General features: G+C 36.4%; 2 protein-coding genes across 4 annotated transcripts; one reads left to right on the top strand and one right to left on the bottom strand.

The window, feature by feature from the left end:
* Positions 1-10,032: 10,032 nt before the first annotated feature.
* On the top strand, positions 10,033-43,233 carry LOC127868311 (uncharacterized). Of its 3 annotated transcripts, XM_052409958.1 has the most exons (4): positions 34,745-35,996; positions 37,465-38,127; positions 42,004-42,075; positions 42,464-43,233. In XM_052409958.1, the coding sequence occupies exons 1-4, from the start codon at positions 35,102-35,104 to the stop codon at positions 42,595-42,597; spliced, it is 1,764 nt and encodes a 587-aa protein (XP_052265918.1). In that variant the 5' UTR covers positions 34,745-35,101; the 3' UTR covers positions 42,598-43,233. The 3 variants fall into 3 exon arrangements, with proteins under 3 accessions (XP_052265916.1, XP_052265918.1, XP_052265917.1); XM_052409956.1 differs by lacking the exons at positions 34,745-35,996; positions 37,465-38,127; positions 42,004-42,075; positions 42,464-43,233 and adding exons at positions 10,033-11,197; positions 13,573-14,310; positions 38,200-39,742; XM_052409957.1 differs by lacking the exons at positions 42,004-42,075; positions 42,464-43,233 and having other exon boundaries at positions 34,765-35,996; positions 37,465-39,742.
* A 2,107-nt stretch (positions 43,234-45,340) lies between these two features.
* On the bottom strand, positions 45,341-57,295 carry LOC127868307 (uncharacterized). The gene is made up of 8 exons (XM_052409945.1): positions 56,926-57,295; positions 54,711-55,412; positions 54,212-54,345; positions 53,374-53,503; positions 52,491-52,703; positions 51,658-51,773; positions 47,491-47,601; positions 45,341-47,017 (listed from the first exon to the last, which is right to left on the bottom strand). Exons 2-8 carry the CDS (start codon positions 55,404-55,406, stop codon positions 45,691-45,693), a joined length of 2,727 nt encoding a protein of 908 aa, XP_052265905.1. The 5' UTR covers positions 55,407-55,412; positions 56,926-57,295; the 3' UTR covers positions 45,341-45,690.
* Between the last annotated feature and the right edge of the window lie 305 nt (positions 57,296-57,600).

The raw sequence follows: 57,600 nt of genomic DNA, 5'->3' as shown, positions 1-57,600 counted from the left end.
ATATATGATTATTTAATCAAATATCATTATAATATTTTACATAGATATGGATTGAAATAATTAAAGTCATTAAATAAGTTTACCCTATTTAATTAATGATAATAAGTTTAGGTCGATTATAATTACATATGATGATGATTGTTTTATTGTAAAATATCAATTTATTAAATATATAAAGCACACGTTTAACATAAGATTAGGACAAAATATGTAAGTGTTTAACGTCAGTTCATTTTTGGCGAATTTTTACATTTTTTGGCGCCATTTGAAATAACGCCATTTATGACGTAATCATGTACAACGTCATTTGACGTTTAAAAACATTTTTCTTTGTTATTTAAATTGTGTAGTCAAAAGATGTAAAAATGTATTTAACATATAATTACAATGTTTTGATAAAGGCATTATGCCGAAACGTCAATTAAAGGAGTATAATCAGAGAGTTAATATTGTTTTAGTGATGATTATGTTTTTTTTCTTGTTTAAGTTGATCAGTTTTTTGTGAAAGTGCCTCACTACTGGTTCTTAAGTGCTAGATATACAGTGAAGAAAATAAATGAAACAATTGCTGTTAGCAGTTTTTTTTTAATGTATCAAAAAAGGAATCAGTGGTATTTATAGAGTTCTTTATTCATTCTTTGTCACTTAATAACAATTACAAAATCATGTCATTTCTTCTGAAAGGCTTCTTATAGAGACTAAGTAAACTTTCTAAATCAGTACAATATTTAATGGGACCTGGGACCATAGCTTTATTTTGTATTTAATGTCTTAACTGTTAAATCAAAGCAGCCCCCCCCCCCCTTCCCCCCAAAAAATAAATAAAGAAGTTTTACAGACACTGGTTAATTTAAATAATGATTATGTACATGTATCTGCAGATTGTTGAATAACATTGTTTTATTGGTTTATAAGTCATGTGTGAACACTGTTACGAGAACATAAAGTGAATAAGTGTATGTCAATCTGTGACCAGGTCCCTTAGATTTGAATACAAAATCATTCTCTAAAAGACAGTAAATATTTAAGTACAGTTTATACATTATTTGTGGTGCTTAATGATATATCATGTGGAACTGATTAATAAAACAGGGAATACACTATAAAGTTCATGCATTATTTGTGTTTCTTTGATGGTTTATCATGTACATTGGTTTCGGATTTGGAACGGTTGTCTAGCTGAATACGTCTGTACAGAGGCATGATAATCAGTCTTATGCATCCGAGCAGACTGGTAAGGAGCTATTTATTAGGCGGAAAGCATCTCTCTTAACCAACTGAGCAGATGTGCGGTCTGATCTAGAGCTATCCTTGCAACATATTGCACAAGACCCATTGCAACTGAGCAGATGTTCAGTATGGTCTAGAGGTATGCTTGCCACATATTGCACAAGACCCATTGCAACTGAGGAGATGTGAGATATGGTCTAGAGGTATGCTTGCCACATATTGCACAAGACCCATTGCAACTGAGATGTGCGGTATGGTCTAGAAGTATGCTTGTCACATATTGCACAAGACCCATTGCAACTGAGATGTGCGGTATGGCCTAGAGGTATGCTTGTCACATATTGCACAAGACCCATTGCAACTGAGCAGATGTGCGGTATGGTCTAGAGGTATGCTTGCCACATATTGCACAAGACCCATTGCAACTGAGCAGATGTGTGACATGGTCTAGAGGTATGCTTGCCACATATTGCACAAGACCCATTGCAACTGAGCAGATGTGCGGTATGGTCTAGAGGTATGCTTGTCACATATTGCACAAGAGCCATTGCAACTGAGCAGATGTGCGATATGCTCTAGAGGTATGCTTGCCACATATTGCACAAGACCCATTGCAACTGAGCAGATGTGCGGCATGGTCTAGAGGTATGCTTGCCACATATTGCACAAGACCCATTGCAACTGAGCAGATGTGCGGTATGGTCTAGAGGTATGCTTGCCACATATTGCACAAGACCCATTGCAACTGAGCAGATGTGCGGTATGGTCTAGAGGTATGCTTGCCACATATTGCACAAGACTATTGCAACTGAGCAGATGTGCGGTATGGTCTAGAGGTATGCTTGTCACATATTGCACAATACCCATTGCAACTGAGCAGATGTGCGGTCTGGTCTAGAGGTATGCTTGCCACATATTGCACAAGACCCATTACAACTGAGCAGATGTTCAGTATGGTCTAGAGGTATGCTTGCCACATATTGCACAAGACCCATTGCAACTGAGCAGATGTGCGGTATGGTCTAGAGGTATGCTTGCCACATATTGCACAAGACCCATTGCAACTGAGCAGATGTGCGGTCTGGTCTAGAGGTATGCTTGCCACATATTGCACAAGACTCATTACAACTGAGCAGATGTTCAGTATGGTCTAGAGGTATGCTTGCCACATATTGCACAAGACCCATTGCAACTGAACAGATGTGCGGTATGGTTTAGAGTTATGCTTGCCACATATTGCACAAGACCCATTGCAACTGAGCAGATGTGCGGTATGGTCTAGAGGTATGCTTGCCACATATTGCACAAGACCCATTACAACTGAGCAGATGTGTGGTCTGATCTAAAGGTATGCTTGCAACATATTACATAAGATCCATTTCAACTGAGCAGATGTGCAGTATGGTCTAGAGGTATGCTTGCCACATATTGCACAAGACCCATTACAACTGAGCAGATGTGTGGTCTGATCTAGAGGTATGCTTGCCACATATTGCACAAGACCCATTACAACTGAGCAGATGTGCGGTATGGTCTAGAGGTATGCTTGCCACATATTGCACAAGACCCATTGCAACTGAGCAGATGTGCGGTATGGTCTAGAGGTATGCTTGTCACATATTGCACAAGACCCATTGCAACTGAGCAGATGTGCGGTATGGTCTAGAGGTATGCTTGTCACATATTGCACAAGACCCATTGCAACTGAGCAGATGTGCGGTATGGTCTAGAGGTATGCTTGCCACATATTGCACAAGACCCATTGCAACTGAGCAGATGTGTGACATGGTCTAGAGGTATGCTTGCCACATATTGCACAAGACCCATGCAACTGAGCAGATGTGCGGTATTGTCTAGAGGTATGCTTGTCACATATTGCACAAGAGCCATTGCAACTGAGCAGATGTGCGATATGCTCTAGAGGTATGCTTGCCACATATTGCACAAGACCCATTGCAACTGAGCAGATGTGCGGCATGGTCTAGAGGTATGCTTGCCACATATTGCACAAGACCCATTGCAACTGAGCAGATGTGCGGTATGGTCTAGAGGTATGCTTGCCACATATTGCACAAGACCCATTGCAACTGAGCAGATGTGCGGTATGGTCTAGAGGTATGCTTGCCACATATTGCACAAGACCCATTGCAACTGAGCAGATGTGCGGTATGGTCTAGAGGTATGCTTGTCACATATTGCACAATACCCATTGCAACTGAGCAGATGTGCGGTCTGGTCTAGAGGTATGCTTGCCACATATTGCACAAGACCCATTACAACTGAGCAGATGTTCAGTATGGTCTAGAGGTATGCTTGCCACATATTGCACAAGACCCATTGCAACTGAGCAGATGTGCGGTATGGTCTAGAGGTATGCTTGCCACATATTGCACAAGACCCATTGCAACTGAGCAGATGTGCGGTCTGGTCTAGAGGTATGCTTGCCACATATTGCACAAGACCCATTACAACTGAGCAGATGTTCAGTATGGTCTAGAGGTATGCTTGCCACATATTGCACAAGACCCATTGCAACTGAACAGATGTGCGGTATGGTTTAGAGTTATGCTTGCCACATATTGCACAAGACCCATTGCAACTGAGCAGATGTGCGGTATGGTCTAGAGGTATGCTTGCCACATATTGCACAAGACCCATTACAACTGAGCAGATGTGTGGTCTGATCTAAAGGTATGCTTGCAACATATTACATAAGATCCATTTCAACTGAGCAGATGTGCAGTATGGTCTAGAGGTATGCTTGCCACATATTGCACAAGACCCATTACAACTGAGCAGATGTGTGGTCTGATCTAGAGGTATGCTTGCCACATAATGCACAAGACCCATTGCAACTAAGCAGATGTGCGGTATGGTCTAGAGGTATGCTTGCCACATATTGTATAAGACCCATTGCAACTGAGCAGATGTGAGATATGGTCTAGAGGTATGCTTGCCACATATTGCACAAGACCCATTACAACTGAGCAGATGTGCGGTATGGTCTAGAGGTATGCTTGCCACATATTGCACAAGACCCATTGCAACTGAGCAGATGTGCGGTAGGGTCTAGAGGTATGCTTGCCACATATTGCACAAGACCCATTACACCTGAGCAGATGTGCAGTATGACCTAGAGGTATCCTTGCCACATATTGCACAAGACCCATTGCAACGAGCAGATGTGCGGTATGGTCTAGAGGTATGCTTACCACATATTGCACAAGAGCCATTGCAACTGAGCAGATGTGCGGTTGGGTCTAGAGGTATGCTTGCCACATATTGCACACTACCCATTGCAACTGAGCAGATGTGCGGTATGGTCTAGAGGTATGCTTGCCACATATTGTATTAGACCCATTGCAACTGAGCAGATGTGCGGTCTGATCTAAAGCTATGCTTGCCACATATTGCAGAAGACCGATTGCAACTGAGCAGATGTGCGGTATGTTCTAGAGGTATGCTTGCCACATATTGCACAAGACCCATTGCAACTGAGCAGATGTGCGGTATGGTCTAGAGGTATGCTTGCCACATATTGCACAAGACCCATTGCAACTGAACAGATGTGCGGTATGGTCTAGAGGTATGCTTGCCACATATTGCACAAGACCGATTGCAACTGAGCAGATGTGCGGTATGGTCTAGAGGTATGCTTGCAACATATTGCACAATACCCATTGCAACTGAGCAGATGTGCGGTATGGTCTAGAGGTATGCTTACCACATATTGCACAAGACCGATTGCAACTGAGCAGATGTGTGGCATGGTCTAGAGGTATGCTTGCCACATATTGCACAAGCTCATTGCAACTGAGCAGATGTGCGGTATGGTCTAGAGGTATGCTTGCCACATATTGTATAAGACCCATTGCAACTGAGCAGATGTGAGGTATGGTCTAGAGGTATGCTTGCCACATATTGTATAAGACCCATTGCAACTGAGCAGATGTGCGGTATGGTCTAGAGGTATGCTTGCCACATATTGCACAAGCTCATTGCAACTGAACAGATGTGCGGTATGGTCTAGAGCTATGCTTGCCACATATTGCACAATACTCATTGCAACTGAGCCGGTAGGTATGCAACTGCCTTACATTTTAAGGGGAAAACGCTTCACTTAAGGATTTGTCTAAGGTTAATTTCTTTGTGAATAAGACCTTAGTTTGTTTCTTAACTTTGAGGGAAATTCCACTTAAAACTTTGCTTATTTTATACAACTAAGGTAAAATTCCACCTAAGGAGCTTTATGAATACCTGCCCAGATCTTTCTTGCTTATAAATAATAATCCCCGTCGAAAGGGGTTGTTGTCGTCCGATTTTCTGCATTCGGCGAAATTTCTTGCCTGCTTGAAAACACAATGGCTGTGATGGAATGTAAAGAATTTTAACTTAAGGGATAATACGATACTCTTGTTTACTAAGTAACATACTCTTTCTTATTTACGTAATAGTTTCCCTTCAAATATATTTATCAGCGTCTCAAAGTTGCAAAACTATAAAGCAAATACAAATGATAAAAATGCTGATAGCGTAGAAAGACTTGCATGAATCAATACTGAACAATAAAACTAAATGAAGGGGGTTAGAATAGACTGTCATTTTACAATCGTCGTTTTTTAATCGCCCATAATGATAAACTCACATTTAAAGGTAATTGCAATACTACAACTGCCAGCTACTGACCCTCCGGGTCGCTTAACGTATGTACTCATAAAAGCTCAAAGCATTCAAGAAAGAAATACGTTTTTATATATACGTTGGTATAAGGTCTCGTCTTCAAGCAGCTCAGCTAGGACATGTACATTGTTGGAGAGAGTGACCTTGAACACTTGCGTCCAGGTGTCTTTCATCAAAGCGGAGTGGTAACGCTGGTTTTGGCTGGAACCCATGTCTAATTATTTTTTAAAGTTTAAGCTTTAGTTTTCATCGGGCGACAAAGAGATGAGTGTTCGAAATAACGTCTTCTCCTCGCTCGACATTTTCATCCTGAAGAAAGAAACTTCTACACGATGCACAGGTGGTCGATCTGGTTTTCTGTTGACAGGTCTGCTGAGACCCATGTTGCCTTGTGTATTCTTCTGTGGTGGAAACGAGGTTACTTGTTGCGCACATGTCAGCGAATCTCTCAACGATGTTGTTCATCTCTACTAGCCCTTGGTGCCCAATGATCTCATATCCTCGGTTTCCACCGATCTTGACGTAAAAGTCACCCATTATGATTATAATATTCTTTTTTGGTCTCCTGAAAACCCCACGTTCAGGAGTATAGATGCGTCTTATTGGATAAACACTTGTAACTACTTTCCAAGCATAGTGCTTTTTCCAGATAACTAATACACAAAAACCCACACTTGATACTCTTTCTTTTCTATACGTGAAAGCCTCAGTCATTTCAGCTCTTTTCTTAGTCGGTATTACAAGAAAATACATGAATACATTAGTTTGTTTAATTATTCCAAAATAACCTCCACTAGATTGAATTCTTTGTCGACAGATAAACATTTGCATGTATTGTATTACTTTTCTAAATGACGTTGATCTCAGAGTCACAAATACGACACGAAAATCAAGCAAAACTCATGACATAACATGAATATTGTGCAGATAAATGTAAAATTGCACTGCATAAAACATACACGTGTGCAACAATGCCCTGTATACATGGATCAGAATTTTTCAATTTTGATATTTACTGATTTATACTGGCTTTCTTGTACTTCAGAATATATAACATACCGTGTAAATCGCTTTGACGTTGATTTTGTAATCAACACTTCTGAGATTAATCTACTTTAATCTAACCTTATGATTACTGTTTCCGACAGGTTGAGATTTATTAGGAGACGGGTGGTAACACAACTCAGGATTTCTTGCTCATTATCAGTTTGAGCAAAAGTTTAATGGTTTATTTTCTCAGATTTGCTGAGTTTAGCATGAACTTAACCAGGAGTTTAGATTTGAGTACTAAGATTGATCGCAAGCCCCGATTATACATTTGTCGTGATCGTAATGTTGGGACAATTCTGTTTACTGGGGACTGTCTTTGGGAAGTTTCGACATTACAATACGTACGCACGTAGTACATAAGCGAATCGTGTGCATGTGCATTTACCTTAAAGAGAGAATAATTTTGAGGCCAGTTCTTTTCATTAGCTGATTATAACCAATTCATGACAGTGAGCGTGACAGATGTATAGATTTATATAAATCACTATTTTTTTATCTTCCAACGTGTTCCACGCCGGGTATGCGAATACTTCGTTTACGGATGGCACTTCACTTACAGAGAACAACAAACGCCACGCGCGAGAGGTGAGTTCTTCAGCTTTTTTGTATTTATGTTCTGTTTATTTGGTTTTTAGACACAGAATATTGTTTGGGTGATTAATGGAATAGCACTTCGTATTGCGAAGAAAGAAATTCGCGGAAAAACGGTGAATTATTTAAAAAAAACGATAAAATTTCATCGATAATCAGCATGAATTGAATGATCAGTACATATTTAAACAAAATAAACATACTTGGAAATAAATCAAGAACGTGCTTACTATTCGAAATAAAAGCTCAATATATCCAGTAATGTTACAACATGTTACATTTTAGTTTACTAATGTATTTGAGAAAATTCAAATGTTTTAAGAGTCGCATGCACATTTTTCATCTGCACTTCGTTTACCGATCATCTAAAAAACAATGGCACTTCGTTTCCTGACATCTAGACACTTTTTTCCAGATATAACACACTCGTATTTTTTTAATCAAAAATGCAGAATTCGCTGTGGAATACTGTTAAAGTAAGCAGGCAATAAATAAAAATGTATGTACTTAGTACGCAAATAAAAAACGAATAACCGAAGCATGTTCTTATCCCTTTGAAATATGATTATGATTTGGTATAAATGTGAAAGATAAATGTTAAACAAATTGGATATGTCTAATGAGTAAAATCTATATGACCATATATTTTAAATTACGTTCTAAGCATTTGATCTAAAGCATTTATCTTTATGTCCAAATGAAGGTACTAAGGCTATTTTCTTTTATATTAGATAGCATGTCATGAATAATCACTCTGCTTAAACTGCCTCTCAGAGATTAATATCAGCAGCGATGCAGGTTCGAAATTATATTGGAACTTTTTGGCTCAATGCCAATAAACGAAAATAGCAATAAAAGAACGGGCGGGGTTGATTTAATCACACGATAGTGGTGTAAAAATTATGCATATCCGTCTTTTTTTTAATATAAACACAACACATGCTGCATATGAAGTTCTATCCAATATAGCACCCTAAACTTCGTTTGTGTGGGTATACTAAGTACTGACTCCATAATATGACATTTAAACATTTTATGTACGCATTCCTTTTTTTTTCCAGAATCAGTTGATTTTACGATTTAATTTTAACCGTGATTCTTAAAACTCAACCAATACAGTGATTTAGGGTCAGGTGAATCGCACTTCGAGCAAACGTTAGCGTTGCGTAAAGGGAAGTGCTCCCTATAAGCAGGGCTCAAAATACAGGGAGTTTTACCATTCTCTTTTTAATTTTGTTGCTACGCATAAGTATCGTCTTGATGATGCGATTCAAATAAGCACAACCGACATAGGATTTTATGAAGAACAAATGTGTATTTGCGTCATAAAGACCCCTTCACTACCGTTATCTAGAGCCCTGCTATAAGTAAAATTAAACACGATTGTGTTGATTCGCATTATCCGTACACATTTATTTAATAATAAATATTATCTTATTTGAAAATTGCAATTATAATAAACATAGTATAAATTAATAGTCATGTGATTTTTGAAAAATATATTTTAAAAATGTTTCGTATGAATAGCCATAATATAAATAAATGCATTTGAGGTAGAAGATAAAACTCAGTTATTAGAGTGCCCGCTTTGTTGAAAGTCTCCGTAATCTGAAGTGCCCTTTATCGGTAAACAAAGTGGCTGCAACTTTATGTATGCCACCTATTACAAAATGTACTATCTTTGTTTATATTTCATTGAATGCTATCAAAATTTCAGTATTTGAAGCACAGTGATTACTCTACATGCTGGAATAGCAAACAATTTCTTGCAATAATTCTAAGTAGTTTTATTTTGTTAAAATGTTTACTGTTCATCCAGTTTATGCTGTTTTCCGATCAAATTTTCTATTTTTTGGGCAAAACTGTTCCATTCTTCCGTGAAATTGTGTATTCCCAATACAAAAGGATACACCATTTATCAACTCGACCATGTGTCTTGTCTTAAAAACTAATCTTTAGGATATAACTTTAAATAAAACAGAGGAACTTACCTCTAGCGCGTGGCGTTTGTTGTTCTCTGTTAGTGAAGTGCCATCCGTAAACGAAGTATTCGCATACCCGGCGTGGTGTTCATTCATATATAATTGAAATTCCATAACCTCAATTTTGGAAGTCGTGGGTCTGTCAAGGCTGCAATTTAATTCAAGCCTTCACCGTCCTCAAGAAGATCTATGCGACAAATTAGATGGTCTGGTCCAGTAACATTGATCGAGTGCGGCTCTTCGGACGAAATCCTCATCCCGTTTACGTGCGTGTACGGGGCTGCACTGCTACCTTGATATAATAACTGATAGCTGTATTAATCTCCCGAAAGTCAACGATATATTTTTTACCCAACTAACGTAGAGCCGATATATAACGAACGAGAACACGCTCGGCTGACAGCCCAAAAGTCATGGTATACTCGGTTGTTATCTAACCGCAGACGTTTTATTACATACTAAAGTAAATCATTTTACGAAGGTTCCGGAGATAGTCGATGTATCACGATTGGTATTTCCCTAACGACGTTTAGCGACACAGAGATAAACTTTAGGGCGTAGAAGGAAGTAGGACAGTAATAGTGTTTTATTGTTTTATTTGGATATCAGTTGGTGTTCATATATATATAATGTGGCAACGTAATAAAGCAAGAAAATATAATTGTCTATAATTTCATTTTTTATGTAAAAGATATTGAAAGTATATATTAAACGTACAGACAGTGTTTTTCAAATCGAAAGTGGAAACAGGTTCAAACACAATTTCACAATGGCTTCTAAAAGACTTGTGGATTCAAACAGAGACAATGCAGGCGACTTTATTGGAGAAAGTGCTGTGACACAATCATGCGAGCCCTGTATGAAAACCAACATATCAAAAACTGCTACGGTTTTCTGCAAGGATTGTGACGAATACCTGTGCGATACGTGCAAAAATCCGCACATCGTCTATAAACCAGGTCAGCACAACATTGTCAATGTACAAGACAATACATCTGCGCCCGTTATAATCGACATGAAAGGAATGGAGAAGTGCCATGAGCATGCACGAGAAATAGAGTTTTTCTGCCAGGATCATTCTAAGCTTTGCTGCCTTTCATGTGTTCTCATTCACCGGAAATGTGACCAATTGGATGAAATAGTCAAAGTATCCAGACAATCACGACCCAACCTGCAACCATTAAAACAATCATTGATAAAATTGCAATCCGAGGCTGACGATATTATCGCAGAGTGTAAGCAGTCTGAGACTGGTTTAAATGAGTCCATTGCAAAGATTTCTTCAGAGGTGGATACAATGAAAGATCGTATCATAAAACTGTTTGAAGAAGCAAAGCAGAAATTAATAAGTGTGGCAAAACAATTTAAAACTGCAGAAGTCAAACGGATTGAGAATAAACGTGACGCCTCGTTCAAAGTTAAGGATGAACTAAATAAGTTATATTCGATGTGTTGTGTCGTTTTAGACCGCGGAACACCCAGTCAGCAGTATATTTATTCAGAACAAATGAAGGAGAAACGGAAAACTATCGAATCAACTATAGATGGCCAAAGAAAGATTAAATGTTCATCAACAATGACAGTGTCTTTTCCAAAACAACTTACTTCACTCCTTGAGATGGGAAGCAATTCAATAAAACTGAATTATGATGGAAACAAGACAGGTATTTTATTGAACAGTTAGTTTACATTCGGTCTAATTAGTGTGAGCGTTAGCTCACAATAAAGTAGAGAGGCAGTTTTGCAAATCAGTCTGCTTTAACTACGCTAGGGACGACAACTGCAGCTAGTAACAATAACCACTGCCTGTTTATACTTAACCACTGGAACACTGTAGCAGACAGCATGTATAAGGTTTAAGAGCTTGTTCAACAATATTGGCCAGTCTAGTGTTTATAACAACTTGTGCGACGACATTTTCCAGTTTATCATTGAAATCTGTACATATTGGCTGCTTTCAGAGAAAACGGGGCTTAATGCTGCATTAAAAGTCTGTCACGTTGGAAAATTGTTGCTCAATAATTTAAAGAACATAGGCACAGTATTAGATACACATTACACAACATGTGCATGATTATAGGCTTGTTATTTTTTAGCAAGGAAACAAAATTTTAAAGATGGTTGCTAGTGCAGCAACCAATTGTGAAAAAAAGAGACATAATGTTGTTATTTTGTCAAAGCTATCTCTATAACATAAATATGAGGATAAACAGTGCACACACATCTCGACCTGTGCTTTAAAACACACTCTGTATAAATTTGAATGGGTTGTGTTCATTTCAAACTTGCGATATAAAAAACTATAACATAATTTTGAAAACTGAAGTGCGTCTAAGATTATGCAATAGCGAACAACTTCAGTGCCTTCAGCCTTCAGTGCCTTTTAATAACGGTATTTGTCTATGCAGTCCAGATAATACGGAGCGGTATGAAGTTTAAAAGTGTTATTCCGACTTAACTAATTGGATACTGGAACAATCGAACAGTTAATAAAAAATAAAATCATTTAATGTAGTATTTATGTGAATGTTTCAGAGTTGCGCGGTTCAGTACGATAAAAATAAACATAAGTAACTAGCAGTATTTGAGATCATAACACTTACTAATATCCCTATTAAATGGATATATGAGAATTTAAAATATTTCATTTATCATATATTTAGTAAATTTCAAACTTTGTAAAATTAAAACGGAATGAACAAAGAAACACACAATTTTTGTAAGCCATACCACGCGAACGCGAACGGAAGCTGCGCGACCAAAAAATATATAACTAGGGAACATGAACTGAATTTGATCATGATGGTGCTGCTGCTGATGATGACGATGAGATTTATATACTTTTAAGCATACCTACCTGTTTTGGGCTATTTTAGTGAAGTGAACACAAAGAACATATTTGTTTTCCAATATCAAAGAAAACAATAATGAAGTTTCATATGTTCACAGCATACATATTATTTACTACCACAAGAATATAATTTGCAACTACTTTATTACATTTTTTCATGTAAGCAACCTATGATTCTTTAAAAACTTGTGTACGGTTCTGAGTTTCTTATCTCAACATAGTTGATATAATGATTTCTTAATTCGTACTCATACGGTATATGTATTGCAACGCTTTGTTGTTGTTGATAATGATGGTGATGATGATGGCGGCGGTGACAAGGACGACGATGATGATGATGATGATGATGATGAAGGCAACGACGACGAGGACGACGATGGTGATGATGATGATGATGATGATGATGATGATGATAATGAGAATTATATACTTTTAAGTAAACACATCAATTTTAAAATAAACCTTACCTTTGCTGCAACCCGGTCATTAAAAACACTTCAAAAATACAAATATAAATAATGTATTATTTTACAACCAGCAAAGTGTCGTTATGGTTATTGATACACGCGAACATAAGCTGCTGCTGCTTCTGCTAATGACGATGATGATGATATTTATATACTATTAAGAAAACACATACATTTTCAAATAAAGCTTACCCTGCTGAGACCCGGTCATGGATTGATTTAAAAAAAAACGTCAAAATTATCAAGAATTTATTATATTCCAACAAGCAAAGTGCCGTTTTGGTATGTAAATCAAAGAATCATCAACAAAGTTATCATGCGTTTTTAACGCTCTCCATCGATTAATTTGTTATATTTTAAAAACAGCACTTAACATATCCACTTATATGCTTGTCCCTGATTGGCCCAGCGTGAAAGAATTTCTTCCAAAAAAGTATATAAACGTATCCCAAACGAATAAGTTTATCTTGACATAATAATTATTTAAGATATATACATATACGAGTTTCATTTGTAAAGCTTTTGCATGGCACTGTACAAATACAAAGATATGTGCAAAAGTTCATGGCACTTTACAAATACAAAGATATGTGAACAAGTTTTTAAATGGACTCATTTTAATAACACATTATGTAATTATATAACAATAATACAAATTAATAATAATACTATTATCATTATTACTTATTAATATCTTTATTGTTTGTTATTATTATTTCAGTTGAAACCAGTCCCATCAGCTTATCATCCCAGTCAAGGCCACTTATCCTGAAGCTGCTCGTATCCGTGGATGTACCAAAGACTGGAGATGATAAGGAGGAGCATCTACTCAGTGGACTGGACTTCCTGCCTGACGGGAGACTGGTAGCCGTGGATAACAAGAACATGAAATGTATTATACTGAATGAGCGACTACAGAGACTTGGAACACCGTACAAGTTCAAGGATTACCCACATTGCGTAGTATGTGTGTCACATGATACACTGTGTGTAACGGGTGGTTATTGTGATAAATTAGTATGTCTCCTGTCTGTGAGTGCAGACAATACCATCACACTGACCAGGGAGATCAAAACATCATCCAAGTTCGACTCTATATGCTGCATGTCTCCATCTAACATGGTCGTGAGTACGTACGATGATCCTCGTCCACTTAGAATGATATCAGTGGGCGGGGTAGAGTCAGACTTTGATTACTCCCTGACGTTTCCTATGAAGAAGTACAAATTAGATGAGAGTAAGTGCACGTATGTCCAGTCTAAGAACACGTTAGTACTGACTGACAGGTCCGCTCACACTGTGTTCTTGTACGACACCCTGAATCGCACGTCTAGAGCAGTCACTAATGAGAACATACAGGAACCTCTTGGTGCCTGTCCAGGGCCAGGTGACACAGTGCTGGTGTGCAGTAAGGATAAGCTCTCCATCGTGCACCTGACCATTGACGGTAAAATACTCGGTACATACCCATTGGCTATGAAGAACCCGTACAGCATATGCATGTCTAAGGATGGTACCAAGCTGGCTGTGTCCAACTCGGCTACAGGCGCCATGAAACTTCAGTTGTATACGATATCACAGGCAATGAGTTAGCTGACTAGTAAGATGTAAATGTTATCTGTGTGATCAGGCTTTCTACACAATTATTAAATATTGACTTTCGTGTATTGTTTGTGTTAAACAACTCGGAATACTATTCCGATTTATTAAAATTAAATAGAGATGTTATAAGGCTTTATCGTTGAAGAATTTCAAAAGATTTCGAACTACCTATGTATTTTGCATGTATTATAATGCAAAATGTGTCTTTATACTTACCTTCAAGAACTATTTTATTGTATATTTGAAGACATTTAAATATATTGTATATGTAATTATATTTAAATTCGCATTTCATACAACGTAACCAGTGTGTACGGTAGTTAGGCGCGTTAAATATTTCTAAATGTATGATAATTTTTGAAAATAATAACTATAATTGAACACTGCTATGCATATGTTTTCTTAATGCCATAAACAATTTGCGTTCATTCAAAATAATGCTTGTTTTTGTTAAGCCTACATACGCAACAAGATTTATTATTGAGTCGCGTTCCGAGAAAACTGGGCTTAATGCATGTGCGTAAAGTGTCGTCCCAGATTGGCCTGTGCAGTCCGCACAGGCTTATCAGGGACGACACATTCCGCCTAATCTTGATATCGGTAAGAAGGGACTTCCTTGCAACTAAAAATTCCATAAAAGCGGAAAGTGTCGTCCCTGATTAGTCTGTACGGACTGTACATGCATTAAGCCCAGTTTTCTCAGAACAAGGCTCAATTATCAACAAAATCGACTAGAACTCGATTTCCCAGCGTGTCACGTCTGCTTGTCAATAGTCTAAGATGCCTTGTATCGTTCCAATGTAGAGGATTGTTTGTTTTCAAATAAATTAGCAAAACGATTATATCAAATGAATTATATAATATTTTCTTAATCTTAGCTTTGTTATATTTATATTTTAAAATAAACAAATAGTTTCATTTTGTAATATTTTTTGTTTTCGCGATTTTCAGGGGCCGAGAGAGAACTCGCTTTAATTTAAAACCGTCTGTAGCGCCACATATGTCGCAGGCTACGGGATTTGTCGCAACGTTGACGATAAATGTCGCAAGAAACGATTAATGTCGCAAATCCTACTGACGATATATGTCGCAACATTAACGATAAATGTCGCAAAAATTTCAACTGCCGATATATGTCGCAACATTAACGATAAATGTCGCACACCTTTGTAAGTCATGTTAAATACGAAAACTTGAAGTAAAATGACTAAAACTTTCAGGTTAGATTTAGATTACCCGACGAGGTTCTTTGAGCCGACTTCCACCAGAATGGTCAGTTTTTAGTTAGTATTGTCCGAAATGGTCAATTGTGGTCAGTATTTTCCATAATTGTCAGTTGCGGTCAGTATTGTCCGAAATGGTCAGTTGTGGTCAATATTGACCCAATCAATTCTTATAATTCTTGGCTCGAGTAGCCAGTTGTTGATTTCCCTGTGCTAAATGGACTGCTGTTATCAAGATTGGCCAAATGTTGTAAGATGTGATAAAATTGTAACATTATTACAGCAACGCAAATTACGATAAAATTGTATTGAATATTGTATGTTAGTTACATTGTAGCGCCGTTAAATGTCGCATCGCCGTTATATGTCGCAGGCTACGAGATTTGTCGCAACGTTGACGATAAATGTCGCAAGGAACGATAAATGTCGCAAATCCTACTGAAGATATATGTCAAAACTTTAACGATAAATGTCGCAAAAATTTCAACTGCCGATATATGTCGCAACATTAACGATAAATGTCGCACACCTGTGTAAATCATGTTAAAAATGAAAACTTGAAGTAAAATGACTAAAACTTTCAGGTTAGATTTTGATTACCCGACGAGGTTCTTTGAGACGACTTCCACCAAAATGGTCAGTTTTTAGTTAGTATTGTCTGAAATCGTAGATTGTGCTCAGTATTTTCCATAATTGTCAGTTGCGGTCAGTATTGTACGAAATGGTCAGTTGTGGTCAATATTGACCCAATCAAGTCTTATTATTCTTGGCTCGAGTAGCCAGTTCTTGATTTCTCTGTGCTAAATGGACTGCTGTTATCAAGATTGGCCAAATGTTGTAAGATGTGATAAAACTGTAACGGGTTCTTCTGAACTACAGTGTATACGTTTTTTTATAATGCAGAACTGTTTGATAGAATTAAGAACATGAGCATGTTCATTCATATCTTTGTCGTGTTCGAAACTTGGTCACACCAGGTCAAAACCTAGGTCACTTGGTCAAAATAAAGAAAATATTGTTAACACTAGAATTCACATTTATCGTTCAATCTTCTTGAAACATGGTCACAGCGAATGTCTTAATGATATATCAGCATTCTTTTAAAATGGTTCAGGTTCGTTGAATAAGATGGCCGCCAGGGGGCATATTTGCTCACATGGCTATAGTAAAACCTTATTTACACTCTAGAAGTCACATTTATACTTAAATCTTCATGAAACTTAGTCCGAACATTTGTTGTTATGATACATCGGCTTAATTCGAAAATTGTTACGGTCCGTTGAAAAACATGGCCACTAGGAAGCGGGGCAGTTTACCGTGTATAGCTATAGCAAAGCCTTGTTAACACTATCGTTTATAAAGAAATATTGATGCACTGATGTTGTCTATTGGCACTTATATCTGACAATGAAGAAAATACACAAAACACTAGTTGTAATGCACCACATGCTGAAGTGTACAAATGCATAATTTCAACATTGCGCTAGGCTATCAACAACAGTATATTCTGATAGGAAGACATTCATGTTCCGGGTATAATAGATATAAAATAGATAATAAATATAAAAGTCCTCAAAATGTTTTAATCCAGTAGATTTCTCTTGAAGCATCATAACTTTTGTAAAGTGTATTTGCTGTTTTTTGCTTATGTCTTACATCTGCCCCCCCCCCTCCATCAAATTGGGCACATGTCCGGTAGGAAGTTATTTTATCAGATATTTAGCATCAATAAAATATTTTACTTCCTGCGTGTGGCAACTTCTGACCCCTGTCAAGATATAAAATATAACACTAGATCATAATGACTTCTTTATTAACATTAAACTTTATTTCATGACATAGCATGAACATAATTTGTATTTGGCTTAAAATAGCACAAAGCATTCTTAAAGCATTCGGAAAGTCTATAACAATTCATAAAATTGGTATTAAAAGGAGGTGGTAGAATCTGATAAGAGTTAATATTTGAGATGTAGATATACAACTATATCATATCTAAGATACATTAGTACAAACTATTTTACGAACATGTATCTCGTTAAATTGTCTGCTTGTGTTGTAGTATTCTCATAGCTTTGAGATTCACACGATATCGATTCCACTTAACTGTTCGCTTTTCGTTTTGACTGATCCATTGTTAATGTTTAGAAGAAAATATGATTCAGTAGCGTCATGAATGCCACGGCATTTTTTTCACAAAATGGCTGCTACTCAAAAAGAGCCCTTGCAGAAATGCTTTTCTTTGCTCGCTTTTTGGGTGGAGATACTTTATACGATGGTGAACGTTTTGGTGACTTAATGGGCGTTAGCACAGGTGTAATTTGTTGCAGACAAACGCCAGTGTGACATGTAGTTGAATGAATGCATTTTGGTAACTAATCGTATAGTTTGCGATGTCTTCAAGCGCTTTCTCTTCAAGCGATGAAGCGATAGACTTGACTTTTGGCGCATTCTGAAATAACAAATCAGCTATATATAACATTTATATAACATACATCTAATTATACCAATTTATTTTATGAGATCAACATTTTATCTTCAGAAAAATAATTATATATCGATTACCACATATATGTAATTCAGACTAACATTTAAATTTAATATTATATACTACATATATTATTGAAGCTTGGCAAAATCACCGCAAGCTCAGAGCTGCCAATGTTTCGAGCCGAGCATTAATATTTTTAATAAGTTCTCATGCGCCAAGTATGTAAAAAGAAATGTCACATGCGCCAAGTATGTAAATAGAAATGTTAAGTTTAGTTAAGTTTAACTGCAAACTACAATAGGTATATTTAAACATAAATATGTGAAAAGCCAAGGATCTTTCGTCCAAATGACATACCTCCTATTATATTATTTTCATGCTTATATATATATAAATAACAACCTTTTTGGAGCGTGACTTGTATTTAATTGAATTAATTTAATTTAATAAAATTAAACACTATGTAAACATGTAAAAAAAAACACAGGAATTAGTTTTTGCATTACAACATATTTAATAGATCTTTTTTTCATCTCATGTATCCCCTTGAAAATCACATAAGGAAACTGGAAGTCATACAATTGAGTCTCATTAACAAAAATGGTCTTAATGCATGTGCGTAAAGTGTCATCCCTGATTAGCCTGTGCAGTCCGAACTTCATGGGTTAATCTGGGGTGAAACTTAACAGACATGTATTATGTCTTGTTTTCCTATAACGAGATTCAATGATTCTGCTTTCAGATATGATGACCAGTACACGCTGTCGATGACGTATACAGACGCTGCTTCCAAGAAGACGCGTACAAGTCAGATAACCAAGTCGGTTGCAAGTTTCTTCGATGAAAACGGCGTTCTTTGCATGGACTTGTATCAGCCCGAAGTAAAGATGTTGAAAAACAATGTGTCAGTCAGCAAGAAAGAATAGTCAAGACTAGTTTATAGAATATCCTGTGAGCCTTAATCTGTGAGAATAGGGCGTATTGCATGCGCATAAAGAGTCGTGCCAAATTAGCCTGTGCAGTCTTCAACGGCTAATCAGGAACGACATTTTGCGCTTATAGTGTATTTTTCATATAAAATATCTTCTTAACGACACCCAGTGTAGGTGGAAAGTGTCGTCCATGATTAGCCTGTGTGAATTGCACGGGCTCATCTGAGAGGACACTTTACGCACATGCATTTAGCCCCGTTTTCACAGAGTGAGACTCGTATTCTTTTTTTTTCACAGTCATTCAATCATATTGCATTTTTTCTTTTCAATCTAGTTTTGTTTATATAATGTATCATCAAAATTGGGCTCTGTGTATCAGATATGAATGTGTAAATTGCAATTAGACAAAAAAAGCTGTGTGAATTACATTCAATGTTCTCATTTTTTAAGGCAGCATTCCGCTGATGATGTTATCATTTACATGTAGCGAGTAAATATTAATCATGTTCATACCATAAAAATGGGATATTCTGTGTTTGTTCATACAAGTTTACAATGAAACTTCACTTAAATGCAGTGTTTATTCCTTTGCGTTATTTAAGTATGGATGTGAAACGTTCCTTATGCCTTGACATTGTTTTTACTTTATCCCAACTTAAAGTTTGACAATTCCTAAACTTTGAACAAAAAATGTAAAACACCACAAACATGCGGAAAAGATTGACATTGTGTACAGTTCCTATTTTAACTTGATGTTCACCAAACAACATAACAGTTTGTATATTTTTAATTATTTATTATATAATAATTAAATAAATCAGGGATCTTGCGTGTGGGCGATTTCTTCGCCTAATTAATCTTCATTTCGCACATTCATTTCAAGAAGGCGAAGATACTTCTCCTCCTTTTAATGATTACCTTTGTGCCAAACATTGACCGATTAAAATTAATTTGATGTGGAGAATTGGACACAGGAGAATTCTCACCCATAAGTTGCCCCATTTACAGGTCATGCAAAGTTGAACATTCAAAAGAACAGTCAGGAGCTATAACACTTCTTGAAATTGTTGATAGATGATGCCTTGATTAATTGCCTTCTGCTGGCTACCAATAACTATGATTCAGAAATGTTTAATGGCCCATTAAAACAATACTTAATAATGATCAAATGGGAAGATGTAACCTAGCACTGGCAATAAATATGGGGCTTATTTACAGGTCAGATTTGGAATATCTGCTGTAAAATGAGATTTTAAATGAATTTTTAATTTAAAACAAATATTTGGAACAAAATATGAATTTGATTTAATGTTGAATTGATTAAAATTAACAAGGAAGTAAAAAGATTCTGAACATTACTGGCTTGTTACAATTGAAGTTTATTTGATACACGTGTTCAGGAAAAAAGTAATTAAAAGTACAATCATAATCAACAATCAATGAGAAATAAGGAAAATGTTGGTTTTATACACTTAAAATGTCTTATTGTATAAAACAAGTGAAGAGTTGATTAAGCCTGAACAGAAACCACTTATCCGTTAAGTTGCTGCAAAATATACGTAAAACTAAGATTTATGACTCAAATGTACCATTTCTCCCAAAAATGTTACCAATTCTCCCTATTTTGGCTTTAGGGAGAAGTGACTTCTCCATAAATTTTGAGCTTAGCTAGACCCCTGTATATAATAATTATATAAAACCATGATAGTCCGTTTTGATGTTTATTATACAGTTCAACTTGTTTCACCAATTTAACTACCTTTACCAGATCCATTCCTCAAGAAGGGACAAATAAACAATGCGATGGGCATAAATGGAGCATTTTAAGTGTATGCATGAATGTGTACTTCATCAAGCAAGAAGTTGTTGAACACAACATGTTCTGAATTAGTGGAGTTATTCCATTTTTATTGTCACTGTGTGTATCTACGCAGATAAATAGTATGATATTTTGTCTGTCTCTTATTTCAGTACAATATAGTTTTAGTTATGATAATGTTTTTTCTTGTTTAAGTTTATCAGTTTTTGACGATGCTGCGAAGCATCGTCTAAGTTATCATATCATGAAAAAATTCTTCACAATGGCAACCTATGTAAAAGACCGAGCCAGTCCGATTGAGATAGCTCGATTTTTCTAATCGGCATACCTCGCTGATTATCATTGATAAAGGTATAGGAAGCTCAGCTATAAATAGGACAGCATATTCTGGGAAAAGATTTAATAATAACTTAAAAACGTTAATTTTAAATCAGTTATATTCAATCCATTATATGTTTATAGATCAATGAAACAACGATGCATTTTCTGTAATGTATTTGACATTGGTCGTAATTCAGTAAATAAATTGCGAATTAAAACGTGTATAATTAACTTTCAACGCGATCATGAGTGTGAAGAAAACGAATTATTTCGAACCTGCCATTTGTAAACGTTGTAGCGACTATGGTATATATACAGCATAATAGCCGTATCATATCTGTGATACTCGCTCTTTTGCGTGCTTTGTCATTTTGCATATTTAATAAACTTTTTAATCATAAATTACAGAGCCACATCAGTGCACATACTATGTTTGACAATTCATTCGTTTGTTGGATATTGTTTGCTGTTTTAAACACATATTAGGTCATATCGCGGAGATTTAATTAACCTGACCATGTGTTCATGGGCGAACTCACGTATTCAAGTGCTCTAACGACTATGTGCTCATACCCACTTTCGATCGGGAATCATCGTGAACTTATTGCCGTACTTAACGAACAAACATGCCTAAGCTTATTGAATTAGAGATAAAGAACAATAATCAAAAGAGAAAAAGTATATGTTCATGCACATGGGATTGTGAAATCACGTCCGTACACATAGCATCATTAACTTACGAAAGGAAACAACGAAATATAAAGTTTGGTATGCTATACATGTGAAATTAAAGAGCATGGTGTAATTAAAGAGCATGTCAAGTTTTGAATATTTCTTGTTATATTTGATCGAGAATGTAACCCGCCTCCCAGTTTCGCTGAAAGGATCAAGTTCCCCTCGGGTACTACTTCCCCGTACCCCCAATTTTTTTTCGTACCCTACATTTTTCGTACCCAATTTTTTTCGTACCCATTTTTTTGTTCGTACCCAAATTTTTGCTCGTTACCAATATTTTTTTCGTACCCAATGTTTTTCCTACCCTAATTATTTTCGTCACCAAATCTTTTTACGTACTTAATTTTTTTTGGCAAAATTTTTGTACCCAAAATTTTCATACCCATTTTTTCCTACCTATTGCCAAATATCTGCTGTTTATTTGTATATTTTTAAATCTATTTTCTAAATTTCGTATGGCTTTTTACGCATTGTTTATTGATGTTTCAAGAAATGTTGTAAAAAACAAATCTTTTCTACCTTAGTTTGCACAAATCAATTTCATTATCTAAGACTACAAAATTGTGATATTGAAATTCAGAAAAGTTTCAATACGAAGTTTTTACTTTATTAATTTGCTTTTTATTTGTAATTCTTAGCCCAATTTGTTATTTGAGGGTATACCATATTGGCCCTCTTGTATCCAAAGCATACAGATAGTTAAGTAATTTAGCTTTAACTACTTGGTTGATGTTCAATCTTAACAAACAAATGCAAAGTCATCATAGTTTACGCTGACGTAAAAGATACAGAGAACAAGTATTATCAAACCAAGATTCAAGAACCAAGCCTTATATAAATATAAGGGTCCACGCGCCGAATCACAGCTTTTCCAAAGATGACACAGCATAAACATGAAATATCTGTATGATTTATTTGCCATTTTCATCGATAAAACACTGTGTGCGGTCGGGGGTCTTGACAAGCAGATTAGCTGGCTTTTATATTAAGCCTATTTTATCAAACGTGGCATTATCTTGTCATAGCTTGCTTGCATATGTAGTGTTATTTATCAAACTTTATCATGTCAATAGGTTTTTTTTCTGCCAATACTCAACTATTATATACCTTGCATAATAAACTTCTATATGGTCACCAGCACAAATGTCTAGCTATCAGGCAACAATAAAAATGTTTCTCAGGCTGGGTCGCGTTTACTTTTATAAAGCCTGTTTTGATTTTCGATCTCTGGCAGAAATTTTTTTAGTTGTTCGCGGAAAACTAAGGTTAATACTGCGCGTTGAAAATCGGTCTGCTCTTAACTACGCTAAGAACGATAACCGTCGCATCTGCCGTTTGAGGCTATTTATAGATGCTGATAAACAAGTATTGTGGGACGTTGTTTAACCTCGTTCATAGTGCATGCTGCTACATCGGGGTTAAAACATTCTGTTGTTCTCAACAGATAGCGGCGATCATTTGTATTAACGGGTGCTAATAATGCAATCGTAGAAGGTTAAGTTTGTTTACATTCACAGTTCTCAATTAATAAAACGTTGAACATGTAGGCAATCGATTAAATATCCTCGATACACATATTGACGCATGCGCATCTACGTTGTGTGCAAACATTCTTCTTGGGCTGTTCACAATATGAATGGACGTTTCCATATAAGCTATTCATATCCGGGTCACTTATTACATTAGTTTTTAATAAAACAACTTATTCCAAACGCGCACGTTTATTTTACGGATTTTGGCAGTTCAATATAGTTTTGAGACTTTAGATGGATATGCGATGTGGTACAAATAGAAAATATTTATGAAACAATTGCAGCGAAGAAGTTTTAACTCGTCGTAGCGATCCCCAGACCAATTAATTCACATTGAAAATGTATCTGCACTAACACAAATTTGTAAACAAGAGAAAAAATTAGTTAACATAAATGTACTATTATACGTGAGAGAAAACTGAATAGCACAGAGTTTTGCAATGCTTTTTGTAACAAGCGCCCGACATGAAGGGTATAAATCTGGAGTCAAGGCCTTGCTCGAGCTTGATAACGAACATCAATATAATTCATTGTGACAGGTTTATAGTAAACATGAACGATTTGGCTTTCATATTTCCCTGATACTTACATGTGTGCACCAACAGCTTCCTGTGCAGCGGTCCCGCTAGGTGATGCTGGAGTCTGCGGGCGTCCTCCTGTGTGAAAAAAGTAAAAACTTATTTTATACAACTTGTATTTAGTGTTTTCACATTGAACGTTCACCGTATTGCTTACATATCAAGGCAACTGCTTATATCAATTCTGAATTCAATAATCTAAGGATTGTAAAACATACATGATTGAAAAAGCATACAAAGACAGAATGAAGTATACAAATAAAGACCATCTGATATGGAGAACTATTCTTCCTCTTCCTTATGTGCATATGTAATATATAAATAATTAATACTTTTGAGTATAATGGTTCTGTAAAATAATTAACTTATATAATCATAGTTTAATAGCAAACCATGTTTCAGGGATAGCAAACTACGTTAATAACAAGTGAATGAACATTGTTTTAACTATATGATGCTGAAAAAAAGAAGCACTCAAATAAAAGGAAACGTAGCTAACTAACAACGCCTACAGTACCGGTGTAAACACTCTATTAACTTTATTTAAAGGATTCTATTGCCTATATTTCTACCACAGTTGCAAATATAAAGTGCAGTTTCATATAATATATTTGAATCACTTTTGAAGTCCCGTGAAGCTGTTTTTCATTGAAGAAAACTAATTTTTGTACTATGTAAGTGTGCGTAGTCAGGCAACACGCTTTTATGGCAGTATTAAATCGGACAAAATGTGCATATAAACATAGTAAATCCATTCAATTAATTGTTAGATTTTTATTTGTATTTGTTTTTAAATTTTTGGATCTGTTAATGTACATGAATGTACAAAACACATGTTATTAAAGCATGCGACCAAACAATGGAACTCAACTCATATCTTTTGAAAATGTCGATTACGTGTATGTTGACCTAGTGGACATGTTTTATCAGGAGAGTTTTCAACACATTCTTTGAGCTTAAGAGTACAACGTTTTTGACAGCATAATACCTATATCGTATAAATGACACTCAATATAAAACATAGTAATCCTCTTCTAAAGACAACCCATCGCACACGATGCTACTTTCTAGATTAAAACTGGCAATTAATCAGACACGGCCGTCATTTCAATGCTGTGTCATCTGTGTAAAGCTGTGATTGGGCACGTACACCTATATGATAATACAGGACATGGTTTTTAGTGGTTTAAACGTGTTTGCTCTGTACCATTAATTTAGTAACAGGACCATGACCATTCCTATTAATATGCCTGCACAATATGCGTAGGCATTCGAAAGAGTATGAGTGATAGTTTGCAATAGGTCACTATTTTCATACATCAATATTGAATCAAAATTTATGTATTTCGCCGTCCGATTGAGTTAGCTAAATTTTCTCAGTCGGTATACCTCACTGATTAGCATTGGGTCTTTTCGTCACAAACGGCGAAGAAGAGTTGTCATTCGTTCGGGACGGTATCGAGTAAACAGGTAAACACATCTAACGAGAACACGGTGTGTACCTCAGATCGCTGGAATCGTTTCGTGGAATTTTCGCAACGACTATGTTAAATGTAGAGAAAAGTTTTTGCATATATATTTATAATATTCGTTTCGTTTAACATCCTTTTAAGAGTGGGACAAACTTGTTTATGGTATAATACGTTTACGAAACAGAACCTTTGACCGACCTACATATTCTATGAATGTCAATTCAAATGGAAACAAATTAAATAGTTGTTTCATTATTAAGTTGAATAGACCTAAGGCAGAAGACAGTAGGATATGAATATGGGTTTCTATGAAGTTAATGCTTGCACGAACACGTATAATTAAAGTCAGTGTTGACCCTTTACCATGTGCACTGATCATGAAGATTGATATTACATTCTGCCTAAACAACAAGCTAAAATTCTCCCATAAACATTCATTAACATGAAACATATCAATTTCAATAGGCATAGTCATCAAACCATCTAGATTCGTTTACAACCTATTTTAATATGATTAAGATACGAGAAATTATGTCTGAGCAGGCCGTCCTGGTTTTGCTAATCGGCTATGTCTTACGACAATTGTTCTGCTCAAATCAAACTCTTGGTTGTGTCAACACATTATCCGAGTTTAGGCATTCGGTGCACATAGTTTTCCAATGACGTTCGCCTGCAATTTGATGCGGATTTTATTGGCACAATTAGTTGTGTAGTAAAATAAATAGTTAACATTTAAACTCTCTTTATGTAGATGACTGCCATTTAGGTAAGGAGGACATTTAATCGTATTCCCCTCATCACGTACACGCACGGTTTTAGTCCCCAGAAACCTAATATTCACATATATTTTCAGGAACAAATAATTTGTATCCATTTTTATATCAGAAAGCAAGTGACAAATTGTGTATATTTAATTCTTTTTTATAGATATTTACACAAGGTTTTTCCTCGTTCGACCCAAACTCAATTTACCTTTGGATTTGTATTGCATTTTTTACACCTGTCGCACTGCCAACATCTTTGCTGAATCTATCAACAGGAATTACATCTACCAAAGCTTGGTATATCTCAGTCAGAACACCAGGTTGTAATGGGCTCAAGAAAGACCTTTATGATGTTAACATATGATTTAAACTGTATTTTCAAGTGAAAACAGTTTTTCTGTTGAAATATCTTCATCAATTATTAAAACCATGTTAATACTTTTCAAACTTTTGTCATCTTTATATGTTGAACAGTATACAACAGGTACAACATGAATATCAAGTTCCTACTATGGAATGTAGTGCAAGAAAGGAGACGAACTATCAAATATTGGAGTTGGTGTAAAATAAAGTAAATCTTTATTAATGTATGGTGATAATTATGGATTAATTAAAGGGCATACAAACCGTATTGAAACGAAAGATTATTGACCGTCCGTATAGCCATGAAATCGTAAATTATGTAATGGATGAATGAACTGTGTATGAAACAAATATACACGAAACTTGACTTCCGCCGACTATGCGCAGTACGTATGTTAACAACGGAACATGGCTTGATTAAATAATTGTTTAATCGACATCAACTTATTATCATTACCACTATCTCTCGTCTGCTTCAATATTTCTTGATGTGTGATAATGATTTCAATTTTTTTTGTAAATATTTTGATTACGTTGCTCAAATGATACCGTAATTGCTTTAGTCAGCGGGCGCTAATTGTCGTCTGCTTTAATTATTATAAAGAAGCCGATTTTGTTATTTTTCTATAAAGTGTTTTTGTCACTCAAAATACGAATTAAAGTTAAAATCATTCGACACTTTTCAAAGGTATTAACTTGAGTTTTGCAATTTTGCAATTATTCACGTTTTCGCTAATTTCTAAAAACCGTACCTTTCTACGCATGTTGCAAATTAAATGTCCGCCTTCTCGAAATTTTAAATTATGTATCAATGAGTAAAGTAAAGCACTGCAATATCACATTTTAAAACAATATTTCGACCTATATTGATTGCGTATTTGCAAGGTAACGGGTTTTTATTTTCTGCAGTCAGTTTATTTGCATGTGCAAAAGAGGTATCTCGACATGTTTTCGGACAGGCGTATTCGGATACGATACGGTTTGTCGATTTTTATTTACTTCCGGCGTTCTTAATAACATTTTTTGTATAGAATGACGAATATATAAATGGTGTTACGGATGGTCTGGTTGACAATATTTCGTATGGTACATGTACTAACCAGAACTTGCTCCTAGACGGTCTTTAAAAATTGAACAATTTGAAAAGGCAGTTTTTATTTTATTGATAGTACTTTAATAAAAGTATTTATCTTTTTGTTTAAAAGTATATATGTATGTAACTGTATCTGATGTCTGGTTTGTTAAGTCACACCCACAACCTTGATTGTATTCTTTATTGTTAAGCCATGATAATATTTTATAAGAAAATGACACTGATATTATGCTTGCTTGTTTTAAGTATATATTATAAATTAGATCCAAGAGATATACATTTCATAAAACAAATATAAAATGAGATTCATAGTTTTTTTTATTTTTGCCTTCAGTACCATTTTGCGGAAAAGTCCGCGTCTGTTTTGGCTATTATTTTTTTAAGGAAAAAAAGTATGGCTATTATTTCTGAAGGCCAGTGTGTGCACTGGGGTTACAATAACTTTTATTTCTATGACGATTTAATTTATCACACAAAAAATGTTCATTTGTGCAGTCACAATTTCCCAGTCAGTGTGATGAGTATGTTGACATCAAATAATGTCAAATAACGGTTAAGAATGTGATTGTTTGTATTTTTATACATCTACGATTCAATCTGACAGATATCAACATAAAGGTATAGATATATGGAACTACGCATTCAAGTAGCAAGGATAATTACATATCTCGAGGGACAACTTCATATATACCCCCTTAAAAAATGTGGTATATGGAGTATCTTAATGTTTCGTATGAATTGTGTTAATTGTTTCTGAGAAACTATCTTATCTCGATCAATTTAAAGACAAAGCAACTTACAGCAGTTTCAAACATAAAAATACGTAAAGTAATGCTAATGAGGACCATTTGACAAATATTTCCGAATTTCAGCAGCTTTTAAAAAAGTACGGAAGTTTTTTCCTCCTGAAATGTTAAGATTTTCTAGTTACGACATTTTCGCACGGAGCCGACGATATGTATTGTGTATAGCTTACTGATCATTCTTGGCATTGTGTATAGCCAGTTTAAGTGAAACGAGGCCCTTCTAGTCAAACCTGCCTGCACAGCTTTATATCATATAAAGACATTCAGAATAGTGATGGATAACACTTGTATTATCCCGACGGAGTCTGGAGGACATTCTCCTAGTGCCCTGGCCAAGAACAGTAAGACGAGCCGCTCTGCAGAGCATCCCAAGTCTACATTTGCTATGGGAAAGAACAAGGTAAAAGGATATACATTAGATGTGAACAAAGACTTAGCAAAAAAATTAGAAGCCGCAAGGAAAGTGGAAAGTCTGACATTTGAAATTACTGGAGGCGGACTTGGACGACCTAACAACATTTGAACTCTTAAAAGAAGCTTGTATTGTTTACAACAATAACTATCCATCTGACAAAGGAACTGCCAATATCATATATGTTAAAGACAAATCAAAGCAGCACTTAGTCGAAATTATCATCAAAACTAGTGGGCAATACACTATGAACGTCTATGTGACTCGATGTAAATTCATGATCAACGGAAAACTACCAGTCTCTTTACAGATAATGACATCTTCGAGATACAGGATATTGTGTTGAGTGCTCGGTTAGACGGAAAGCCAGTTGACATAGGGGAGATTAACAGACTCCTGGCGGAAGGAATTGAGAACATCATGAAGGAGAAAACGAAGGGTACAGTAATAGATAAGAAGTAGAAAGGTAGTACAAAAAACAAACAGTCCAAATTAAAAACCAAATTAAACATAACGATGTAGAGGATATAACCTGTATTAAATGCTCAAGACCATGTAATTCCAGGGGTATCTATTGTGACGCTGGCTCTCACTGGGTGCACTACTATTGCTCAGGAATGTCCGAGAATGATATTGAAAATGTGGAGGACAAACACAGAAAGGACAATTACACATGTAAATTATGTTGCAAAACCAACAATAAGGACATTACTAAGATACAACTGATCATTCCATCAATTGACACTTCAATAGTAAATTGTGCTCGATCCATATTAAATGAAGAAAATGATACTAAACTGTCAAGCTGTTATATCTGTGGTGAAGAACTTACTCATAACGTGCAAACTTGTTAAACTTGTAATGCTTTATGTCATGAACTCTGTGTGGAAACTAGTGAAGATCAACTCACATGGTTTTGTGTTAATTGTGCTAGTCTGACAGAACAGGTGACAAGCTCCAATGATTGTGTGCTGACCATCCAGGACGAAGAGGACAGGGAAGTGAGGCAGAAACAGACTGAGAATAAGGCTCTGGCAGTGCACCAACCAACATCAATAGAAACGCAGACGATACATTCTATTGCGGACTGCACATCGCAAGCAATCACATAAAATAAGATAAGTCAAAATGACGGGAAATTAAAAGAATTGAAAATCTTGAACTTTGAATCAGAATAAAAAATTTAAGATAAGAAGTTAATAGAGAGCAACAAAAAACTGATAAAGCAAGAGAAGTACCTGAAACGAATTGAAGCTTGATATCAGGAGCTTGAATGTACATTTAAAACTTTGAACCACAAATTCCTACATCTGGAAATGACCTCACATAAGGATACTGGAGATCAAAACATAAATACTCAAACACCATCTATGGAAAATGAAAATATAATGCTTGCCATATACTCCAAAGTAACTAACTTTATACTGAAGCAGATGGATAAACAATACACAAACATAGCAAATCAGAATATTCAAAATAATGGAACAATCCCAGACAATCAGAATAATGCTACAAATAATTGTGAAAGTGTAAGATCTAGTGTCTCAAACCTGAAAACTGAAAACACATACAGACAGTCAATCAATGTCAATACCCAAGCGCTATGTGGCAGTGCCTACTGGACACCTACATACAGCACTCACTGGTCAAGTCATACAGTATAGGAAAGAGACAAAAAGTCAGAGTCACACGCCCATACTGATTAACAGGAGAATTGAATCAGAACCGCCAAATAATGCTTGCTCAAACAACCAGAGACAAAACGAAAAAAGGCAGGTACATCCATTACCAAGACACCCAGCTCCAAAATCCAATCATACCGACGTTAAAAACAGCGAGAAAGAAACGAGATACCTCAAGCGACTGTCGTTACCACAGAAAACAGAACGCAAATAAACCATGATAGCATGAATCTTATAGGAAGCAGTACAGAAATGGTTCAACCAGAAAAATGCATCCAGTATTTTTTGGCCGAGCGCCCCCAACCGCCGGACCAAATATAACACAAGTGGAACAAAGCAGTACAGAGATTTCAATAATTTCATACAATTGCAAAAATATAGATACAAGTGGACACTTAATAAATGATCTAATGAAAATTCAGATGTTGTACTTCTACAGGAAACTTGGTTATTTCAATGTGGATTGTCTTTACTAGGATACATTGGCAAGGGGATATGTTATGCTGGTAAAGCTGCTGACTAGGACAGCCCACTGCTCCCCATTCAACTCCCAAGAGGGCATGGAGGTGTAGCGGTGTTATGGAACAAAAGCATAGACCACCTAGTCACTCAAGTAAGCGATGGAAATGAGAGGATACAGTGTGTGGAGGTCAATAGTGAACAAAAAGTCCTCATCATCTCAGCGTACATGCCCTTCCGGTATCTAAGAAATAAAAAGAAAGCAAAGCACGCTGAATTAGAATTTCAAGAGTGCACCGATCAGCTGCGTGAAATTGTTTTTAAATACCAAAACTCCCATAGTATAGTGATTGGAGGGGACATGAATACATATCTTTCTATTAAAAGACCTAAGTTGCCTTGAACTGAATACCATCTTGAATTAATTACAGACTTAGATCTGAAGTTTAACATCTCTGGAAAAACCTATGTAGACCCTAAAGGCCGTGAATTTTCAGAAATTGACTATTTCCTTATTAAGCATATCAGTCATATCAGTTATCAAGATCAAACAGTACCTCCTAAGAAAGAGATCCTCAAACATCTGGAGTCAAATACGTCAGAACATTATCCAATTAAACTGAAAATTCATGTGAACTTTAGTAGCAAAACTCAGAAGGAAAAAGCTCCACTTATAATTAAAAAGATCAGATGGGACAAAATTGATAGTGCTTTACACGAAAATGAAATAGATAAAAGACTATTAGAATTGAACCCTTGTGAACGAACAAACATTGAAGACATTGAAGTATATTCGTTAAAAATTATGAAAATTGTGAAAGAAACTGTTAAATCCTTCTCAAGTAAGGTAAAAGTACAAAGGTCAAAATCAAAATTGAAAATATGGACTTGTGAAATAGGATGTGCATTAAAAGAACTACGTTCTGCATTGAAGTTATGGACAGAAGCAGGAAAACAAAGAGACCTTGAAAACAATCTATTTACAGAAATGAAGAAACTTAAAAGACAATGTCGCAGTTCGATCAGACGTGAACATGCACGACGAATCACACAAGACCGAGAGAATATTATGAATGCACATAGCGGCGACAAAAAAATCTTCTACAGGCTAATTAATAGACAACGCAAAACAAAATCATGTCATATAGATGATCTAAATTTTAATGGATTGCAGCACACTGGTATAAATGAAATTCTTCGCGGTTTTCAGACGCATTTTTCCTCTCTTGCAACAAAAACGGAGAATACACAGTTCGACAGCATATATCATGAAACTGTTCATAATGAACTAATACATATCAATGATTTAGTGAAGGATCGAGATGTTAGAATAATAACTGAAGAATAACTTAAAAAAGCGATGAAAAGCATTAATAAGGGTAAATCCGCCGACTTCTATGGAAGTATCGGAAGAATCGGAAGTATCCTAAAAGGGGGGAAAAATCTATACAATGTACTGTTACACTTGCTGAACTCTATTCTGAAACTAGGGATAATCCTAACATGCCTTAAGATTGGACTATTAACACCTGTTTTCAAAAACAAGGGAGATCGCTTTTATGTTTGTAACTTCCGGGGAATCACAGTCCTACCAGTGGTAGAGAGGATACTAGAACTGTTGATCAGAAACCGAATTGCACCTACCCTCAGCGAAAAACAGAGCCCATACCAGCGAGGCTTCACACCGAACACCTCGCCGCTGCACGCTGCCCTGATAGTGGAGAAAGTAACAAGAGAAGGCAAGGATAGTGGTGAGCCTCTGAACCTGATCTTCCTTGATGCAAAAGCTGCCTTCTATGTTGTTGATCATAGCCACCTACTTCGAAGGGTATATCATGCTGCAATAACTGACAGGCACTGGTCAATCATCCATAGTATCCATACAGATGCAAGAAGTGTAGTCAAATGGAACGGGGAAGTGCGTCAGGGAGGGGTACTCAGTACAGAACTTTATAAAGTCTATATAGACCCACTTTTACACCGTTTGGAATATGCAGATCTTGGATGCTCGATATGAACTATTTAGTGCAATGCAAGTGCGTGTGCAGATGACATTACTAGTCATGCCAAATCCCCATCAGATGCCGAAATTCTTATAAGTATGGCTGAGGACTTTTCAAAATGTGAAAGATATATTCTGCAACCAAAGAAAACTGAAGCTCTTTTAGTACTCCCATCTGGGAAAATAAAACATGAAGATAATGACTTTTCAATATATGACAATGTAATCACAAGTCTTCCTGTAGTACACATCTGGGACTGTTGTGAGCAACCACACTGAAAGAAACTGCCGAACATAATGTTAATAATAACATCCAAATGGTAAGACGGGCTGTTTATAGCTTCATGTCAAGTAGACTCCATGGAGAAGGAGGACTAGATGCACGATCAGCACTGCACGCTATCAAAATGTTTGTCAGTCCCATCTTGATGCACGGATTGGAAATCGTACTGCCAACTCAAGGCCTACTGTACAAGTTAGAGCTAGCGCAAAAGCGGTAAATTAAACAACTGTTTATGCTTCACATAAACACTCCTGATGTAGCCACCTACTTGTTGAGTGGACTTCATCCAATTGAAGCTATGATCCATAAAATTGCAATTATTACCTTCAACTCAGTGTGTCTACAGAAAGATGATGCGGTTGAAAGGCGTCTAGCCCTACGCCAAATTAATGTAAAGTCTGCAAAAAGTGCAAGTTGGTAAAAAAGATGTTTGGAAAATATTATCTAGGGAATCCAGAAGAAATACTAGAAAACCCTGTGCACAAAGTAATTTGGAAAAAGAGAGTTAAAACTGCTATCTATAGGCACTGGCAAGACCTTACAAAGGCATTGAACACGAGTAAACTACGACATCTAAATTTACAACACGTAGCAATAGGAAGACCCCACCCTCTGCTACAGATACCTGCAAGGTCATCTTGGGATGCAAATAGAGCCCTAGTGAAGCTAAAACTGATGACAGGAACATACACTCTTCAGAGCACCAGAGCGCGTTTCAACAAAAGTGAGGTTGACCCAACTTATATGCATATGCAACTGTGCAGAGGAGACGATGTTACACTTAACGCTCGAGTGCACTGTTCTAGATATAGTGCGAAAACCAATCCTGAGTGATATTAAATATGAAGTTAAACTCCTATCACGTAAAGCTACAAAGCTATGGGATGAACACTCCTTAGAAGAACAGATTAACATAATCATCGATTGTACTTCAATCTACAAATGTGATAGAATGCAGACAGATTTATGACAGTGACAGATATATAGATTTATATAAATCACTTATTTTTATCTTTCAACGTATGCATTCATATATTATTGAAATTCCATAGCCTAAATTTTGGAAGTCGAGGGACTGTCAAGGCTGCTTTTAATTCAAGCCGTCACCGTCCTCAAGAAGATCTATACGACAGATATGAGATGGTCTGGTCCAGTAACATTGATCGAGTGCGGCTCTACGGAGGACATCCTCATCCCGTTTACATGCGTGTATAGGGCTGCACTGCTACCTTGATATCATAACTGATGGCTGTATAAATCTCCCGAAATTCATCGTTAAAAATTTCAAACTACTAACTTATTTTAAGCCAATATAGAACGAACGAGAACACGCACTGCTAACGCAATTGACAATCCATAAGAAACGGTATGCTCGGTTGTTTTCGACCGCACGATACATGTATAGTGCCGGAGATTGTCGAAGTTTAATATATAATATAAACTTATCTATTGGACGTAGAATGAACCAGAACAGTTAGAGTGTTAAACATCTATAGTGTTTTATTGTTCTATCTGGATATCAGGTGGTGTTGACATATAATTTGGCATAATAATACAACAAGAAAATATATATTGTCGATAATATCATTTTGTTATGTAAAATATATTTAAAGTATATATTAAACATACACACGCTGGTTTTCAAATCGAAAGTAGAAACCTGTTTAAACACAATTTCAAAATGGCTTCTAGAATATTTCGGGGTTCAAACAAAGACAATGCAGGTGACTTCATTGGCGAAAGTACTGTGACACAATCATGTGAGCCTTGTATTAAAACCAACATATTAAAAACTGCTACGGTTTTCTGCAAGGATTGTGATGAGTTCTTGTGTGATACTTGCAAGAATCCGCACACCGTGTATAAACCAGGTCAGCATAACATTGTTAATGTACCGGAAAATAAATCTGCGCCCGTAATACTCGACATGAAAGGATTTGACAAGTGTCATGAGCATGCACGAGAAATAGAGTTTTTCTGTCAGGATCATTCTAAGCTTTGCTGTCTTTCATGTGCTCTCATTCACCGGAAATGTGACCAATTGGATGAAATAGCCAAAGTATCAACACAAATACGACCCGACCTGCAAGGAATAAAACAATCATTGATAAAATTGCAATCCGAAGCAGACGCTATTTTAGCGGATTGTAAGCAGTCGGAGACTGGCTTAAATGAGTCTATTGCAAAGATTTCTTCAGAGGTGGATACAATGAAAGATCGTATCATACAACTGTTTGAAGGAGCAAAGCAAAAATTAATAAGTGAGGCAAAACAATTTAAAACTGCAGAGGTCAAACGGATTGGAAATAAACGTGACGCCTCGCTCAAAGTTAAGGAAGTACTAAACAATGTATTGTCGATGTGCTGTGTCGTTTTAGACCGCGGAACGCCCAGTCAACAGTATATTTATTCAGAACAAATGAAGGAGGAACAAAAAACTATCGAAGCAACTATAGATGACCAAAGAAAGATTAAATGTTCAACAACAATGACAGTGTCTTTTTCAAAACAGGTTACTTCACTCCTTGAGATGGGAAGCAATTCTATAAAACTGAATTATGATGACAACAAGACAGGTATTTTATTAAACAGTTAGTTATCATTTGGTATAAATTAAATATCTGTATTTGTCGATGACGTTCAGAGAATAATGAGCGGTATGAAGTTCAAAAGTGTTATAACGATTTAATTAATTTGATACTTTTACAATCGAACAGTTTTTTTTTTTAATTAAAAGTAGTATTTATGTAAATTTTTCAGAGTTGCTCGGTACGGTACGGTACAAATAAACATAAGTAACTAGCAGTATTTGAGATCGTAATACTTACTTACATCCCTATAAAATTAATATACTGATCATTTAAAATATTTAATTTATCATATTTTTGTAAATTTCAAACTTAGAAAACTAAAATGAAATGAACAAGGAAACACACAATTGTTGTGAACGATACGACGCGAACGCGAATGGAAGCTGCGTGACAAAAAAAATAGATAAATACGGAACATGAACTGAATGATTCAGTTCATGTTCCGTGTTTATCTAATCAGTGAATGTGATCATCATGGTGCTGCTGATGATGATGACGATGAGATTTATGTATTTTTAACTAGACCTATCCGTTTTGGGCTATTTTAGTGAAGATAACACAAAGAACTTTTTTGTTTTACATTAAAACAATAACGAAGTGTACTATGTTAACAACATACATATTATTTACTACTGCAAGAATATAATGTGCCACTATTTTATTACATTATTTCATATTAGCAACCTATGATTCTTTAGATACTTTTGTTAGGTTCTGAATTTCCTATCTCAACATAGTTGATATAATGATTTAATACTTTGAAGGTATAGGTATAATAATACAACGCTGTTGTTGTTGATGATGATGATGGCAAAGGTGACGGCAATAAGGAGTACGATGACGATGATGATGATGATGATGATGATGATGATGATGATGATGACGATGACGACGATGATGTTTATGATGATGATGATGATGATGATGATGATGATGATGATGATATACTTTTTAGAAAACACACACATTTTCAAATAAACCTTCAATAATAAAGAATGTATTATATTCCAAAAAGCAAGGTGCCGTTTTTGTATATTAATCAAAGAATCATAGACATATTTATCATGCGTTTTAACGTTTTTATGCGTCCATCTATTAATTTGGTATATTTTAAAAAGAGCATTAAAATACTCACTTATATGCTTATCCCTGATTAGCCCAGTGCGATTGAATTTTCTCCAATATAATAAATAAACGTATCCAAACGAAATAAGTTTATCTTGACATAATAATTATGTAAGATCATATACATATAAGAGTTTCATTTGTAAAGCTTTTTCATGGCACTTTACAAATACAAATATATGTGAACAAGTTCCGTTAAATGGACTCATTTTAATAAAACAATTTATAATTATATAACAATAATACAATTAATAGTTTTATTATTATTAGTATTATTATTATTATTATTACGTATTAATATCTTAATTGTTTTTTATTATTATTTTAGTGGATACCAGTCCCATCAGCTTATCATCCCAACCAATTCCATTAACCCTGAAGCGGCTCCTGTCCGTGGATCTACTAAATACTGGAGATGATGAGAAGGATCCTTTCCTCACTGGACTCGACTTCCTGTCGGACGGGAGACTGGTAGCCGTGGATAACAGGAACAAGAAATGTATCATACTGAACGAGCGACTAGAGAGACTTGGAACACCGTACAAGTTCAAGAATAGCCCACAATGCGTAGTATGTGTGTCTCATGATACACTGTGTGTAACGTTTGGTGGTTATAAAGTAGTATGTCTCCTGTCTGTGAGTACAGACAATACCATCACACTGACCAAGCAGATCAATACAACATCAAAGTTCGACTGTATATGCTGCATGTCTCCATCTAACATGGTCGTGAGTACGTACGATGATCCCCGTCCTATGAGAATGATATCAGTGGACGGGGTAGAGTCAGATTTTGATCACTCCCTGACGTTTCCAAAGAAGACTTACAAAGCTGATGAGAGTATGTGCACGTATGTCCAGTCTAAGAACACGTTAGTACTGACTGACCAACTCGCTCACACACTGTACATGTACGACACCGTGAATGGCACATCTAGAGCAGTCACTAATGAGAACATACAGGAACCTCGTGGTGCCTGTGTAGGACCTGGTGACACGGTGCTGGTGTGCAGTAAGAATAAGAACTCCATCGTGCACCTGACTATTGCCGGTAAAATACTAGGTACATACCCAGTGGATATGAAGTACCCGTATAGCATACGTCTGTCTAAGGACGGCACCAGGATGGCTGTGTCCAACTCCGCTAAAGGCGTCCAGAAACTTCATTTGTATAAGATATCACCGGCAAAGAGTTAGCTGACTACATGTAGTAAGATGTAAATGCTATCCATGTGATCAGGCTTTCTTCACAATTATAACATACTGACTTTCGTGTATTGGAGTTGTTGAATCAACTCCGAATACTATTCCAATAGATTAAAATTGAAGAGTGTTGTGATGCGGTTTTATCGTTGAAGAATTGCGAACTACCTATGTACTTTGCATTTGTTATAATGTAAAATGTGTCCTTATACTTAACTTCAAGAAATGCTATTTTGTATATTTAAGACATTAAAATATATTGTACATGTAATTCTATTTAAATTTGCATTTGATGCAACCGGTGTGTACGGTAGTTAGGCGCGTTAAATATTTCTATATGTATGTTAATTTGTGGCAATTTACTATGCATATGTTTTCTTAATACCATGAAAGAAATTGTTCGTGCATTCAAAATAATGCTTGTTTTTTGTTTAGCGTACATTAGCCACACGTTCTATAATCATCAACAAAAGTCGACAGAATTCCCAGCGTGTCACGTCTGCCAGTCAATTCTCAATTAGAAGCCTTGTATCGCTCTAAAGCCGTTAATTTCAGTTGTTGTTGTGTTATTTGAAATACATTTGCAATACGATAATATCAAATTAATTATAGTATATTTGCTTAATCTTCGCTTTGTTATTACTTTATTTTAAAATAAACCAATACTTTTGCATTTTGTAACATTTTATGTATTCGCAAAGTTCAAGGACCGAGACAACACACGCTTTTTTATTTAAAACCTTCTAATATTTAACTTTCTGATCAGACACATATCCAATACACGCGCGGAGAATGATTAAACGATAATGTTTTTATTGTTTTATTCAGTAAGAAAATATATTGTATACATACATGTATTTCATTTGCAAACAATGGTTTAACAAATTATTCGGCAATATGCCTTATATCTTTAGTATGTGATTTTATAAGATAAGAAAAGAATATATGAAATGATAAACTTATATAAAGAGAGTAGTATATTTAAGTATATATTAAACGAGAATTTAATTAAGGTATTCAACGCATAATGCTCAATGTTTAGACCGTTACAAATTATAATATTTTCTTGCAGGGCATTCATATTTATATTCATTCGCAAAATGTTAGGAATTTTTACCGTTTTGTAGTTCAGAGATAACATGTTAATTACCATAGCCCCTGTGTTGCTACAAGCTCGAAAATCTAAAGATGCCCACACTTTTATTGGACAAATACTTTATTAATATGTGATAAACTGATTATACATTTACATTTCTGAATGGGAACTTATATAATGAAACTATTGACAATTTTTATCAATTAATTTATATAGAATTTATATGTACAAATATTGCTAATAATATATAATTTGATGTGAATTTTCCCGTTTTTGTATTTGAAAGCCATAAACATAATAAAATAAATGTGTTCTTTTTATGCATGTTTTAAATTAAACCATATTACTGATTTTCCTCGTGCGAAAAAGTATTGTAATAAAAATACTGTAATCCAAATGGTCAAAAGGAATTAAATATGCGAACACAAATCAATATTATTCGCATACATCTATTTACGCTTTCAGCGCAATTCAACCATACCGTAAGTGGCACAGATGTATTGGAACGTCTAAGATGAATGATCTCAATACATTTGTGGTTCAAATGATCTCAAATAAAATTAAAATTGATATATTAAGCCATTGTTTGAGACATAATAATTATAAATACTTTGCAATACAAGTGTCATTGAGTGTTTAGAATAACATTATAAAGTACGAAATACTTTTTATAATAATTTATATATAATCCAGTATACTTTGATGTCATAATATAAATATATGATGATTCAATTTAAAATATGTTTTATGTGAAGGAAAGCTATCCGTTTGAAATAAAGTCTAAATTGCGAAACACATAACTTTCATTATAGGGGTGTATCGGCTGTGTTTTCCCGCACTTCAAGACTTGCCATGTCTGTACAATCCCGCGAAACAAAGGTTTGTGTGCTCTAAGAAATCATGGTCGATTGTTATTGTGCGGTTTAATTGTATCATTTTTTATTAGCTTCATTATATTTTATTTCTTGCGGTTATTCGCTTATTACATATCCATCTCGCTTTTTATTCAAATATCCGTAAAAGCATACACCCATTGCGCAATCGGTATCACAGTAAAATCAAATTTGCGCGAAAACTCTGTGAGCAGTTATCCTCCATAGATTTGCCTTCAGCGATTTTGGAATGCATTTTCGGGTTTTAAATACTGATTAAGTACATTGTTATCCAATTAAATGGAGTTGGTGATGTTTCAAGATAGCGATTGCCTGCATGAACCATGCAAATCGGCTCCTTAACAAGTCGCGAGCAATTAGTTTAATATAATATGCTAATCACACAAAGTTGTATTCACACTAGGAATCAAACATGTACATGTATATAAAATTGATCAGTAATGAACCATCAAAATTATGGGGATACAACACTTAACTAGTATTTTGAATTAAATGGTTCTTCACACATATTGTATATTATGTCTCGCTTTTATAAACGCTCATTGAAAAAATAATTTTTATAATGATAAACAGTTTTACCCACGGGCATTTTAGCACGCACATGAAAATCGGTAGTATTAGTGAATGAAATGTACTTTAAGTACCGCGTTACACGAGCGCACTATTAATAATCGGACGTTAGTGTGGTCAAAATTTAATTTAAGTAAACTGTTTGTGTAGGCGTAGGTTATTATCTAACTGGAGGCTTGCATGAAAAAAAATCGCTTACGTTTTTATAATGATTTTATCAAGTGAACATAGTTGCTAGACACATATCTGCATGAAAAGGTGATACATGTATTATTTAAATAAGTAAATGTATGGAAATTTTCCAACTATATGCCCCTTCTAACATTTGGGACTTTTTGGTCATACAAATCCTGTGGACATTTAATCATTGAATAAATGAACACACTCTGATTCACATAGGAGGGACTTTGTGGAGCCTAAACTCTTCTTATGCCAAATGATGTGTACTGATGCGTTTTAAACTTAATAATTGTTTATTGTATCATATAAAAATTGAAAAGCGTATTTGTCCGTCGATCTACACAAAACTGGAGATGATGAGAGGGATCCTTTCCTCACTGGACTGGACTTCCTGCCGGACGGGAGACTGGTAGCCGTAGATAACTTTAACATGAAATGTACAATACTGAATGAGCGACTACAGAGACTTGGAACACCGTACAAGTTCAAGCAGCCCCCATACAGCGTAGTATGTGTGTCTCATGATACACTGTGTGTAACGGGTGGTGTTAAACAAGTATGTCTCCTGTCTGTGAGTACAGACAATACCATCACACTGACCAGGAAGTTCACAACATCATCAGAGTTCTACTCTATATGCTGCAAGTCTCCATCTAACGTGGTCGTGAGTACGTGCGATGATGATCCTCGTCCGGCGTGAATAATATCACTGGACGGTGTGGAGAATGACTTTGAGTACGTACCGTTTCCTGTGACGAAGTACAAAAGAGATGAGAGTTTGTGCACGTATGTCCAGTCTAAGAACTCGCTAGACTGACTGACATGCTCGCTTATACAGTATACATGTACGACACCGTAAAGAGCACGTTTAGAACAGTCACTAATGAGAACATACAAGAACCTCGTGGTGCCTGTCCAGGGTCAGGTGATACGGTGCTGGTGTGCAGTCAGAATAACGACTCCATCGTGCACCTAACCATTGACGGTAAAATACTAGGTACATTCCCGGTGGATATGAAGTTTCCGTGCAGCATGTGTGTCTAAGGACGGCACCAGGCTGGTGGTGTCTAACTGCGCTACAGGCGTCAGGAAACTTCACTTGTATAAGATATTACCGGCAATGAGTTAGTATTGTTTTGCTTGAAATATTCTGGTACTATTTTCTTACGCGGACCTCTTTACAGCTAAGGTCGAAAAACACTGTTTGCTTAAAATAACTTCGGGATTTTCCGTGTAGTTTTATTTTCATATTCTATTTTAAAAGAAATAATTAACGAATTAGAAAAATGATGGGATAAATCGAATACTAGGTCGGTGCCGAATAAAGCGAAGTTTATTTTGCGAGGCTTAGAAAATCTGAACCACGAGCCTAGTATTCTATATAGGTACATTCCCGGTGGATATGGAGTTACCGTGCAGCATATGTGTGTCTAAGGACGGCACCAGACTGGTGGTGTCTAACTGCGCTATAGGCGTCAGGAAACTTCACTTGTATAAGATATCACCGGCAATGAGTTAGCTGACTAGTAAGATGTAAATGTTATTCATGTGATCAGGCTATCTACACAGTTATTAAATATTGACTTTCGTGTATTGTTTGTGTTAAACAACTCGGTATACTATTCCGATTAATTAAAATCAAATAGAGTTGTAATAAGGTTTTATCGTTGAAGAATTTCAAAAGATTCCGAACTAACTATGTATTGTGCATGTATTATAATGTAATATGTGTCTTTATACCTACCTTCAATAACTATTTTAGTGTATATTTGAAGACATTTACATATATTGTGTATGTAATTCTATTTCAATTCGCATTTCATGCAACGTAACCGGTGTGTACGGTAGTTAGGCGCGTTAAATATTTGTAAATGTATGTTAATGTTTGAATATAATAACTATAACTGAACATTGCTAAGCATATGTTTTCTTAATGCCATAAACAATTTGCGTTCATTCAAAATAATGCTTGATTTTGTTAAGCCTACATACGCAATAAGATTTATAATTATCAACAAATTCGACTAGATCATGAATCCCAGCCTGTCACCTCTGCCTGTCAATAGTCTAATAGCCCCGTCACACCGGACTGATGTCCTTACGGCGACCTAAGACTGTGTTTCTGAAAATTTCTGACTGTCGTAGTAATGACGCCAATAACTTTTTCGGTATAAATGCTGTTTTTCGCCTTCCCATCACCCCAGCGTCCTGGTTTATGGCGTTCTGCGCGTCCTCATGGGGTCCTTAATCCGTCCCCAGCGACCTTACCGCGTTCGTACTGCGTCCTTACGGCGACCAAAGCCGACCATACGGCGTCTGAGCGGCGTCCTTGGCATTCTTACTGCGTTCTTATTGCGACCATAGTCGTTCTGAGGACGCGATAGACGTACAAAGGACGTACTAATGTCGCAATAAAGTCGCCATACGGTCGCCTTGCAGTCAATGATCATTGTCTATGGGTTTTAGCGGCGACCACACGACGTCCATGGCGTCCTTACAGCGACCCTACCACGACCCTACTACGACTACTGCGTCTCTACGGCGTCCCTACGACGTCCTTTACAAAACATGTTCAAAGTAGTCGCCGTGGGCTCGCGTCCTGAGCAATTTTCGCCATTCTCACTGCGTCCTCTTGCGTCCTTACTGCGTTCCTCCGGTGTCTATGACATCCTCACTGCGTCGCCGTAAGGACGCAGTAAGGACGCCAGTCCGGTGTGACGGGGGTACAAGATGCCTTGTATCATTCCAATGTAGAGGATACTAAATAAGGCGATTCATTTCAGTTACTTTTGTTTGTTTTCAAATCAATTAACAAAACGATTACATGTATATCAAATTAATTCTATATTATTTTCTTAATCTTAGCTTTGTTATTATTTTATTTTAAAATAAACCAAAGTTGCATTTTGTAATATTTTATGTTTTCGCGATTTTCAGGTACCGAGAGAGAACGCGCTTTAACTTAAAACCGTCTAATATTTAACGTTCTGATCAGACACAAATCCAATTAACGTTCGGAGAATGATTGAATGAGAATTCAATTAAGGTATTCAATCCATCACACTCCGTAATAAATTATAATATTTTCTTGCATGGCATTCGAATTTATATTCATTCGCAAAATGTCAGATTTTACCGTTTCGTTTTTTTGGATATACCATGTTAATTACCATACCCCCTTTGTTGATGCAAGCAGGAAACATTTAAATTGATTATAAATGTACATTTCTGAATGGTAAATTAGACGTATATAATAAATATATTGACCAATTTGTCTTCAGTTAATTAATAAAGGAATTATATGTACAAATATTGCTTATGATCTTTTAATTTGATGTGAATTTTCCTGATTTTGTAATTGAAAGCCATAAACATAATAAAATAAATGTGTTATTTTATGCATTTTTAAAAATAAACCTATTTCTTTTATATTATTTTTTTTAATTGGATGCGAGAAAGAAATGTTCATTACTTTATTCTAATTAAAATAATGAAGGAAAGTCATGTATGCGAACAAAATCAACGATATTCCCATATATCTTTTTACAATGTTAAGCATGATGCAACAACACCCGCACGTGGTACAGAAGTTTTAGATCGTCGTAGACGGATGATTTTCAATGCCTCTTTGTTGTAAATATTTTAAACCTTAATTGATATCTTCAGCCGTTGTTTGAGAAAGTAAATTTACAAACGTGTCGCGATACAAGTGCGATTGAGTGTTAAGCAAAACATTCAATGTACCGTGCGATTTTAATTATAATTTTATATATACTCCAGTATATTTTGATGACATATTTCAATTACATGTATGTATACAATGATTCAATAAAACATGCTTCATGCTAAGGAAAGCTATCCATAACAGCGCACATGCGAAACACATTAATTTAAATATATGAATGTTTTTTAATTAAATCGTATTACTTATTACCGTATTACCGTATGTAAGAGGTTAACCAGTAATCCTACCAGAACGACCAGTTAACCGGTTACATTTTCTGGAAAAAGGTTAACCTGGCAAAACATGATTATACTCTTTGTCATGGAATAATTCGTGTGATTTACGTTTCGCGTGCGACGTACTTGCGTTGGCGACAAGTTAGAACAACATGCCACATCATCGACGGTAATAAATAACGAATCATCAAACAAAGCAATAAAGCAATAAATCAGTACCTTTGTGATAATAATATTAATGATACTTAATAATTATAGTAACAATAATAGCATTTATGAATGTAACATGAAACGCATTTCATTTATAAACTATTTATTATATGTACATGTATATATGAGTAAAATATATGATACAATTGTTTTCTTTATTTAAAGATCTCTTAATATATTGTTAGATCTATGTTTCAATCAAATATCATTGCACATCCAAACAAATGCTTAAATTAGGGAACAAATTAAAAGTTATAACAGTTTGCAAATTTTAAAAAATGACTTAGGAATAGTGCTTTTCAATCGTATCTTTGTTCTTAATTCAAAATATACAACAAAGATTTAATAATAATCGATTTCTTACTATCACAAAGAGTGGGACCAAAAGGGTACAGGTCGAAGCACCATTGTATTCTGCTGTAACATTTCCTAAACTTCGACATCACTTGGTGATATATTCATACAGACGACTCCAGAAGACATTGGGAGGCGCCGCGGAACCCGATATATACACCGTCTTTCCGGGACCCGGCGTTTTTATTGTACCGGAAAACACACACTCCTCGTCTGCCTTTAGATCTCCCAACTTTTCCATGCGCGACCCATACGATTCCTCAACTGGCACACCGACCATGACGTTTTTCGATTTCAAAGACCGAATTTTGAAACTGATCGTTGACTTCGCGGAAATTTCGTAGTCCTTTGGCTCAAGTATTTCGCAAATGTGTTTCGCAACAGAGTCCGCGTTGAATTTGGGGAACTTCTTCACATTTGTTGCGTTTGCTGTGCATTCCAAAAGAAACATGGCCGCAAATTCGAATTTCTCCGTTTTTCCCTCTGCAAATAAATCAAGGCGATAATATCCTAGTGCTGGAAACCTTATATGAACAGTTTGCGAATTTTCACGAGCTGTAACCATCGTGTAACCTTCTAGTTCTTTTTTGTCGTCACTCGAGGCCTTAAGTTCGGCTAGAATTGTTACCAGCCTGGTTTGCTCTAGCTCTATTGACATTTCCGCGGAGTCGCGTGAGAACACTGACATTGACTGAATCGCGTCTGTAAATCCTAGCTCTGCGTAGTTCGGTTCAGGACCCCAGGCCTTTTTATGATCTGGAAACTCTGTTGGCGTTGGATACACACCGTTACACCGTAACGTATAATCTACTAGCTTCCGGAACTTGGCATGAAGATAGTCTCTAGCCTTTCCATAAAGATTTAGCGTATATTCGCCCACTTCCGGCGGAACAACGCGCACCTCAAACGTCTTATTGTCCAGACGCCTCATACATCTGCGCGAATTTATTTCTGTTCCGCCCTCGTCGCGCAGGTCCGCAGTTATATTCGACAGCGGATAATTCTCGGTTGCAAACGAGATAGTGACTTCGTTGCTAAAGTACACGATCGGTTCCCGATGGGAAATTAGCTTAAATCCGAGCTCTCTTGATTTCTCGGTTAAGCACGGCTTCTGGTTGAACTCTTCGATTTCAATCGGCTCTTCGAGGAGCTGCCAAGCAGGGTGTGCGGGGAAATGGTCATAACAGAAAACCTCGGGGTCCGTCAGGAACCAGAACTCGTCGAACTGACGTTGGAATTTACCACTGACGTCGACGTATCCAGACCCCCACGTGCAATCCAGAAAACGCCACTCCCCGTTAAAGTAAACGGCGTTCCAGCTGTGGTTCCGTTCGCCAAGTTTGAATTCCTTGTCCGGTTGGTGGCGGAGACCTTTGGAACATCCGGGTATCGTAACTACAGGGATATTGACCTCCCTATAAAAAACGGTAAATTGCAATAAAAGTGTCTTATAAGACTCGTTATATCTAAATATTAAATTCATTTTCGAAAATGCTGTCGGATACACATGTTCAGCTGCTATTTGTACATGTCCTGCATAAACGAAAATGTATCATCGGAAAACGATTTCAAATTTCATTATTCAAATTGACCGACCAGATTTGTAAGTTTCAAAAGTTTGATGTCAGTGAACTTAACACCGGTTAAAAGCAAGATGGTCATTGTCACAAAGATACGCCCGTTAGTAAAGTATGTTTTGAGAACTGGTGTATGTTGAAGAAGTTTCAGTAAAAATTGACTAATGCTGGATTGTGGAAAACCCCACTGATCACGGGCAACAAACCAAAGTGACTCATTCAAAAACACTTCTTTTTTTCAGCATGCTTGCAACATCTGCCTTATGCTTCGTACAAACGGTGTATTATACTACCCCAAGAGTAGTACTTACTTGCAGAGAGCTGCCATGAGGTTGACGTAACTTCCTTGCCCCTGACGTAACGTCGACGTCGCATCATAACGCAACTTATCGGACAACGTTTTTTCCTTATCGTACATGTAACTGGAACATAGCGAAATATTCACTTTATATGATATTAATCAGTATGAGTACCGGGATGTACCGAGTAAGTACACTACATTCGTACGAAGCATTCATTGAAGAATATGTATAATATATATACATGAGCCGCGGTCTGATAAAACAGGGCTTAATGCATCTGCGTAAAGTGCCGTCCTATAATAGCCTGTGTAGTCCGCCCATGCTGATCAGTGACAACAATTTCCGCTTTGATGTATGTTTTCTTTTATATGAAGTCCATTCTTATAGAAAACTAAGTTTAGACATCACGGATAAGCTGTACGGACGCACATGAAATAAGCCCTGTTTTATTAGAACGCGGCTCATATGTACCTAACTCGCATCAAGCGCTTCCAAGCATAATTCCATGCATTCCTTACCAACAAAATAATATCAGGGAAATAAGAGTAATTTTATTTTATGAGAACTAATGAAATTTTAACATTCATTAACTATGTTCGGTGGACGGAAGCTTGATTTATTATAGCATGCGTTCAAACGGCTACCCGGTATGCGGTTGGATCGAAATGAACACTTTTGGAAGGGCATGAGAACTGCTCGAGTCGCACACCGACGCCAATTGCTTTTTCTTAAAGTACATCAGTTTCTTACCGTTACGGAAACAAACACATTACATCCTACTTAATGCAGTGAACGAATCATCTACATGTTATCATTAAGATGTTTCAACTGGTTTAACCTTGACAAGAACTAATTATAAAACACTATAAAACAGAAAGATAAATCAACAATTTACCCTGATGCAAAATGTTTCAATGTTGGAATTAACACAGCAAACACAAAACACTACCAATAGACCGTTTGATTCCCATGGAAACGCGAGTTAATCATGACAAGTTAGTACTGTTAGCTAATGCTGAAAGAAAAAGTGAGCTCAGTGAAACATCGGGTCATGTAGTTATGAAAACGATATAAATAAACAATATGCATACAAAAGTGGTGTGGTGCGAATGTTGACAGCGTGGTGTGAACATGCAAAAAGTGATACAAATGGTCAAGTAAATTGTTCAAGTAAATTTCCAGGGATTAATTGAGAAGTCGTCACGTTTATTTTGAGGATGATTGTAAAACATATTAACCCTTTGCATGCTGGGAAATTTGTCGTCTGCTAAAATGTCGTCTGTTCAATTACTAAAATTAGCATTTTCTTCGATTTTTTTAAAGAATACTATAAGAATAGCAAACAGTTTGGATCCTGATGAGACGCCACGTTTTGCGGCATCTCATCTGGATCCAAACTGTTTGCAAAGGCCTTCAAAATTCGGTTCCAGCACTGAAAGAGTTAACGTGCATCGTTACCGAAAAAAACAGTAAACTGTTCCTTTTCTAAAAGCAAAACTAGCAAGAGCTTCCCTATAAAGTATGCGCGACCATCTCTTGCTTTGATAGAATAATGTACGTTTTATTTCAGTCAACAGTTAACACTACGCGATGACATCATTGTTTTCCTTTCGGTTGTTGTTTGACAGTATAAATGTAAACTTTAACTAACAACAAAACTACACAATTCACAATTCATTGCCTTCATGATTGCTGATGATAACTTTTGAAAGTTTTTTTCCCTACTGGTCCGCCCGAACATGCAACACAAGATATATCCCAGGCAAACTTGCTCTATACAAAGCGATGTCAAGGTTGGTCCAGGCAAATAGAGATATCAGTTGCCCACAAACGGTACCTTGATATGTCATTGTACGCAAGGGGACAAACACTCCTGCTAAATTGCAATTCAGAGTTATGGGTCAGTCACCTCCAAAAATTAAAATGTCTCAAGTGACCACCAGTTGTTACAGATTTTTCAACTTGCTCACAATCTTTAGTTTGAATTTCGTAGTGTCAGAAAGGGCCTAATTCAGCTTAATTGCAGATTAAAGTTGTGCTTTGGTAAGTGACCTCTCCTGATGCTTCTGAAGACATTTGAGAATTTTCAATTAAATACCTTTTGTTATTAATTACAAAGATATGTACTTGCAAACAAACTTTAAACTGACATCGCATCCTGAAAAAAACTGGATATAATTCCGCTTAAAGGCTGTTAACAGTTATAGATCTTGGTCAGTGATTGTTAACCCATTTATGCCTAGTGGACTCCACCATCCTTCTAAATTGGATCAATTTATTTCCAAAATTAGGGATGTCTAGTGTATTAATTTCTATATTTAGAATATTTCTTACAGAAATTCCTTAAAGCAAACAGCGCAGACCCTGATGAGACGCCGCATCATGCGGCGTCTCAACTGGCTCTACGCTGTTTTCCAATGCTTTTTTTTTCTAGACGCTAGGCATAAATGGGTTAATAAAGACACTCAACACATTTGCAAAGTTTTATTTCAATAACTAACGTTCGCAAACGTTTACCTTTCATTTATAATACAAGAACGGGCATACTTGTCCGTAATATAAATAATTCTTAAGGAACTTTGTCAGTGATCTTGAACCCATATGACCATGTTTAATAAACTAGACAAAGTAGGAACAGTGCTGTGGTATTGTTGCACACAGGACTAAGCCATTTAACAACACCGACGCCCGTAATGGGCGAGTAGTATTACCTAAAAGATATAAAGAATAGTAAAGCTAAACATTTTTTCAAATGCAATATCTGTATGGGAGTGTGGGTAAGTAAAAACGCCAACACCATGGAAAAAGCGGTGACGTTGTACGGACAAACAAACGTTGACAAAGTGACGTCATTTAAGGGTGCAACTCTGTTATACCTGTCGCTGTGCCTTAAATAAAATACCTAAATTAAATTAGTATATTAATTGCAACTATATGTTTACATTTATAAGTCATGTACAATAGAACTTAAAATAAGTTGTACCTGTCGGCACGTTTATAAATGCACTAATGTAATATATTAAACGTTTAAGCTGACATATGACGTAGAGGCAAATGCATAAATAATTTCAAACCTTACAACTGAACACGGTATTTTCCATAACTTTTACAGAAAATAGTTACATATAGTTTTTAAGATGTCAATAGTTATCATACAATTATAATATAGTAAATACTGAGTCCTACAATAATTCTGATACCATTTATCACATGCAACTTATAGGCTATAGCGCATCTAACATGCTTGTGTCAGAAGACCCAAAAGAGCGAACGAACACTAAATATTAAATGCTAGTTTGCATTGACAAAGAAATATATTGGAAATTCCGTTTGTGTATAAACAGATTGAACATATGTATAACATCATAATAGATTGAACCAATATCCATATTTTCTTCTGTTTTTTTGTGTTCAAAAGCATTGGTTTGGAGGGGTCAATTTTATTACCGACATATATAGTCCAACATAGTATTTTAGCATTACAGACATTAATTAAATAAGAGATGTGTTTGTCAGAGACACAATGCCCCCTAATGCGCCGCTTTTTTTACATTTGACCTTGAAGGATGACCTTGACCTTTCACTGCTCAAAATGTGCAGCTCTATGAGATACACATGCATGCCAAATATCAAGTTGCTATGTTCAATATTTCAAAAGTTATTGCAAAACTTTAATGTAAGGTTAAAGTTTTGGTGACAGGATGACAGACAGACAGACACACAGGCCAAAAACAATATACTCCGATCATTCGATCCGGGGGCATAAAAAGCAAAATTTTGAAATATAGTCATTTTAAGCATGCTGTTGCAGAAAACGAACGAAATCGATCAAAAGATGTACTTGAAAATCCGCTGTGTACCAAAAAAGCAAAGGCGGAAAGAAAAGACAGTCCACCAAAACGCCATGGTTAGATCTCGAAACGTCCAAGGTGATGCAAAAGTTAAACGTCGAACAAAAAAGACAGAGATGTACCAAAAGAGTAATTGTTGGCACAGAGGTGAACCCAAAATTTCAAAACGGAATAAAAAGTCAGAAGTAGACCAAAAGTCAGATGTGCTGTCAAAACTCCATGTTCGAACAACAATTCAGAGGTGAACCAAATCGTCGGGGGTTAACCAAAATTCACAGGTGCACCAAAATACTCGAGGTAGACCAAAGACCGCGCCAGGACGTACCTGATATTATTACAGACCCAGAAGTAGAAGGCTCGAATCTTCTCTAGATCTGAGGTGGCGACCGAGCACAGATGTGACGCCAGGCGGTCCACTGACAGCAAGCACGACCCGGGGGTCTGAAATGGATAGACGGAATATTGTTTTATAACTAGCGCATCGTTTGAGAAAAGCACCCAACACCTCACGCTCGATTTGGTTTTTATAAAGATTCTGATATCATTAACAGCCACAGAATAAGTTGATACCTTAGCTTTGTACATTAATTTAACGTTTCTCTTATACACATTAAGTTTCTTACTTTTCTGAAGTTCTTGGACAAAGAAACTGTAAAATAGTTTTTTGCAAAATATTACTACTAATATTATTATCAAGTCAATATTTCTAAGCGTATTATGCCTAATTAAGTTTATTAAGTCACTAACATTACTTTTATCGCTCACGTACCTTTAAATACTTACCGGTACACCATTGAATACTACCTTGATAACGTGTGTAACGTTAGTAACGTTCCCTACGTTATTTAAGTTTTCTTCGTTTCGTACGTTTCTTAAGTAACTTACGTTTCTCACTTTCAATACATCCCTTTCGTAAATGACGACTATAACGTTACTTTGGCCCCTTAGGTGTATACCATCATTTACGTTACTTACGTTAAAAACGTTTCTTACGCTAGCCTAACTATATTGAAATCATTTATCGCGTCTTTCATGCCCCTTATGTTCATAACGTTACTTACGTTCATGATTTGACTTAGTTCACTACGTCCCATAGGTTCATGACGCAACTGTGGTTATTTATATTCATTTCATCATTGTGTAACTGATGTTACTTACATTCTTTGCGTTCTCATCGATGTGCTTGAACTGAAGCTGCACGTCAGTGACGATGTCCTTCTTTCGTGTTATAACGGGCTTTGCCGCCGGAAGTTGAGGATTGTTCGCGCCGGCGTCGGGCTCGTCGTCGTCTGCTTTCTGTAGTTCACTCTTTTTCACGGTTCCGGTGAGGTAACCGGCGAGTTTGTTGAAGGCGAGAGCGTCGTTTGGAGCCTATACGAAATTTGCATTATTAGTTAGTGTATATGGCTTGTCCGCCGTTTTCAGTTAAAACCTGTTAATTTTTTATTTTTTTGCATCGAGCGCCTAAGGCGTATTGAAACGCTCTCGATTCCGTTTCCTTGGCGTAAGGGAGGTCTAAAAAAACGCTCCCACAGTAAGGATCGAAACCGTGAAATCACGTAAAATAACTTGTGTTGCCGCCATATTCATTTCGCCACGGTGACGTCTTAGGTGACCTTTGGCTTTTTTTAGAGTATGTCTGTCAATCTTCTGTGAATAGTCGAGCTAAAACTCAACATTAGGTCGCAGATCAAATTCATTTTTAAAATAGAGAGTTAATTATAAAGTGTTAGAAACTTTTATCCCCGTTCTGCCGTAGTGATTAAACTTTAGTTTGCTATGCAAAATATTTACATAACTAAAACATATTTTGGAAAACAAATGTTGCGGTTTATATGGCGACGAATAATTAAATGTTATAAATATATATATATATACCTTCTTTTTAACGGTCATAACTTAACTGGCCAACGTATTTTGATAGAGGTTGCTGTTTGCAAGGGCTCCTTATGGTTGAGTTTTCTTTGCTTAGAAAAGAACCGCATAGGTGGAATTGCTAACGTTCTTGTGGCGACTCACATGTTCGACACAAAATTCATACCTCGTCCACTAATCTGTCTGCCAAAACAAACGTGGTTGGCGTCACGATGTCGGACTTCCGGGATTTCGGGGGAGCCGGTTCAGGTACACCTTTTGGTATTCCGTACTGAATCTGACCCTCATTGATGTGTCTGAAATCAGTAAATCAATCTTGCAGAAAATATGGTTTTGCGTTCTAAAATTCATTGTCGTTTATGCAATCGGATATAATTTTGAATACAAATTGAGGGTACGCCTTCTGTCTATTTGTGAACATCACACAAGTTTACTTTGTATTAGTAGTTATTGTTAAAAACAATTAGAGCAATACATCAACCATAGACATGTGGAAAAATCGCTATAACTTGAAAATTATAGTTGGTTTGCCAGATCTCCAAAAGTGGTATGGTGAGAAAGAAAAAAGCTATATGTACATGTATACACATATGTACTAATAGAACTACATGTACTTGACATGGTGTCTGAGAGTTGATTAACATTCGCGATTTAAGTCCCAGCCATTGATACTCCTTATTGTTATTTCAGATGAAAAGACAACAAGAGATGTGTTTGTCAGAAACACAATGCCCCCTACTGCGCCGCTTTGAAGCCATAAATTTGACCTTTGACCTTGACCTTTCACCACTCAAAATTTTCAGCTCCATGAGATACACATGCATGCCAAATATCAAGTAGCTATCTTCAATATTGCAAAAATTATGGGCAATGTTAAAGTTTTCGGACGGACGGACGGACTGACTAACAGACGGACTGACGGACAGTTCAACTGATATATGCCCCCCCCCCTACCGGGGGCATAACAAAAGAATAGTGCATTTATCATTTAAAGTTACATATACCTGACCGCGGATGAGCCTTCCCACGGGTTAGGCTTCTCCTTAGGCTTGTTGTCGTCGGGAGTGCACAAGTCCGGAAGTGACGTAGGCGTCTGGTTGGTACTCACATCCGGGTCTCGAACTGGTGTTTTTGACGTCTGCGAGTTAGCATCAATTTTTATGTTAAGCAAAGTGACGCAAAATTAAGGCCAGCGAACACATGTATACAAACACATTAATGGTGCCCACCGAACAAACCTGGTAATGTGGACTTCACATGTTACAGCGTAGCAAGTTAATGTAGCCGCGTTGTTCATTATCGCCGTGTTAAAAATAACTATATTTTTAACGAAAAGCGATTCAAACAAGATTTGTGCCATACTTATTCTGCACACTTGCATTTAAGTATATGCACTGTTGTTTTCAGCCACACTATTTTTTTAAATTACAAGATAAAAAATCATAAAATAAATGTGCCCGATGTATATTTCAAATGAAAACGGCATAAACATGCGATCCATACCTCTTTGGGGGACGTGTTCAACGCTTTTTCCGACAAACTGACGTCGCTCAAGTCAACAGCTTCACTCTTAAGTCGACGTTTATACGTCGGACTATCAGGTGCATCGACGTCAGGGATAAAAGCGCTCGTCAACACGGTGTCCTTACCATGGCTCATAGCATCTCGATCTTCGATCGTTTTCTTGATCAGTTTTCTTTTATTATGTTCTTTCTCCATTAGCACTGCGTTAGATTCGCTCTCTGAATTATAATCGGGTAAAGAAACCGCAACGGCTGCTTCAGACGCTGATTTTGCAGTTGTGAGTGTTTGTGAATGGTGTGGTGAAGTTTTACCTTCGTTGCATTCAGTCCGTTGGATTTCTAATGGCTTTGCATCACCGTTTGCATTGCTTATTGTTGGTTTGTTTGCAACGTTTGTTTCAACCGACTTGGATGCCTTTTGATTGTCGTCTGCATGTGTCGATTTCTTTGCGGCTAAATTTGGATTCGGATTGGCGGGTATAATGGGTTGAAGATTCTCACTTATGCCCATCACTGCTGGGTCATCATTAAAGTTATGCGTGGCTTTCGCGGGCGCATGCTTAGATTGTTCGGGTTCTGGTCGTACGGCGTCGTTTCTGCTTTTACGCCCATTTACGTCACCCGTCCCGTTAACGTCTGGGTTAAGGTCACGTGACTTTGATTGCGGACAGCCCATTTTTATCTGCAACACAAACCATTTGACGATGCATATATTTCTTTAAACTTTAAAGATCAAAGACAAACGTGTGCATAATTTTCAAATATCAATGTTAATCATCTTTTCGTGTGTTGTCGAGATGTGTCGACCACGACCGAATATATAACCCTCTATTGCCGATCAGTAAGCGAACAAAACAATCAAGCATGTTCGATCTAGATCTTATCGCTCGTTTCTTTCTATTATGCATTATTAATTAATCGATGATTAAACGATGCCATACTCCAAGGTATTAAATATTTATTGACGAGTATTTGTGTAAGCGTTCAGTGATTGTTGAAAATATTTGCGTTACGCAAAGAATATACCGAATAGCCATTACATGCTTTAATGCACGCTAAATATTTAGCCTGGTATAGAATAGTCACGCGTGAACGACAATGGTGTCCTGAACAAACAAACCCCGATTTCCATATTAAAAAAAAACCTTTGTCGCATTACAACGTAACTACACACAAATAACAAATATCAGCTTCATTTTTTTTATTTGCGGTTCCTAGCAGATTCAAGTTAAACTAGAAATGGCGCGGCAGAGGCCGACGCGTATCCCCACGCCGCATGTTTGATACAGGGGACACCCCAGGGTTAGTAATGGAGCCATGCATAGTTGAGATTGACCGTATTGTCATAAGATATGTCCAGTATCAATTGGAAGTGAATTGGTGTAGGAATGAAGAAGTTAATGTAAAATAACATGAACAAGAGATGTGTTTGTCAGAAACACAATGCCCCCTCCTGCGCCGCTTTGATTTATTAAAAAAATCATTTGGCAGGTTCATAACTTACCTCCCTTTAAAGCTTATTACTTCCCGAGGATTTGTTTTTTTTACCTTTGACCTTGAAGGATGAACAAACACAATGCTCCCCTCCTGCGCCGCTTTGATTAATTAAAAAATTTTAAATCGTTTGGCAGGTTTTTTACGTTTTTTTTTACATTTTACGTTGAAGGATGTCATTGGCCTTAACCTGTCACCACTCAAAATGTGCTGCTCCATAAGATACACATGCATGCCAAATATCAAGTTGCTATCTTCAATATTGCAAAAGTTATGGCCAATGCACCATGCCGGGGGCATACAAATAAGTGGAAATCTCTGATCCGGCCCCACCCCAACCCCCTTAACTTTTGACCCAGGGGTAAGATCAAAAATCACACATATGCTCATAGCTACCATGTGTGTAAGTTTCAAGGTTTTAGTGCTAATAGTGTAGGCGATAATAGTGGCCAAGACGGACGGATGAACAGACAGACGGACGGACGGATAGACGGTGGAGATAACCACAATATAATCAATGTTGATTTTGAAGAACAGATGTTTGAGTATTTCGTTTAAGATGCATAGAATAATCAATTGATAATCCTAATGCGAACATAATAATCCACAATACCAATGTAAACGTTGCAGCTTTAAAAACAAGATATGAATTTGATATAGATTGAACATAGACAATGATGACAGGCGTTTCACGGACATACCTTGGTATCACAGCTTCATGGATATCCAACTGTAATCCACCCACATCATAGATTGTGCCAACAAGTCCATGTATTAAAGCCAGCTCTCTCAGTTCATGAACTACATCATCTGTACACGATCCCTTTGCTATCACGCTTTAATTTTCTCACGACGTGAAATAAGTTAAATGATTCAACAACGTTTCGCAAGAGCACACAATGTTCTGTTTTAAAGCTTAACCGCTAAACATCAAATACAATATGCTAAAATCAAAACAAAACGCTAATATTAGAACAGAACATGACCGCAAAGATAATCCAATATTGCGTCAGTAAATTGACTACTGAATTAAAACCCGTTTTATATTTATAGATCCACGGGTTAATCATTTTGTCGTGACCGAGCTTACGCCTCGTTGGTTTCAGAATCGCGGTCGATCAAAGAGTGCAGTGACGCGTAGAGACAGAGCTTTGAAAGGTTTTGAATGTATTAAAGTGGCTTGTTCACAGATTGGCAAAAACACTATTATAGAATGGCATTCATTAAAACATGCATTTATTACTTTCAACAAAACAATAGTTAGAAACATATTAAACAAGATGTGTTTGTGAAACGCTATGTACCCTCATATATTTGACACTTGACCTTGAAGGATGACCTTGACCTTTCACCACTCAAAATGTGTACCTCCATTA

This window comes from Dreissena polymorpha, chromosome 2, assembly GCF_020536995.1.
Source record: "Dreissena polymorpha isolate Duluth1 chromosome 2, UMN_Dpol_1.0, whole genome shotgun sequence".
NCBI lineage: Eukaryota > Metazoa > Mollusca > Bivalvia > Myida > Dreissenidae > Dreissena > Dreissena polymorpha.
The sequence above is the reverse complement of the archived record's forward strand: the minus strand, read 5'-3'. Positions and strand labels throughout refer to the sequence as shown.

Excerpts from the sequence above, each read along its gene's own strand:
- LOC127868307 (XM_052409945.1), bottom strand. The coding sequence starts at position 55,406 with ATGGGCTGTCCGCAATCAAAGTCACGTGACCTTAACCCAGACGTTAAC. Across the intron at positions 51,774-52,490 it reads TCGATGAGAACGCAAAGAAT|ACCCCCGGGTCGTGCTTGCT; the intron begins GTAAGTAACATC and ends TATCCATTTCAG. Across the intron at positions 47,602-51,657 it reads TGGGTCTGTAATAATATCAG|TTACATGTACGATAAGGAAA; the intron begins GTACGTCCTGGC and ends GCTATGTTCCAG.
- LOC127868311 (XM_052409956.1), top strand. The coding sequence starts at position 10,303 with ATGGCTTCTAAAAGACTTGTGGATTCAAACAGAGACAATGCAGGCGAC. Across the intron at positions 11,198-13,572 it reads TTATGATGGAAACAAGACAG|TTGAAACCAGTCCCATCAGC; the intron begins GTATTTTATTGA and ends TTATTATTTCAG. Across the intron at positions 14,311-38,199 it reads CATTGACGGTAAAATACTCG|GTACATACCCAGTGGATATG; the intron begins GTACATACCCAT and ends GTAAAATACTAG.